Source organism: Centroberyx gerrardi, chromosome 14 (assembly GCF_048128805.1).
Source record: "Centroberyx gerrardi isolate f3 chromosome 14, fCenGer3.hap1.cur.20231027, whole genome shotgun sequence".
NCBI lineage: Eukaryota > Metazoa > Chordata > Actinopteri > Beryciformes > Berycidae > Centroberyx > Centroberyx gerrardi.
Window position 1 is genome coordinate 29388458 of NC_136010.1, and position 60948 is coordinate 29449405.

Sequence of the window (60948 nt, forward strand, 5' to 3'; positions counted from 1 at the left end):
TTAAATGAAACTGCAATTTAAAGCCATTCAGTGTGACACGCATGCATCAGACAGACTTCTAACTGCCTGTCTCTCCCTCTCTCTCCTTCTCAGAGCACTTAGAGACGGCTCTCTACAGGTTGGGAACGAGGCAGCAGTAACGGGGTCATCGCCTTTGGCAGCAACACAGCTGGACACAGACGGAGCGCTCTGGTTGGGTAGGTACCCGCGCATGTAAAGAAGAAAAAAAAAAAACTGTCATTCAGACTCGCAAATGTGTCTCGAAATGCCCCACGCATCAAGCCAGGGGAATACTTGTAATTCTGTAGTACTATTTCATCTTCGCCACTGGTAAGAAGGCTGCCAAAAGTGAGCAATGAACTCATTGGCATTGCAGAGGATAAGCGAAGTCCCCGGCAGGGAAAAAAAAGATTGCCGTTTGAGGGGGGAGGGAGAAAAAAAAAAAATGTCCAAGCCTATTCAGGTATTGAGTTGAGAAATGAAAGGCTATCTGACTAACTCGAAAGTTGTCTGCTCTCCGGAATTCAAAAACGACCAAAGTCGGAGCGCCTGTTATCTACCTCCAGTTCAATTTGGACTGAACTTCACTCGGAGAAATCGCTTTCAAAAGAACACACGTGGCGCGACTGGATTGAACTTTCTAAGGAAATAACATTGACAGGGGGAGGAGGAGGGGGGGGGTGAAATAAAATCAATCTTTGACTGTTCTTTAAAATGCACAGTAGGCGGCGAAGAGGCAGGTTTGAGAGGAGACAGCGGTCCGAGCGAGAGTTGCATACATGTGCACGCATGTACACACACACACACACACACACACAGGGAGGCAGCGCAGTGGAACAGGTGCTGATGAAGGCCCCCCTGAAGCAAAAATACATAATCCTCACACACACACACACACACAAGCCCTCCCATCAAGAGCCCTTCTCCCTTTTTTTAAACCCCCCCCCCCTTTTCTCCCGTTCATCATTAATTCATCTGTAACTCGCATGAAATTAGCCCCGTCGATACCCGGCGCGCAATCCGATTAAGGGGGGGGGGTGTAAGGAGCTCGACGCAGACGTGAACTCTCGGCCCGACGGATTAAGAAAAAAAGAGGGGAAAAAAGAGGAGAGAGTTGGAGAAACATGAAGCGAAGAAAGAAGAAAGGGGGGGGGGGGGGGGGAGAGCCTGACAGTGTAGATAACAGCAGGTAGAGAGAGAGGGAGGGTGAAAAGAGAGAGAGAGAGTAAAATATCAAAAAGCAAGGTCAACCCCTCTCCCGGCGGACGGTCTCGTGAAATTATGAATAAAGACGTTTCACACCGCGCCACTTATTGACTAAGGCACTAATGATTTCAATTGTGGCGCGTCGGCTCAAAAGCGCAGTTCAAATGTTGTTTTAATCTTTTAGTAGACGGCATCAGAAGGGAGAAAGGAGCCCACGTACCGGCCAGTTAGGTCGTCACGCCTCAAAGGAAAGGACATTATAAAGCTGAGACGGTAAAAAGGAAGGGGTCGTTTGATTTGAAATGGTGCAAAAAGACCAAAATATGAAAAGTTGGAGCAAAACTTTAGGCGAAAAGGGGCTGAAACATTTGCTTTGAAGTAATGATTTGGAAGTGATGCGTTTTACGTTTTACGGTTTGTTTGGAATCAACAGAAGAAGAAGAACTGGGTAGTTAGCATGAGCAGCGATAGCCACCATGACTGAACAGAACATCCAAGCCCCGCCCACACTGTTTGATTGACAGGATCATGAGGATGACCACTTTTTTTGCACTTTCTGATCATGATCATGATGATTTTTTGAATGACGCTCTGATACATGTCCTTGCTGTTGTTTGATATGAGTGTATGAGTGCTTATGTATCATTCTAAGCACTAACACCACCCCCCCCCCCCCCCTCAGGTGGCCTGGAGGAGCTGGCGGTGGCCCGTCGGTTGCCCAAGGCCTACAGCACGGGCTTCGTGGGCTGCATCAAGGACGTGGTGGTGGACGGCGTGGAGCTCCACCTGGTGGAGGACGCCTTAAACAGCCCCAAAATACTACACTGTCCCGCCGCCAAATAACCCGGCAGAGAGGAGAAAAAACACATCGAGAGAAACGACCCCATCTCCACCCCCCCCTCCTCCCGTCCCATTCCATCCCATCACATCCACTCCCTCCATAGCGCCCATGTCTCCTGCTGTAATTATTTTCTATTTTTGTATACTTTTCATCGCTTTTTATATCGGAAAAAAGAAAAATGAATATGTGGTTTTAATTTTTTTTTATTTTTCGTTTGTTTGTTTTGCCTTTTTTTTTTTTTTTTGGGTTTTTCAAAGATCCGCACCTCCGTTCACAGTGAAAAAGCAGGCGTCTCTGCGAACGAGAGACGTTTTATTCTTCGCCGACACGAGAGGAAAAAAAAAGAACGAACCTGCTCCTCCTCTTCCTCGCTCATTACTTGAACACTGGTGGACCTCGGTGATGATCTCCGGTTACTGCCTCGTCTTGGTGCCATATCTATTCACATCCCCCCCACCCCCACCCCCCGCCCCCGAGCATGGCCTATATACATCCATATGTATCCATCCAGACGTATACATTCCCCCCTTTGAGAGCCGGACGCAGTGTACTCTGCAGGCCGCTGCATGCGGTACATTCGATACCGCAGCCGAAACTCTGCATTCAGCCTCAGTAAAGCCCCCGCTGTATTTTTCCTAATGGGACTTTTCAGATATCAGTCAAGCTGCTACGATGAGAAAGTACACTTTCGAAAAAAAACCACTCGATCAACCCCCCCATCCTCCCATCTCACAGCGCAAAAAAAAACAAAAAAACTCAATCTGAATCCTATCAGAGCCTTTAGTTTTGAAATATGCCTCACTAACACTGCAAGACGAAAGAGAGAGAGCGCTGCGTCTCCACAATGACTCGCATTATCATTAGTCATCAATCAAGAAATTCATCACAGACATGAATAAATGTAATAAATATAGAGTATATAAATAATACCTGAGACTGTGAATATGTAAGATGGGTTCTCTTGGGAGAATTTGTGCTTCTCAAGTATTGTGCGTTCTGTTTTTACAATCAGCAGATGAACTTATGATGACCACTATAAATGCATGCACTTCTGCAGTGTTGGTTTGATTCTGTTGTTTTCTTCTTTTATTTTTGTTTTAATAAATACAGTTTTGTTCACGTTTTGTTCCAAAAAAAACTCAGTGGACATGCTTTGCATAGAAAAAAAGGTTCTGTTTTTGTTTTGTTTTTCACATGTGATTTCAGAAACTACAGAGTTAGGAGAAATATTTGTCTTTGTTTTTTTGTTTTTTTTCCCTGTTATCTTTTTTGGAGTTTTTTTTTTCTTTGGGAGCAGTTAGTCTTGCTGGACCTTATTGAACGGTGCATTAAGGGGGAAGAGTTGTTACCACAGCCAACCTTAAGGAGGTGCTAAAAGCAAAGGCTGAAGACGAGGAGAGGCAGAAAGGAGTGCTACAGCTCTTCGGGACGTCCTGCTCAACCAACAGTCAGTCAACAACAACAACAACAACAATCTCCGAGCTTCAAAAACTCTGTCCGAGACTTCATTCCTTTTTCCTGTTTGACCGAGGAGCGGGAGAGGCGACACCTTTTGCATTCCTGGAGAAATCTTTTCCCGGCTGTTGAGAGAGGGACAATGTTGATGTTGTTGTGACCTTTTGAAGCCATAACAGCCGCGAAATGGAAAAAAAAAAGAAAAAAAAAAAAAGGCGCATAATCCCACTTGCAAATTAACATAGTAATGCATGGGTTTGTATTATCGAGAATTCTGTAACATTCGATGAACTGATGCAACGCGGAGTTGAGTCTTTGCTGAACCTACAATAAGCTGCGACGACTGACTTTAAAAGACACTCTTGTTTTGATATGAGATACTTGGCAATATTCTAAGACTAAATCATGCCTGTTTGTGGTTGAGTATCTATGGTCTTGTATTAGTTTCTTTCTTTTTTTTATTTTCCCTCCTTAAAATCATCAAGTGACCGTTTTGTACAGCCCTGCGATTTTTAAGTGTAAATTTTAGCGATGTGTGACCTGTGGAGGTTTTATGTTTTTAGTAATATACACTGGAACCAAGTCTGTCTGTTCAGCCACACATGATGATATTGTCATGTCAACGGGGGGGGGAGGGGATTAGGGGAGAGCGGCCCTGACGGTGTGACTGTGTAGTGTGTGGTCGAGCTCTGAGTGTCCAAACCGGACCAGGAAAACCCTTTTCTGTTCACCGAGACTTCAAACTCCACTTCTCAGTCCGTTAGCCTTAGACCGGTCTTATTTTACCACGCCGCTCAATGAATTCGACCCATCCCAGCGCTTAAAGAAGGGGAGATTTCTGAACACTCGGATGGACACTTTGCAGACTAATCCCATGGACTCGAGAAGAGTAAAGACCATTGCAATCTGTGGTCGGGGTGGAAACTATGAGTTGCCTTAAAAACTGGTCACCTGGAACCCCCACGCAGGTGACAGAGACGTCCTCCATATAACTGTTTCCGTACTCTTACTTTAGCCAGTGTATTAGCCTCATCCCCCATAATGTAAATGAGTAATACATAATAATAATAATTATATTAGTAATAATGCTCATACACAAAAAATCCCAGGGGGCCCCCTCCAGGAAACGTCTCCTCTGGCTTTTTACAAAAAAAAAAAAAATCTTCTATTTACTGTTTTTTGGATCTATTTTCTGTTCCTTATTTATGTCTACATGTGGATTCCCCCCCCCCCCACCCCCCCCAACCATCCCCCCACCCCCCCGCCATGTCTGGCCTCTGTAAACTACTGTCTGACTGCGCGAACCTCCTGAAAGGGCAGTGCACCGAGTAAGAGTGGCATGACCTGACCATTACTAACTTTATGACCTTTGTCTTGTGTTCCTACCACCATGAAATAAAGTGTCAACCAAATGGACCCCACCCGTGTCCACCGTCTCCAGTTCATTCACATCCGTCTGGCTCATTAACCTGCACCAGCTCTTTCCGTTAATCTTCCGTTAATGGGATTACGATGATGCCGTCGTCACGTTTTCACATCTGATGTGGCGTGAAATCATCGGGGTTATTGATTACATCCCAGAAGTTAAAGGAGAAAACTACAGAATTAGCCTATCAGGGGTGGAATTAGTGATTTGGGGGCCCTGGGCAAAGGCAAGTAAGGGGCCCCCTGAATCCCAACCCTCCCCCTATATATTACCTTCAAGTTGGGGCTAAGAAAAGGATGCAAATGCAAGGGCACTTTTTAGTTGTTTTTCTGCCCCACTTGTGTAGATTTGCTTATTTTTTGTGTGTTACTTCTCTCTCAGCTACTGATGCAGTGGGAAAATTAGCTTAAAGTCTCGCACTAGAAGTGGAACAGCCCACTATAGCCTGAGTGAGAAGGGGGGGTGACCATGACTCAAGATTGAAATAATTTACTGTAACAAAACGAGGGGTGTTAATCAAGTACATTTCTTTTATAGTGATTCAAAATAAGATTTTATAAGAGAAAAGTTCTATTCTTGTCTTTTGTGGGGCCCTCTGGCTGCCGGGGCCCAAGGCAGTCTTTGCTTAATGGTAAGACCACCCCTGAGCCTCTAACCCTGAGACTACTCAATTTGTATCAGTGAACATTCACTACTGTCCCCTACATCCAGGAATAAGACATTTTATCCAGCCCCAAATGACGGCACACCGTTGCACAGCTCCATGGATAAAGGTATGAAAAGGCATAATGGAAGGAAATCTCGATGGGAAGAGGGTTTATTCTAGGGTTCTAGGTGTATTTCCAGATTCAGATCAGTAGCCTACAGTGTGGTGGGAAAGCTCAAGCCCCAGAACCTGAATGGATAGAACAGTCCTTCCACTGTTTGCTATGGTAATTTGGCTAGTACAGTATAAAATGGTGATTATGGAATTGTAAGGGTTAATAGTCTGGGCATTAAGGCCCAGACTATAATCAAAGACTGTACTTCTCTCTCTAGCTCTTGTAGTCCAGTGGTTCTCAACGTGGGGCTGGGAACCACCAGGGGTCCTTGAGGGGGTTCCAGGGGGTCCCCAGCAAATTGATGAATTGTTAAACTTGAGCGTTATTTCATTTAAGTTAACACACTTAGAGAATGTAGAAGAATGACTGTTTTGATCATAGTTTCACTGATATTTCTCTATCTACAATACAGAGTCATGGAATTCTGAACAAAATCATATCTAACAGTAAAAATATTCTCAGATTTGGGTCTGAGAAACAAAATCTCATCAAATGGGGGTCCGTGGCCCTAATGTGGACTACATTAAGGGTCCTTGATATGAAAAAGGTTGAGAATCACTGTTCTAGTCAACATTAGCATGTTAGCAATCCATGGCAGCGAGGAGACAGAGAAGCTCCTTTGGTTCTTGCTGTAAAACCACGAAGTCAGGTTCCCATTCATTGTCACTGCAGCTCCAGGTTGGTACTGTATATATACTGAAGAAATCACAGATTGAGACTTGGCTCTGTAGTCTCTACCTTTGGGAGATGTTCATGTTCACAAATTGACCCAACTGTCCACGAGGAGCACATGTGAAGTCTGGCACTGAGTGGTTTTCCATGTCGGTGCACCAACACGTACATCAATACCCGCCATTTGTGGCTACATTTCAGGCTGTAGTAATATTCACCTCTTATTCAAAATCGCCCACAGCTATCTCCGCTGCAAGACTGCTAATTGAAAGTCTGAAATTCAAGGAATTCCAAAACAGCCAGAAAAAAAATGCTTCAAAGCTTTATACATCATTCAGCACATCCCAGAACTGTAACAAGTCTCGTGCATTTTCATTAAGTCGGGGAGTTAATGACTTTAATTTATTCGTTGCTAATGACAGAGAAGGACACTGCGTCTTGTGTTGTGTTAATTAAAGCTCTATGAAATGATGCAGATGAAATAATCGCTTGGCCCAGCGAGGGATCCTATTGGGAAAATAGCGTTTTCAAGCTAATAAGTTTAAGTAGGCTGATTAAGGCTTTTTTGTAATGTTTTTTAGGAATTCAAATCAAAACAACACATCCAAATACAGGGCGAAAATAATGATCTACAGGCTCAGTGCTTGGGTAGTGAGTGACACCCAAGGGAGCGGGAGTGTTGAGATGGTTCGGGGTGAAACGCGACTCTTGATAGAACCAAAGAGACTGGAAAAGCTCATTTTCATTCACAGGTGTTCAGCAGCCGACGGGCTTTTTTTTTTGAGAGGCAGCAAAAGCAAGAGTCCTGAGCCATGCAGCCGGTGTTGTTAAGCCCATTTCAAGATGTGTTATGTTGTGTTTTTTTTACACACATCGGGGAATGCAGTTTTGCCCAAAGGTCAAAGTGGATTTATGAATTATGCAGCCGAGCAAGGACCTCTCTCTCCGGATGAAATGCCATCAGATCTTCCGACACAGCCTCCAAGACTCCAGGGTGCGCTTTTCCCTCACAATCTCCCCTAAACACCCCCCCCCCCCCCCCAAAAAAAAAATTAATAAAAATACTCCCCAACATACTCACACCTCACTGCATGTCAGATGAGGAGTTCCTTTCTCACGGCTTTTTTACGGGCCGAGTGGTAACAGAGGTTCTTTCTCTCTGCCCCGCAACAAGGCCCCAGCTGTCCGGCGGCATCACTCTCCATGTAAAAGTCCTCTTTGTTTCCCTTGCCAGATTTTTTCTTTTTTTTTTTTTTGATCTTCGGACAGGCGGGTTTTGCCGGTCTCGGGGTGAAAGGGGGTCAAAGGTTGGGGAGGACCAATCACCTCGGGGGGGTAGATCCTGGCTCCTGGTCCTTCTGGATTTATTCCCCCTCCCCCCCTCCTCCCCCAGGCTTGATTTTGTGTGGTCATAAATAGTTAATGTTGTAGTCCAGGCACCTCCCTACTACCACTACTAACTCCATTTGGGAATATAAGGCCATTAATCCTCTTATTAAAGCATAACTCCGGCCATTTTCAACCTGGAGCCTATTTTTTCCATCTTTCTCTATCATACCGATCGATTCTGACCCAAAATCTCATTAATTGCTTCACTATAGAGTACGGCTTGTTCGCCTGGGTGCTTGGCTCTCGATGGACACTCCAAAAATCAACCCCACTATAGTCAAGTGGCCATTGTTATGGGTACACAGGGTCGATGGTTGGGCCTCATTCACCAAGTAGCCTCCTACCATGTGCACACATGCATGTATTTTTGGCAGAAACACAGTTTTCCATCATCCCTGAAAACAACACAAGATACACAGACAGTAATTCCGGCCCTCCAATGAATGGCAATGGCCTTTTTCTGTTAGAGCCCTTCACCCTAGAAACCGTCTGCACACATTCCTCTGCCTCCACGGCCAAGTGCTGAATGCTCAGTGTACTCATTCCACTATTCTGCTATTCCTCATCCTCTTCATCAGCCACATACTGATATTGTCTTCCCTTTGTGCGGCGGAGTCCTTTTAACCGCTCATCAGCCCCGAGTAACAATGGCGACCGAAGGCCGTTGCTTTTGGCAGAGAAAGAACAGCATCTCCACTGACGGGAGAAATTCCACAGTCTATCAGCTCAGTGTTTGTCTGTGCGCCGCAGCGGCTCGGTAGGTCAAACAGTATCGGTGGAAAGCAAATCCATAGACGAGAAGCCCGTGGGCTCACAGACAATTGCATAAGCCCATCCATCCCCCAGTAGATTAACCTCCACTGATAACCACAGGCTGGTGACGTCAATGCTGCTCTGCCTCTCCCTCTCTCTCTCTCTCTCTCTCCCTCTCTCTCTCCCATAGTAGGCTATGTCCCATCATGACTCTATGATGTGGAGAGGCAGGCTTATATATAGATTTGCCTTTATCCCTCACAAGACAATACACAATGGCACGGCAAAACGCTGCACTAGTTCATTAATATTGCATCGCGGGGGAAAATAAAAGAGGCCGATAGACAGAATTGATTTGAAAGTGTGGAGCACAAGCCTTCATTTTCTGCACCTTTATGTGAGAAGGCTAGGGTTCAAACTATTTATGAAAATATAGGCAAATTAGGCATATGTGAAAATTATAAAAGTAGTTCTGTAAGTGGAATCCTTGAAGAAATTTATTTTACTATAATTTAATTCACTATAAAAATATATTGGACAATTGCCTTTTGGAGCAGTAGTGCAGAAAATATTGCTTTGTTCCCTTATATAACTTTGAATAGTTGCATTGTTGTATGTTGTTGGTCACACACACACACCTACACACACACACACACACCTACACACACACACACACACACACACACACACACACAACTAAGTGCTTAATTCTGTGCCTGTGTGCATATTGATAACCACACACACACACACACACAGCAGTCAGCCAGCACTGTTTAGAGTATTGCTTTTATAAATTGGCGGTAGGCCTAAGTCACCATTGTACTAAAAAGAAAGAACGCAAATGTTCTTTTATTTTTTAATCAATGGTATTTAATTAATAATTGAATGTTATTCTTCCGCCTTGCAGCTTGGGCAGAAGCTAAACAACGTGGTTGCTGAGCGACACATACGTAGCCGTAAGAGTGTTTTTCGGTTATCGCTTTAATATTTAAATAAACTGTTATGCGGTCACAGGTGTGCGTGTTCAGCCGCTTCGAACGCGACTCAGCCAATCAGAACTGGCGACCGGAACTATCTGTTTGATAAAGCATATTTTTGAGGGCCCTTGATATGAGAAGGCTACGGAGCCCCTGGTATAATGAATATCCCTATGGAAACGGGGAATACAGTTTAACATTGTTCACCAAGCTGCATCAAGCTAGATAGAGTTAGCCAGAACAAGGCCGGAAAATAAGAATTTCCTTCAAAATAAAAGCGTAAAATTGTCACTGAAACAAAAAAGAATTAGTATTGGGGTGTGTTATACAGCACAAAAAAATTATAATCAAGAATCAAAATACTCAGCAGAAATGTTAAATTGAATATGGAGTGAAACTATATCTGTAATGCTAAGATACCAATAAGATTATATCGTAACACGATTCATGGCATTTCCTGATGAAAGATTATAGAGGCGTAAATTTACGACTTGTCGTACTAATGTTACTTTAAAGATAATAAATAATAAATAAGTATCAGTGTGAACAGGACAACTTAGAATAATAAAAAATAATACCCAGTGGAATGAGTGAAACTATAGCCTAGCTGTAAAATATAGGCCTGATAAAAAAAATATATCACATGTGGTGCATGGCATTTCCTAATGAAATGGTTAAGTAAATTTAGGACAAAAAATATATATTTAATAGAAATTGGGACATTGTGGCAGCAAATATTAATAGAATGCAGCAAAGAAAAATAGAATATAAATAGGATAAATAGTAACGCTTGATGGCTGTAACACAACAAAGCCACCTGCTAGGGATTCCTCCTTATAGTCTAATATAATTTTGTTCACTTTGTATTACTGCAAATATTTGTGTTTTATTTTGAAAGCAACTACCGGAAACCGCGTGTTTTATTGCGTCCGGCTTGACCCGCTGGTTCAACAGAGCTCTCACTCTTCACAGCGACACGGCAGAGCTAGCAGGGGGGGAAGGTTTACCGTTTAATTGAACTTTCCCTGCTCGTTTGAGGAAACTTGACAGCTTTCAAAGACTGCTATGACATCTCGCAGGTAGGTCGGCCTTGCTTTTTAAACTCCCATTAATCACCCAGTAATATTTCAGCCTCTGTACCAGCGGGTCAGAGATATTGTGCAGGCTAGAATGTATTAAGGCTGCCAGCAAGCGCTCTGTGCTGCGACAGGGACTCCTAAACTTTTTCATATCAGCATACAGATACACGTTAGACCACAGACTCCCGCTATTTGAAACACAGTTTGTCTCGAGGAACCCCATTTGAAAAATGTATCGTTAGATATGACTTGACACGGAGTTATATAACTGACTATGCTTAAAGTATGGCGGTAACAACAGTGGGGGGACAGTGAAAGCTATGATAAAAAAAACAACAAAACTTAAATACGCTTAAATTGTGCTAGCTGCTACAGAGTGAAATAACAGTGGAATTCTCCATTTTGCTTCATATTCCTCCTCCATATTCCTTCACATTGCATGTCTTCCATTCATTTGCATTCTGTGCTCATATGCTGATGTGTGGTGTGATTTATTGCTGAGTTGCAAGTCAGCACTGGTCTATTTCATATGCACACAGCCTCCTACACTTCCTGGAGATTTCCACACATCAAACACGTTTTTTATCCTCAAGTCTATAGCCTCCTATACTCTGTACCTATGGACATTTGTCTCTTTCTGCCCCCACACTCTCTCTTTGTGTCTCTCTCTCTCTCTGTGCACAGTGCAGGAAATTGGCTTAAAGCTTCCTGTCAACCCGAGCCCTCACAAAAGAGTACTATTGTAATCCTGTAATACATTTTAGAACCATTCTATAGCGATATCCCAGAAAAACTAGTCCCCCCTTAAGTCCCTATAAGATTATTATAGGAATATCATTGTGATACCATAGAAGAAGTATGACGAGGTCCCAGTAAACTCACTGCTGAGTACCACAGACACACTATATTATCATAACAATAGAGAAGTATTACAGTGATACCAGAGGAGTTTTGAAAAAATACTGTAAAGTCAATAAGAACAGAATGAAGTACAATTTATATACTTAAAGTCCCTTTAGGAATATTACAGGGATTTTTGCATGTTTTCCTGCTTTACCCAGACTGCTTCGCTTTAGTGAGAAGTGTGTTAATCATAAATGTGCCGTCTATAACTTTTCCTATAACTGCATGCACGTCCATGTGGCCCATAAATGATTTGTAGACTTCCCTGAAACACTGACCAGGTTAAGCTGTTAGCAGTCCAGAGCTACAGGTGGTTGTACACCATCAACATTAATGGCTAGGCCCATCTAGTATTGATTTGAAATGGATTCTTAGTACATTATTGGTGCTTTTAATGCCAGGTTACATCCTCTATAGCCCAGTCTGGGTGTTTGCAAGCATGTGGTTGATAGTCCACTATTACCTGCTGTATATAGACCTTAAGCTTGATGTGTTTGATAGATGTCAGGAGAAATGGTTTGTTCATAAGATAAACTAGGTCCTAACCTAGATCCTAAAGATGGGGATACACCTCTCTGCCTTCTTAATGCTTGCCTCATAACTAAAAGTAGTCTGTTTTTAAATAATTGGTACAGATTTGTGTGCAAGGTGACCTCCCAAATGTTGACTCCAGCAGCAGGCCCGTCCCCAGGCTCAGAAACTGCCCTGTCGGCAAACCAAGAGTTTGTAGTTGATACAAGTAGCCTACCTCTATATGGGTGGAAAAGATAGGAGATGCAGCCTATCACATGGTGTCGGACAGGAGAATGTTGTGTCCTGTATGCTTTTTGCAGGTAAAGTGGCGTGCGGTGACGGTGGGTTAAAGGGCCGCTCCGCCGAGTTTAGCAATCCAATCCACTCTCACAGAACACAAAGGCATTTATTTCTCCTCCCACAGAACAAAGGCTGTTGAAATCCGGCCATGTTAGTTGGCAAAAATAGCAGTTTTTCACCGCTGAATCTGGCTGGATACGGCTTAGGCCCCGGTGCATCAAAGGGAGTTGGGAAACAATAAAGCACCAGGCTGAGATCAGAGATAGCGGAGAGAGAAGTCGTTTCATCGCTGCCGGTTTCCATCTTTTGTCGCCGGCTCAGACGTGTCAGACTGTTGCTCTGTGGCTCATGCTGTACTTCCTGAGCTGAAATACCGCAGGGGAGCAACACTTCCAACACAATAGGTGCCATCTTGGTCTGACAGACACATCTCCCACTGCTGATATAATCACTTAGAAGGGATTTTAACTTATGGTACTATAGGGGAATGTTAGAGTTTTCCACCTATTTTTCCATTATTGTCTTAACAGTGAAGATTGGTGACAGTGTAGTGAAAAAGGTACTTAAAGGTACTTAAATACGCTTAAATGTTTGTACTACTCATGCATTGTACTATCACAGTTAAAGTAGAAATATATTTAAACATTGTAATAAGTTCCATGTAATGCTAACGATGCAGAATTAGCTGAGTTACTGCTGCGTTATTATTTTGCCAGTTCATTTTGTATGGTGTTACAACTTTTCCACTATTGGAAACCACCTCTGGCCCCCTTTTGTTTATGGAACAGACCTCGTCTGTCACTGAAACTCATTTGACCAGCTGAGAACAGTGAGTCAGTTTTGCTCAATAAGCCGACAGGAAAACAACAGCCCATGTGGAGGAATAAGATAGCGCTGCCAAAATTTCCAGGAGTGCTTTGGACCAACTGTTAGTGTTTTTCCAGATACATGTTTTGCAATTTATTGATTTTTTTTATTCCGACAAGAACGACGGAGGCAAAGTAGAGCCTTAAGAAATGGATTAAAGGGGAGGGGAGGGGGGTGTGTGTGACCCCCATTTCCACTGGGGGTGTTTGTGATTTTAATCACCTCCAAACACAGTATCGCATTTTGTGAGCTTGGAATTATAAGGGTCTATGTGCTGTTTTTTAATCAAAATTGAGTTATCCACGTATTCATGATTCATGATGTTACTTTATGCGTGTGTGGTGTTATGTTTTAAAAAATGGGTGTTAAGGGAGGGTTAAATATATAAAAAAAAAAAAAAAAGATGGAAAGTACGTGCTCAATTTCTCAGAAAAGCACTCCACCCAGACAGATAGAAACCTTTCATTCCAAGCTAATGATTTCACTATTGTGTTTGACCTCCCACTGTCACACATTCTAAGCACGGCAGTTACCGGGTCTAGACCGTAGAAAACTGACTCGAATATTGAAGCACAAAGTCGCGGTCATTTGAATATGATTTAGGAAACAGTGCTATTGTCTCACTAGCTTTGACTGGTGAAATGAGTAAGCTGGAAGAAGCGGAACTAGGTGGCTGCCCACTGACTAATATTTACCATTCAACTTCTCTTTGGAGATATATGGATGCCGATGCACAATAGGAAATAAGACGCAGAAAGAGGTAGTTCACCTCAAATTATTCTGTTGCGTGATCTTTTTCTCTGGGCTGAGTGTGTCCCCACTTGTCTTTTTAAACCCAAATGTAAAAGGTCAGTGAGGTTTTCAAGTTAGTTTACTGATTTTCCACTGTGTTGTTCATTGACCAGCCCTGGAATATCTTTTCTCTTCTAAATTAATAAGTGGATAGTAGGCGCTAACTAACATCTATCAGTTCAAAGGTTGATATGGCTTAGGCATGAAACATGGGCTGCAGTCAGACTACTTCATGTTCTCCATCATTTTGCATCGTAAAATCAGGCAGGGAAAAACTCACTGAAACAGCACAATATTTTCTCTTTAATAATAAGATGAGTTATATTTTGCTTGGATCCTTAGGGACTGGACATAATGCATAATTGAACCACGTATTCTATACCGTGCTATACCCCATATACCCTAAAATCCATTTCATTGAAGGGACTTGTCTTGCTTGCAAAAAAAAACAACATAATTTTTTATTTAACATTGTTCAAAAGTTCCAAATATAATATAGGGAATGTTTGAGTGAAAAACATTTAACGTTTTATGTTAAACACATTTTTGCCAGCGTGGCATTTAAGAAAGGGATTGTTTCATTATTTGAATCTTATGCTTCCAGGTAAAGTCAGATAAAGTCAGATAAAAAACTCAAAATAAACTCAATTTTGAAATAACTTTTATAGAAAAACAAAATGTGCAATAGGTCAAAGTGGTGAATACTCTTTTGAGTAGATTGTTTAGTAATCTGTTGTTGCAGAATACACCAAAAAAAGCTAGACACATGGTTGTTTCTTCGACAAAACACAGTAGTTAGTTATTAACCATTAATGTCACAGGCATGAAGCCCGTTCTGCACTGTGCCGGCCAAGTTAAAGCCGTGTTTATTCCATGTAACTACAGAAGTCACCAAACTGTGGATCGCCTGTGCTAGAAGTTGCTCATGCATGTTAAAAGGATTGACAAACGACCCTGAAAGCTTTTGACCCGTGTGCCGTATCGGCACTAGCAATCTGGCAGATTAGTTAGCCAACCTCTTGGGACAGAATGGAACTACGAGTGTACGAAGTTACGTGAAAGTGTGCGGAGTTTGCCTCAACTAATTCTAATAAGCTGGCTGCCTGGCGCGACACAGAGATGTAAAGCATCCAGTGGTGGGTGTGTGTGGGCTTTGCACCTCATGTAAATACCCTGGATCATCAGCCGGGCTAAAAATACCCGCAACATTACCAAAATCCACACCCCGGGGCTTGTCTGCGACTGATATAGCCCTAGCAGGGGCTTTAATGCTGCGCTGTGGCTACTAAGTATATCACCTTTTTGTCAGCGGGCCTAGACGGCAGCGCTTTAAATAGCTGGGGCTGTATTGAACTTGAGACATTATGTAAGAGGATAGAGCGGCGGCTGGATGCACGCGGGGCCTCTGTTTCCCCTCCGCCCGCCCGAGGCCTAACCTGCAGCTCCCAGCTGCCTCTGTCTCTCCCGCAGTCTGTACTTTTTAGTTTTGTTCGATCCCTCCGTGTCTACGTCTCGTCAGATAAAACCAGGCTATTTGAAAGCTCCCTCTCTCTCTCTCTCTCTCTCTCTCTCTCTCTCTCTCTCTCTCTCTCTGTCTGTCTCTTTCTCTCTCTCTCTCTCTGTCTGTTTTGTCTCTCTCTCCCGCTCGCCGCCCCAGGCCAGATACAGGGAAGTGGGGCGCCTGGTGGTTGTCAAAGGGAATCCTATTCTTGGAAAGTCCTGAGTCACTCCTGCTCCTGCAGTCATGTTCTGCTGGTGGGAGAGGGGAGAGGGAGGGGAGGTGGGGGGTAGGGAGAGAATATGGATTTGCCTGTAGAGGAAGGGCATGCTGTTCATTTTTTTTTTTTCACTTTTAGGGAATTGAAGCACTTTGGGATACATTCTTCTCAAAATTGACTGAGACTACACTGACTTTATGGGAGTTTGGCCCACTGGTCACCTAATGCCTGATGAAAGGATTGGTACCAAAATCGTCTCTGTGTTTCGGTAGATAGCTCTATGCTAATGCTTTAGCATACACTATGTTAAGTAATGGCAGGCGACTAGCATAAGTATGAAGTATATATAAAGTATGAAGATAGACCTTTTAGTACTCCAAAGTTGGTATTCCTAACTTCTGAAAACAAAATCTCAGTCTTCATCATTAGTGAAGTCTGTTACAAATCAACAGTGCAAACCTTTAGCGGTCTGGCTAACTTCTCTCACTTCCTGTGTAAACAAAACAAGTTAGGCTCAACGTCTCGCAGGAAGAGAGATCTTCTGCCACTGACAGTGTGTTCTTTTTGTCAAATCCTTTTTCTATTTTACCAATCCCCCAAACAAGCCTGCCAGGTTTGAAAATTAACCAACCAACACCAAGTTCTCATATTCTCACTTTTAGGATAATGCGAGTTGCCTACAATTACTTAACATACTGTATGCAAAAGTGTTAGCATTGCGCACCGGACAGAGCTATCTACCAGAGACACAGAGATGATTTTGGTGCCAATCCTCTTGTCACATATTGGGTAAAGTGACGAGTGGGCCAAACTCTTCAAAAGTCACTAGTCCTTTAACTCAGAGAGTGTAAAAATCAGCACTATGCCAGTGTTTATATGTCTACACCCATCAGAGTTAATTTAACACTTTTCGATAGTTTTGCAGCCGCTGCAGAGCCATATCAGCTCTATGAGTGGACAAACAACTCTCCAGTCAACTCAAAATAATTGAAATAAAATCAACACTTAATTACACTGGAAATATTGCCGTCTATATTAGACTTTCCCAGATGATAATTGAACCCACGCCTACAGTACTTGTGTTGCATGCATCATATTTACTGTGGCTGTGAGGCAATTCCGTTCAATATGACGCTTGTCTAAACATTCGTACGCAAATGAGCAGTTCAACACTTTCCGTGTTACTGGTGCCCGTTTCCCCAATTCTGTTTCCACAAGCACTTCTTGGTGAGTGATGGCCAAGCGTGGACATAAAAGTTAATCATTAAGCGGAGCAACACACGCAGAAAGAGAAAGGGCAAACACATTTTGTCCTGGACTTGCACAACACAGACAGCTCGATCACATAATAATAGTTTCGCTGCAAATCTCATTGAGAGGCCTTGGAGCCAGGATTGCATAAGTGACATTTTGGGCAAAAAGGAGTTCTGTAATCACAAAAAGGTCTTGGTTTGATCTGTCTTGTGGGAAAAGGGCAGCGTTGGAATCATGACCAAAATTAAACTAGGCATCAAACAGAATATTTGGACTTTACTGAGGAAGTATTTTGCCCGTTAAAAACGATCAAAAAGTCACTCACTTCCCTCTAGCTGTCAATATGTTGTGTCTATGTAGCTGACGCAGACATGCATTGTGTCAATATGCATGAAAGGTCTGAGAGAGCTGATCCTGGCGCTCCAAAGTGAACCAGTTCAGAAACGGGGTCTTCGTGGTCGACTGAACACGGTCTGGAGAAAGGTTGACCACAAACCTTATGCATACCAGTCGGCATTGTGTGATATTAGTAAAGTGATTTTGATCTGACATCATTAAACTGCCCACAGCACGCTCATATTTACCAACCAGGCCGGTCTGTGATGCTTCATACCAAAGGAAACCAAAGAGACGAAAAAGAAAGTCCAGCTTTCTCTGGACGGAGCACTGCTGACTTCTGTTCTAGGAGACAGTTTGTCTTTCACTCTGAAGTTTCAATTCATCACTTCCTGTGGGGGGAGAAGATTTCCAACTGCGTACTCAACACCAGACTTTCATTTAGGTAAATAAGGTGTGATTTAGGCTGATGGGTAGGCCTGGGTATTGTTAGGATTTTACAGATTCCGGTGCCATTTTTGATTCTTATCAATCCGATTCTTAATCAACTCCCTTATCGATTCCTGCAGTATACATTTTAAGGGGTAAAAGACTACATGCAGCTTTTGTGTAGTTAACTTTGTTTTATTACTCAAGACCAACATTGCTGTGTAGAGTTACTTTTGTCTTTTCAAAATGGCTAAGGCACATTTGGCATAAGGCCTTATTTGAGAGAACAAAATACAAGAAGAAGTGAAAAAAAATGCAAGTAATTGGAGGTCAACATCACTGAACAAAAACAAAATATTTCCCAATGTATTTACCACTTTATTGGGTCGTTCAAACACGCTCTACCATTAGTTACAATATTTCCAACAGCACATGAAGGCAGCATCTGCTTCCTACTGTAGTGACAGCTGGTGCAGCGCAGAATAAGTGTGGCAAATCTAGGAGATAATGAGGGAAATATTGGACTTTTAGACCAACAGTTCAATCGTTTGGCTTCAGAACACTTGGATTATGCTGCACGAGCTGTTTGGAAGAATTCTATGGCCCTTTTTTTTTGGCATATTTGGAACTCCAAAGAAACAGTCTCCAGCAACTTCTGTTGTTTTGGAGAAGGCTGCCACAGAGCTGCGCTAGCCAACTCGACACTAGACTTGTGTTATATGGACTTACAAACTTCACCAGTGTTTTGACCCTGGTTTTGACTGACATGAGGGTGAGTATGGTACGTATGTGACACCCCCGGCGTCAAATTGTGTCATTGTCTGCGATTGACGGCACACCGAAAGGGTCAAGAAGGTTGTGGTGCAGCTACTGGAGACACATCCAGCTGTTCAACATTCTTAATAATTGATAAGAGGAATCGTTAGTGTGGTGTCTTATAAAAATCTGATGAATTAGGCAATTTGGAACTGGGACTAAATTGGAGTAGCCAGCCCAAACTGAAATCTGGCTCTCTTTCTCACGGACTCCAACATCCAGTTTGTCTTCACCACTGTAGTAGAAGGCAAAAGTTGTGAAAATTCAGCTTTTGTTGCTGTTTCTGCAGGCCCGGTAGAAGGCACTTGATGACAGCTTTGGCAGAGTTTACCATCGTCTCCATATTGAAAACACTGAACATTCGATTTGTCGTCTGCTGCCACAATGTGAATGCAGCATTAGAGTGGGGGGAAGGGCCCTCGGGGGCATTAAAGAAGCTGGCCTTGTGGTTTCATGTCTGGCCACAGCGCTGCAAGGTGACAAGACACCTTGTGGGGAAAGTCTTGTGGTTTCCTGGTTTGACCTGGTAGTTGTAGTTGTGGTAGTAGGACTGTGCACTGAGTATGGGTAGAGTACAAAAATAGCTTGAACTCTTTGATTTTTTTTGTGAGTGAATCTATAGGTGTGTAGTTACTATGGAAACACAAAGTAGCTTTAACAATAATATATAACCTTTATTTATAGAGCACTTATTAAATAGTGTTACAAAGTGCTTTACAAGGGAAATTCAAATGTGAGCAATGAGCAATAACACGATCAATAAAAAGAAGAAAAAAGAAGAAAATACAAAAGAGCAAATGAAAAGAATATTTAAAACAGGAATAGCTCAGACCACAGTTCAAGTAAAAGCAGGCCTAAAAAAAAAAAGTGCATCAAAGTGCAATCTAATTATACCTGCAAAAAGCTGCAAAAACCCAGGAGCTATGGTAAGGTCACGACGAGCGAGAACACGATAGGCGGCTGCTGCGGCGCTTTCTTGTCTTCTGCTATTATTTTCTACCTCATCGACAACTGGAAAAGCATTCAGCAAAGCACTCCCCTACCCCACCCCGCCCCTCCTCCGAGCAGCCACAAATAATGGCTTAATGGCACACTGCTGAATTGGCTGTATTGCAGTGGGGGGGGGGGGGGGGGGGGTTAGCTTTGGCGAGGGCTAACTATTATCCAGTGTAACTACCCCATGCATGATTAGGTGTAATCTCCAGGCACTGGCAACACAGCTGTTGCGCTTAGCCTGCCGACAAGACAGCGGGGACCTCGCCGCTCTCGGCGGACCTGGCACGTCGGCCCGAAAGAAAGCCCCCGCCAGCGTTAGGATCATAGAGCGGGGAAGGCCCGGGAACGCTGCCATCGGATGGCCACCGACCTCTTCTGAGGAAGAGGAGAGGAGAGGGTGGGCGCCCGTCCCGTTCGTCTGAGTGGGGGGAAAGGAGCGAGGTGGACGAGGAGGAGGGGGTTGGGGTTGGGGGCGGCGGGGGGGGGGGGGGGGGGGGGGTTGAGGGTTAGTGAGGCGGCTGATTGCACCGACGGGTGCTGGTATCAGGCCTGCTCACGCTCATCCAAATCCCAGATTAAGCTCGCTCGCTCTCCTTCCCCCACTCTCTCTCTCTCTCTCTCTCTCTCTCCATCTAACCCAGTAACACTTTTACAAGCACTCTCTCTACGTCCCTATATCTCCCTCCCTCCCTCCCTCCATCCTTCCTTGTGTGTCAGTGCCCAGTGCTGGATTACTAAGCTCTGAGGCTACTGAAGCAGGGGGCTGTGGCAGGCTTCGACCAGAATGGTGAGGTAGGGCAGAAACTATCCCACTCAGCCGATTTCCCGCTATCAAACTACCCCTGCACTTTTTCTTCTTTTGATATAATGTCTATAGTGCTTCATGAAACGCATAGCTGTAGTAGAATCCGGTGCTTATGGATAGCAGGTGAACTTGGGAGCGCATGTGGATATGTGCGTATGTGTGTCTGCATCTTTGTGTGTGTGTTGGTGTAAAGGTGGGTACTTGGGGATGTTTGGTTACAAGGTGGGACCAGGGTGTGAGTGGAGTCAGCATTACCCTCTAGTCGTTAAGAAGGCTGTAAGATGGTTCAGTTGTGTGTGTGTGTGTGTGTGTGTGTGTGTGTGTGTGTGTGTGTGTGTGTGTGAGTCCGATCCCGTCTCCATTGTTTGAAAATTTGACGTGAGCGACAGCAGCGCTGCGGTGCGGGATTGTATATGGATTAGTGACATAAGGCATTTTTTTTCCCCCTGCTGTTTTTTGTTTTTCCCTATGAAACTGTGTAAGATTAAAAACAATACCATGAGTAATCTGTCCACCAGCTGACACACAACACCAGTCAAAGGGTCTTTCGTGTTTAGGCCTAAATGTGATGGTCAGTTTCGCTTGCATTTTGCTGAAAGGGAGAGTCACAAATGGAACATAGTTTATTTTCACAGTTTAGACGGAAGACACCTGATTTACAAGAAAAAAGAAAAAAAAAAATTCTACATTGTAGACTATGCAAAATAATTCATCAGACTCTTCACGGACTGTAACTCCCACAGACCTGCTAACCATGCAGTAAAAATGATACAATAATTATTATAGATTTGGTGTTAGTGCTGTAGGTAAATATACATGTCACATTAACAGAGAGAAATGGATCTCTAGCAGCCAATGTTGCATGGAATGCGGTTGTAACTTTAATTCTCCTTGTTACTATCAAGGGACGAGGTGCTGCAAGGAGACATCAGTCTATCCTCCTAAGGATTAACTTTGGGTGTCGTGGATAATACACTCACCCGTCTCTCTCTTTGAAAAATTTCCTCTCTGTCTACAAGTGATCTGTCCCCACCCCCCACCCCCTTCGCCCCAATCTCCATGCCAGACTTCCAGACTTTTTTTTTTTTCCCCTGATCCAATCCACCCCCCCTTCCCCCTTCCCCTTTACATGTATTTGTGACTAATCCCCTGGTGAATGCTGGTCGTAATCGGTTACAATTTGCCGTTTTGCAAAAGTTCCTCCCATAATCTGCTCCCTCGGGCCGTGGAATGAGAGAAAGCACTTGCGGATCGGTGTTTGCCCCCCCCCCCACACACACACACACACAACCGGGGCGGAGAAGGGGGTGAGGCGGGTGGGTTGCAATCTGGGCCAGATGTCTGGTCTGTCTGTCGCTCGCTGACCCGGGGCCTTCTGGGCCGGCTCTCGTTTTTCACCGGCCAACACTCCCCACACACACTAGGCCCGGACGGATATACAGTATCAGCCGTTATATCATGCTGATACTGGCCTTTTGTTAAATATTGGATATCGGCCAGTCATGTGCTTCACCTCCATGGATGGAGGTTCCTCAATATGGTCAATATATCGCTCTAACCTTAATTCTAATGTGGTGTTTTGATCAGATACGCATGAATATGTTTTTAGGATTACTTTGTTTATATCAGAGAAGTCATTCCAGTGTGGTGTGGGAGGATTTTACTCAACAGTCTGTAAAACCTGCAGTGAAACCTGCCTCACCCTGCCTGAAAGAGCTGCTAAACCTAAAAAAACTTAATCAGTATGACGTTCAATGGAGATTTTCAGTGTCCCATGATGGTCTAAATGCTGCCTCAGGGGTTTTTTCACCCTGACAAGAATGAAACTCGAGGGGGAAACAGCTACAATGCAAAAAATATCAAAAACCCATATTGTTCAAACCCTACCACACGCTACCATCACCTCATTCTCTCTGTCTCTATCTCTCCGTCTCTCGCTCCATCTGTCTCTTCTTCCCCTCCCGTCGCGCTTCCTCTCTTTGTCATAATCGAGTCCCGTCAGGCCGCTTTGTGAATGACAAGCTGTCAGTGTCACTCTGATTCATCATCATCATCACCGCCCGCGCGACGATGACAACTGCTGCTCCTCCGACAACGTAGCCTACATGTCTGACATTTATGTTTAGCTCTCTAAAAGCCATTTGTGGTATTTGCTATTCAACCTAGTCGTAGTACGGGTTACTGTGAGTTCATTTGATTGGAATTCCTCAGTTGTTCAGACAAATGGAATCCCCAAAAGATGACAATAAGAAATGTCAGACCTAGAAATCGCTGTTAGAAAGTAGTAATTAAAGTGCAAATGTAAATATTTTACCATCCATTTAGTTTTTAATACATTTACTTTTTCATATTTAAATATGAAAGTGTCGCATAGCGTGAGCTGGGATTCAAACCGTCGCAGCAGTATTCTCCACTCTGAAATGACACTGGATCTTCTGAGCTGACACGAGTCTTATTTTTATCTTGGTGTCATGGGTTTGTGTCAGACAGTGTACAAAAACAGAAACAGCTAAATCCCCCCCCCCCCCCCCCCCCCCCCGCTGTTAAATCTTTCAGATATTATCTTCTCTGCATGAGTTTGATAAAGGCGCTCTTGTTGTGCCGCTCGCTGCCTGCTCTCATCTGGGCTATATTGATCAATAATAAGCCTTTGTAATGTGTCGGTGGCGGCGGTGAAAGGCTACGGCTCGGGTTGGGGAAACGCACTCGCTCCGTGACTCATTCAGTCTATTTGTCAGTGTCAAAACAATCTGTTTTCCCCCTCTTCTTGAATCATTGACATTTACCAGCATTCCTCTTTTTATTTTTTTTTTAGCCAAAGTCGTAGGGCTGCAACTAATGATTATTTTAGTAATTGGCAACTGGTGACTATTTTTTCAATTAATTGATCAATCTGACAATTATTTGTTTGTCACGTCTTTGAGGAGCAAGTCAGGGGAGAAAGTCATCCATATACATCTTTGTTACTAGGAAGAAAGGAAGGAAAAATAGTAAAGCAATTCCATGCCTGCAAATGCTGTGGGCTCTTAGTGTACAGGTAGAGGTGAAAGAGCACGATTTTCTTTAATTCAATTATAAGATACTAAACTAAATGTTTTTGTGTGGCAGTGAGTGCTTTCAGTGATCATTATCCTCTAAGGTTATTTGCTAGAGGGAAAAAAAAAATCCACCCTAAAACACTTTTGATACTGTTAAAAACAGCTGTTGTACCTTGCATTTCTGGGCCCAATTTGTTGTTTGGATGTGTGTTTTTCTTATTCCAGTGGATAACTGGCCAAATGTAGACAACATGACATCACATCGAGACATTTCCAGTAGTTACAATGGAGCTTGGTAGCAGAAAATGTTTCAGCGATCTAAAACATCAATAGTAAATATCAGGTTTTGTCTCTCAGAATCAAAGAGCGAGGCTTCTTTCTTCTAGAGCCGGCATTTTGCACTAACATTCACTTTTTTACGACTGGAAAAACTGTCTCTCTTGCTCTTACAATGCTATCACTATCACTATTGCTCTCTCCACATACACATACAACTTCAGGTACTCTGAACTCAGGTTCTCGGGTTGTCAAAAGGCATTCTGGGAAATGTAGGAAATCGCCAGCTGAAGCAGCGGTAGACGAGGCAGGTTGAGGGAAAGTGGGTAGACAACTGGCTTTGCCTGCTGCATGCCAGCCGTGAGTAGATGTTTTGGCTGAAGTGCCACCTAAAATGTAAATTGCTTCATCGCCTCCATCTGTGACCTGTTAAAGCAATTCCAATTTCAGCTGCAGCCATTCTCTTCTGCAAAGCATGTTTTGGATCCTGTGACCCTGACCCATTACACACAGCGTTTAGAGTAATTTGCGCTGCTTTTTTCCTGCGTCGCTACTGACAAACACAACACTTACTGTACATGTCTGCAGTTCCATGTCAATTTTGCCAAGCCCTCCCGCCTCGACGCATAAACAGGGCCCAGGGCGGCTAATGGTGCGTTGGATTAGCCAGGGAGGCCACACAGTAGTTAGGGAGGTTTAACCCAATGATCCCTGCTTAAATATGAGCTCTAATTCCACACAGCTGACAGACAGACATTCACTGTGACATTACTGCGTTACACACTCCCCGCTTCTTCCACACCGGTGCAGTTTATTCGCCATTAAACGCTATTAAAATATATTACTTTTTTTTTTTCAATGCTACAGCCTCATGCCCGATGAAGGCAGCCTTTGTGGGAATTTCACAAGATCTATATGGATGTTTGACAGCTCAATGAGCCACCGTTTGTCCTTCTGTTTGGTTTATGGCTTGTTACTGTTAGTGGATGATCAATATGGTGTGGTTTGGATAAATGTCAGTGTCAAACACTTGCCAGTTAATGGGTCAACACCTGACTGAGAAGTGGATAGGATAAATATTTGCCTGCACAGTGTTGTGCAACAGAGGAAGCAACAAGTCATTATTAGCCGTGGGTTTGAAGTACTGTAAACCTTAGTTTCCTTCCCTTGCAAAATGCAAGACAAACAGTTTGTATTTGTTCACTGTTGATACTGCAGGATACAAATCCGTGGTGCTTTTTTACTTTGATGGAAAAGTAGTGCACTAATAGAAGCTCACTACAAAAATCAAGATTACAGATCATATTATAGCTGTAAACAATGCAGTCACAAATACAGGAGACCGTGCAATTCTTTTAAGAATAAGAGCACTGATAGTAGTTTATGCACGTGAACCCTAATCTCCTGGCATAAAATGTGCTTTTAATAGTAGAACCACCACAGTTTTAACCTGTCATCTCAACTGCGGTATAACAAGGTCATTTGCAAAGTATCACAAGATCATTTACAAGCCATTAAAGCAATTTACATACTATCAACAGTTCACTGTTCTAAAGGGAGGTTTTCTAAGGGCTGCTATATCTGATCAAATGTTTTAATATGAAAAACTAGCATTTAAAAAAACCCCAAAACAAACATTTAACTTATCTTTAACTAGCAAAACCAGCAAAAAAAAAAGTTTTTCATGTTTTTGTCTTCTAGGTAAATGCAATATGACTGATAGTCTGTTGTGATTGTTAACACCTTTGACCAAAATCAATGCAGTAAAACGTGGGGTGTGAAACTGACAAAATCATCCATGTGTCCCCAGTAGATCATTGATTCCAGTGATCCATGCTAACAGTTAGGCTATGTGGAGTGATAGTAGGTTGCATGCTAACACATTAGCATACACTATGTTGAGTGATAGGAGGCTTCATGCTAACACTTTAGCGCACACTATGTTGAGTGATAGGAGGCTTCATGCTAACACTTTAGCGCACACTATGTTGAGTGATAGGAGGCTTCATGCTAACACTTTAGCGCACACTATGTTGAGTGATAGGAGGCTTCATGCTAACACTTTAGCGCACACTATGTTGAGTGATAGGAGGCTTCATGCTAACACTTTAGCACACACTATGTTGAGTGATAGGAGGCTTCATGCTAACACTTTAGCACACACTATGTTGAGTGATGGTAGGCATCACTCAATCTCATCTCTCTATCTCAAAAGAGAGCTAATGCTAAAAGGTATTTTTAAACCATGCTCGGCTATGCCTGGCAGTTTTATGTAGGAGAATGGTGACATTTACATTAAATATAATTTAAACAATGTACTGTTTTGAACTAGGGACCACTGTCTAGGAGTGCGACTTGTTTTTTTTTCCACAGGAAGTGAAGGTGGTGGGTGATGAGAGACGGTGTAGCCTACAGATAAAAATCACTCTCACTTGAAATAGTTTCAAAAATAAACCGTAGTTACATCAGCTGTATTGACTTGATGCTATTTATGAATCTACATGACATATAACAAAAGCCACTAACAGCTTTTTTATTACCAAAATGTCAGTCTTTTTACTTTGGATTATGGCATAGGCTACTATCACTCATGTACTCCTGTATGCTGAAGTGTTATCTACCGGGAACACATACAGTATATTGTCATCACTTGTTGACCAACATGCAATCTCCCAAAAACTTGATGTATTCCTTTAAGGCAACTATTTCAGAAATTTTCCTCTCACGTAACGTCTTTCTTTTGCCCCCTCGTTCCCGTGGCTGCTTAGGTGGTTCCACCCCAACATCACCGGCATCGAGGCAGAGCAGCTCCTGTTGACCCGGGGCGTCCACGGCAGTTTCCTGGCCCGGCCCAGCAAGAGCAACCCGGGGGATTTCACCCTCTCCGTCAGGTAGGTCTCTCCATTTCCTCTCCCTGTTGTTTTTGCCATTCGCCGTCGGTGTGACATTTACATTTTAGACATTTAGCTACCACTCTTATCCAGTGATTTACAACGAGTGCAAGATTATAATGAGCTTCATTTCCTAGATCACCGAAAATTAAAAGCAATCAAAAGTCAGGAGTGCAAAGGTCACAGCCTTGGTGCCCTTACAATGTTTCTGTGAGCATAGAATGACCAAGTGACGTTTCACCTGCGGGTGAAGGGACGGCATTTACACGGAGTAGGAGTTCTGACACGCATGTTCAATGTGGGAGTTTCTAGGAATGTGTTGGAGAACAGATTGAGAACGGGCCGTTTGGTAACATTCCCAAATGAATTTGCCCACATCAATCTTGGTTTTGACTGCTAATGGGTTTTTAAAGCCCATAGCAACACTAATAATTTTGGATTGAAACTGAAAATTAATTTGGGAATGATATATTGAGGTAAATATTCTTCAGTGTTCCCAGGGGACACTAAAACACTCCAGTGAAAAAATGGGATGATGAAGAAGAATAATATAATAAAACAATCATGTCTACCTGAGTGGAATCAAAATGTCTCCTTAGAATCAATTAAGGTCTTCCTATAGACAACCAGTGTAGTATTGATCAATATCAATCCATATATTGGCAAACCGATATACATATATATTGGTCTAACCCTATAGCAGACTAACCCTTTGAGGAAACCGTGAACTTGTTTGGCAGGCACATCTGGTGCGTGGTCTCTTGTGGGCTGGTGATTTTGCGGAAAAGAAATGTGATATTTCTGGTAAATACGACTCAGCGCTACATCCTGTGGTGATTGCAGAGAGAGGGAGAGGGAGAGGCAAACTGAGATAGAGAAAGAGAGACAGTTTCAGAGTGGCTCTTCCTTGGCAACGGAAGCTTTTAAGAGGCTCATCAGTCGGCCAAGCGCCTGGAAAAGAGCCCAAACGCATTTGTTATCCCGCCACTCTTTGGCTGTAGTTGGCATGGCCACATGGGCAGGGAGAGGCTGTGTGTGTGTGTGTGTGTGTGTGTGTGTGTGTGTGTGTGTGTGTGTGTGTGTGTGAGAGAGAGAGAGAGAGTGAAAGAGAGACAGAGACAGAGAGGAAAGGGAAACAGGGTAGTTAGTCAGCCAGTAGCTTTTAAATAATGTTAAGACTGGGGGACACATGTTAAGGCTTTGACCTTTGCTGCCTGTGGTGTGCGTGTGTGTGTACTGTGTGTGTGTGTGTGTGTGTGTGTGTGTGTGTGTGTGTGTGTGTGTGTGTGTGTGTGTGGTGCATGTCAGGTAGCAGAGTGTCATAAATCAGACACACCACAGGAGGCTTGGTGGGGTAAGGTTTAGCCACAGTCTGTGGTCTTGACAGACTTAAACACACACACCACACACACACACGTAAACACACACACACACACACACACATTGAGGTCAATTGACCAGCATGCAGAGCCTCGCCACCTGCTAGAGAAGATGGGTAACTTTGAACCAGGAGGAAGGAGGAGGGGAGTTCATAGTAACTTGGCTGTCAGATCTTTTTCACCACTGGCTAGTGATTTGTGCCGGTTGGACTGGGCAAAAATTGGTCTAGAAAATGAAGGCGAATTATGTGATTGCAGCTTCAATAATACATTATGCCAACAGGTGGCTTTTTGACCATCGGCCAGTGATTTGTACTGGATGTACTGTGCAAAAGAAAGTATGAGGGAGTTTTAAAAAATGCTGCTGCTCTTGGAGAAAAATCTGCAAAGCTTTAAAGAAAAATGAGTTTTCACCTTGCTAGTAGGGATGGGACAATATATCGAAATTCAATATATCGCAATGCAAAAATGTGACAATACGTATTGTGGGGCAGAAAAATGAATCACGATATTAGCTCCATTTTATTCTGCTGTAGTAATCACAAATGAGACGCTTGCCCATCACAAAGATCTCCATCCAAATTATATTATCTGCACTTTGTAATGCCATTTTTAAATTGTTGTTTACATTCTAGCAAGCCAATGCCATCGCTAAAAAGATTTGTGTCTCAGAAATAAACAGAATTCTGCACAGTCACAGAAGTAAGACACCATCAAAAATTGACTTGTGACTTTAATATTAATAACCAACACATTACATCTGCAGTAGGCTTCATCGGTGCAAAAGTAAGTCTGGAAAAGTCTAGCAAGTGTAAAAACAATGTAGAGGAAGATTACATTATCTATGGAAGATAATGACTTCAATGCTATTATATCTACGCAAGCTATCTGAGCTGATAGAGTGTGTGTTTCACGCTCATAGTGGGTTCTTTCACCCAACGTTCTCTCACTCGCTGTCTTCACACACACACACGCACACACACACACACACACACACACACACAGTATGCCTTATCAGAGCAGAGGAGAGGGTAATTAGCCAGTCATTTGCCAGGTTTCTTCTTACCGAGGCCATTATGAGTGGGACAGTCAGTCTCGCTGTTCAGACTGTAATGGACGCTGAGGGACTCTGTTGTCTCTCTCTCTTTCTGTCTTATCTTCTTCTCCCTGCCTTTCCTCCTCCTCTTATCTCCCCCCCCTCGCCCCCCCCCACCTCCCTCCTTTCCCGGTCCGGGGAGGTGAACAGAAGAAGAGGGAGGAGTCGGGACGGAGCCGCCGCTCAAAAAAAAAAAAAAAAGTGTCTGAAGGCTAAACTCCTGAGACGATAATGAGAGCTTTTTGAGGGTTTCGAGAACGTAATCATTTCTGAGTTTTGAGAAAAAGTTTGAAGTCGGGGAAAGTTTGGCCATAATTTACAACCAAGTCCAATTCCGTAAGGAGAAGAGTCCGGTCAAGTTTCTCTGATCATTTTTCATGCTCTTTTATACTCCGAAGACCCCGAGGAGGAATTTTTTAAGGGGAATCTAAAGAGAGAATTTTGCAGAGATTATTACCATGGAGAGCAGATGGATTTTTTCCCCCCCCTAGCCTCTGTATTATGTAATGCTAGCCCGGGTTCACTTAGATACGTTTCCACTGCGGCCGGGGCTATTTATAGGTTTCCACAATTGATTAAGATGCATAAGGGGAATTGACATGGAGGTCAAATGTTGATCAGCCTCATTTTTGATAAGTGGACCGGATAAGGCGAAAGGGATTTCTCAGCGGTGTTTATAAGAGTGAAAAACATTGCTAGAATGAGCTTCAGGGAAAAGCAAGGAAGAATAAATTAGACTTTCTGCCAAGGAACAAAACATGCCAGACTTTGAGTTTTGCACATGCATATTTATATACCTTGTGTGCATTTTTAAGCACTATAATTCCCAGTTCCCCTCATTTCTGCACTTCCATCTTATCAGTGTATTGATTAGTTGTTGTGGCCTTACTCTTTCAAGTACTGTAGTTGCTAAAACTCACTATTTTTGCAGGATTCAGCGCTCTGGCTGTGATTGCTGAATGGTAGTTTCACCTGGTCAAGTTGAATGTAAGAATTGCAATCTTTAAACACATAATTCTGCACTTCAGATCTGATCGATCTGCTGCTGTGGCTGTTGAGCTGCAGCAGGAAACCGAGTGAGGAGGCGTTGTGAAGGACTTCATGACGTTATTATGTGTGTGTGTGTGTGCGCTTCTGCTCAGCTGGTTCTGCCAAGCCGCACCGGATTACGGCAAAATCGATGATGAACTTGTCTTGCTCCCGAGATGAAATTAAAGGAATAATACATCAGGCAGGCCGTCCTCGAGTCAGAAGGGCTCAGGCTCCATGCAGTAACACAGCTCTGTGTCGTCCATCTCATCTGTTTCTCCAGTAAAGCAGGATACTGGCATACCATTAAACCTACAGCATTCAATGTATTCTTAACAAGAAAGGGTTCTATTTAGTACATGTATCATAACAGAACCCTTTTTGGCGCTGTAAAGATCTCTTTTAGAAAGGTTGTCTGATGGTCAAATTGTTCTACATAGACCCTTTATGGTGCTTTCAAGAATTAATTAAATGTCCCATACCAATAGTATCAAAGGAACTTTTTAAAAACCTCACTAGTCTCTTTATTCTGATTGACCTTTTTTCATTTTTCATTATAGATCTATATAGAACCACTACCCTAAGCTAGCTAGAAGGTAGGTTGCTTTACACTCATAGTTATTTGTGGTGAGTAAATTTTAATGAGTGATGATTCACATAGGATTTCCTCACATCATGTAAGTGAATTGCAGTAGTTTGACAGTATAAAGTCACATGTACTGTATGTTCTGACAGATGAAATACATCAGATCACCTCACACCGGTTCCTGAGCGAATGAACAGCAGAACAGCACAAAAAACTAAACAGTAGCCAGAAGCTTCCACATTGACAACGAATGCAGTGAAATATCACATTGTCTTAATTTCAGCAACAATTTGCAGATGTATCATGCCTCCAAACCAAATCGTTAATTCTGTAAATGAAGTCAGAATCAGTAGTTGTCAGTACTGACTAAATATTAATTTTAAGTGCATTACATTGCAGTATGATAGAGAATCAAGTTTTACAAGCTATCAAAAGTTTTTTCTAATTGTGGTTTTGATACTCATGAAAAAGTAGGAAATAGACATGGAAAAAGAGTGCATAATTAGGCACTGCAAGCTGATTGGTTCCTGATTTATACCTCAGCAACACTGTTGGGATCCTGTCAAGACATTTTTTCTCCGTTGCTGTATGTTAGGAACTGATATTAGTCTGTCTGACCTCTGCATCTGTAAAACAGGACCAGACCAGCTTCATAATATTCTTCCTGCAAGGAAAACTGCTATGTTGCAGTAAATCCATAAACGTTATCAATGTCTGAGAGAGGGAGAGTGGGGGAAGTGATTGAAAATCTAATTGGGTGCGTTTGGCTCATTCCGGAGAGTTAATGGTGTTAAACTCGGAGAGGAGAAAAGGGGCCTCGGCCTGAGAGTCGGGGAGGGGCCTATAGCAGGGCCACAGCCCGGTGGCACCCTGCCAACCGCCACTAATAGAGCCATAAGGCAATTACCAGGAAACACTGGGAGAGAGGTTAACGGCGGGAGAGGGAGATAGGGGAGAGATGGATGGACGGCCGGACAGACAAATGCAAGGAAGAAGGGAGAGTTCAGATTTATGCTGAGTGGGAGGATGGGTAGAAAGTCAGAAAAAAATGGGGATGGGAATTTCATGAGGACGGCAAGAAAAGTGATGGAGGGAAATGGGATTCGTGCCACTTGATATGACCATTAGCTGATAATCAGTTTGCAGAGAGAGAGGGAGCATATTGTACTATCAGCCAGCAGATCAGATACTACTGCCTGCCTGAGTGAGCGCCATGTGATCTCTGACAGTGTGTGGTTGTAGTCGCGCTAAATATGTTTTGCTGAAGAAACATGTCAGACGATTTCACAGGCGATGGAAAATGGAAAAAAACCTAAGTAAATCTCGCAGCTCGACTTGTTTCCAGGCAGATAACATCTTATAGTGTGGAAGGCTACACGTGTGTGTGTGTGTGTGTGTGTGTGTGTGTGTGTGTGTGTGTGTGTGTTCACGTTTGTGCGTACCTATTCAAACCACCCAGAGGACTTTGAATATGCAAAAGTGATAGCAAATGTTTTCTGGCTTATCTCTCTCGCAGCGCCGCAGCCGCACACATTTCCATCCCACTGTTCTGCAAACGTGATAAAACCCTTCCTCCAAATACACTAAATGCGAGATCAAAAGAGTATTAAAAAGACGAGCATCCCGGGCGAGGGGATTGTCTTTCTCTTGTTTTTAGGCGGCAAACACGCAGCGTGTGCTAAAATGGATGAGCAGTCGTTACATCACGGAGGCATTGTAGCTTTTCTTCTTGCATTTTGTTTCCTTCCTGTAATACCTTGTGGCTTTTTTTTTTATCATACCAATGCTGGCATAATCACAAAAGGTCAAAGCCGTTTTATTTTGCTTCAGTATGTTTGTGTTTACAAGGCAGTTCATACTCCAGTGTTGCCAGAAGAGTCATTTTATGTTTTCTAGAAACAAGTGTCAGTATCTTGAAACCAGTCAGAATAAACCGGATTGTTAAATTAATCTGCATTGGATTTCATTTGTAATTTATTTTAAGAAAAATAGTGTTTGAGGACTCAATATGAGATTAAATGACTTGCCAAGCTGGACATTTGCATGCAGTGTGTGCACTTGTGTGTGGGCGCCAACGTGTATTAAAGTGTGTATGGGCGCGCTCTCCTGTGTGTGTGAGCATGTATGAGCTTACGTGTGGGTGTTTTTGTGTGTGCGTTTGTCTGTGTGTGTGTGTGTGTGTGTGTGTGTTTTCAGCACCGCTATTCCTGCAGACCCGCAAGCGAACAACAGAAAAATAAGTGCTCACTCTCAGTCTGCCTCTGTTTAAATGCAGGATCAATGATAGACTGACTGACTGGCTGAATGAGTAGTTTTTTTGTGTACTTGTACTTTTTGGACTTGGTCATTTTACTTCTATTTAAGTACATTTTTGCTGCAATATTGCTTAGCTGCATTTTAAATCACATCCATTGCAGAGTGCACATTTTGTTTCTCTCCATCAGCAATGCAAATTGACAGTCAGTCAGCCGAGAAGAGAAGAGTCATGTGGCTTTACTTTTGCTTGTGCACTTTATTTTGTCATTTGTCATTTTTCCAATTAAAAGAATCTAGTTTGAACTCAGTCCTCTATTGCATGGATAAAAATCACATCTAACAACATTCTCTTTTCTAAAAGTAACTCAGTAACTTTTACTCTGAGTAGGCTACATTTTAAACAAGTTACTTGTTACTTTTGCTCAAGTAGATTTTCACACCAGTACTTTTACTTCTACTTGAATATAGTAAAACATCAGCAAAGTAACATTACATCTACTGGAGCAGAATGCTTTAAAGCAGTCTTTCCACCCCTGCTGAATTCACTCCGTGTGCTTTTCCCCCGCTCAGGAGGAACGATGAGGTGACCCACATTAAGATCCAGAACTCGGGCGACTACTATGACCTGTACGGAGGCGAGAAGTTCGCCACGCTGGCCGAGCTGGTGCAGTATTACACCGAGCAACACGACATGCTGCGTGAGAGGAACGGCCATGTCATCGAGCTCAAGTACCCGCTCAACTGCAAGGACCCCACCTCCGAGAGGTGCAGACGCACGGCGACGTCCCACACGTGCACTCAAACACATCTGCACACATCTGCACACAGGTTCAGATGCACTATGGAGAGGGATACATGCAGATATACAAAAATATATATGAACACTACGATTAGACTGACATGTTGCACTTCGTCCACCTCTGATATGATAGAGCTTTCTCCCTGACCACAGCTAGTGAATATATATTTACTGTTATTATCTTTATTTGTATGCAGTTTTGGGCCTGGCAGTTTGTAAAAGCTCCAATGAAACCTGCCTCACTCACAAACCTAAGAACTTAATTAGTGTGGCTTTCAATGGAGAGTTTTAGTGTCCCATGATGGTCTAAATGTTGTTTCAGAGGCATTTTCCACCCTGAAAAAAAATAAAATTCTGGGCAAAACATAGAATCTTTGTAATTTTTTTGATTTTTTTGAGGGCATGAAAATGATCAAATTTAATAATATTGAATATCGGCACCAAAAAAAGCAATCGGTTATTGACAGCTTCACTCCAAACATATTGGTATTAGCATCAGCCTCCAGCAACCAATATTGGTCGAACCCTAGAACACACATCTAAAGCTGCACATGTACTTGCTTACATGCACACACTGCCACACATGCAACCTCACCCCCCGCCCCTCGCCCCCCAAACACACACACAAACGTACACACACAGTCATGTTTATACATACATAGGGCCGATGCATACTCCTGTACCCACGCACGCCCACACATTCAAGTCAAACACACTTCGTAGCTGCATGCATACGTAAACAGTGGCATACTCCCAAATGCATCTTCAAACAAACTTGGTGGGTGGTGCTGCTCCTTTTGTTTATGCACACCAATTAGCTCTGCACTAACATCCTTCCAGACAGTATACACAGGTCGGACATAGCCATACACGCCGTCCTACACCTACACACCTGCTCAAACAAGCGAGAATGGAGCTGCTGGCGTATGATGCCAAGAATGCACGCGCGTACACACACACACACACACACACACACACACACACACACACACACACACACACACACACACACACACACACAAACAGGGATGCATTGGAAGGCACTCATTAAAACACCCACAGGCCCATGCTGCTTTCATCCTTTGTTAAAAATCGTCACGTTTCAACTGCATCTGTGTGTGGTAGCATCTCATGCTGAGCCGGTTGTGTATCTCTTTCTCTCTCTTTCTCTCTCTCTTTCTCTCTCTCTCTGCACATCTGCACATTTGCGACTCGAATACCTCAGTTCCTATTTAGGTCCAAGAACAACTTGTGATCTATGGTTTTGGTGTATGTGGTTTTTCCATGTAACATAGGTGTCTTGTCAGAGCCTCCTACACACGTTTGCTCACCACACACAGGAAAAAACACACAGACGTGTAGGTTTTTCATTTTAACAGCATCAGCCGCCGAGTGAGGCTGCAGCAACTTGATCAACACGCTTCTTGCTGAGTGGGAGTCTAAGCCTATGTTGTATGTATATATATATATATATATATATACGTATATGTATACACACATTACACTTAAAGCTACGATATGCAACAGTGTATTTTTAGTCCCGCCCTCCTCCCACTCAGTTGGTCAAGTTCACTCCCCAACATTTGTCACTGGTCTTGATGAGCTGTCTTGAAACATCATCTAGCCTGAGGCTGAGTGAGCCGGCATCCAGGCGTTTAAGAGGCAGAACAGCCAATCTGAAATAAAAACCACAATGTTAATGTTCACCAGGTTTCTGAATCCTGTCTGCTGCATGTTTAGCTTCGCTGTTCTTTCTTTTCTGCCTGCTTTCCTCCATTGTTGTTGTTGCTGTGACTAACCTGACCTGCGTCTCACCTTGATAGCCACAACCAGCTCACTGCTAGCCATATGACCCATTTATTGTTATTTTAATGTGAAAAAAGTTGCATATTGCAGCTTTAAATACTGCTTGAATGAAAGAAATACTAAGCAATGACATGGTAACATAATAGTAATTACTAGGTAATATCAAGCATTATATAGTGACTACTAAGTAATATCTAGTAATATCTTAGTACTTACTTAGTACTTAAATATTACTTAATATTACTAAAAAATATTTTCGTAATTACTAAGCAGTGTCCAAGTGACTAGCAGTTAATAAGCAAATTACAAACTACTGTTGATAACTAACATATTAACCAAGAGATTTCTTGTATTTTGAATTTCTACTGTGATAACTACTAATGCCACAGACAAAAGTTCCAACTATGAGATGCCTCCAGGTCCATAACATTTCACATCAGGTGTAAGAGGACTTTGTTTTGAAATGTAAGGGAAGTGTTTTTAGCCCTTAACATCTATTGATATGAATTCACTGATTTTCATTTTCACTTTTTGAAGGAATTGCCACTAATCGTATATCGTCGTCCTCCAAATTATTTGGTCTAGGACTACATGTTCAGTAATTCAAGTTTTCAGCTTTTCAGTGAACATTGTTTTTGCCTTCTCACTCCAGGTGGTACCATGGGCATCTTTCCGGGCGCGACGCAGAGAAAATGCTCACGGACAAGGGCAAGGCCGGCAGCTTCCTGGTCCGGGAGAGCCAGAGTAAACCGGGCGACTTCGTCCTCTCGGTCCTCACCAATGAAGAAAAACACGAGAACCTGGACCGCAAGACCAAGGTCACCCACGTCATGATCCACTACCAGGTGAGGTCAGACTCTGGTCAGGCCACTCGAAATGTACACAAACCTATATCGATAAGTCCTTTAGTAATTCAAGCAAGGCCAGTTAATAGAGCCCAGACCCATCGAGTTCAACCCTGCCTCAGGATAGGTGCTGTGATAAAACCCATACAGAGTTTACCATATCTGTTTTTTAAGTGATTCCTGATCCATTTGTTGTAGTTTTGGAACTCCACAGGTTTTGTAATGGAGCTACCAAACAGATTATCTATAGCTGTAACTGTAGTTTAGCCAAAAGACACGGCTGACTGTGTTTGTCTCCAGCAGGATGGCAAGTACGACGTGGGCGGTGGCGAGAGGTTCGACACGCTGGCCGACCTGGTGGACCACTACAAGAAGAACCCCATGGTGGAGAAGAGCGGCATCGTAGTGCACCTCAAACAGGTTCGGAAGAGATTTTAATCCTGTTTCCAGCCATTTAATCCAAACCCCATGAAAATGTTATTGGTGTACCACTGCTCTGCGAATTTTGAATGTTTTTCTCCTCCTCTGTCCCTTCTTGACAATGGCAGCCCTTCAATGCTACGAGGATTAACGCGGCCAACATTGAGAACCGGGTACGAGAGCTCAACAAAGTAGCAGACAACTCTGAGAAGCCCAAGCAAGGATTCTGGGAAGAGTTTGAGGTAAGTTGCTTCAAAACTGTCAGGACAAGTTTGATTTACTTGTTGGTAAATTTATGTTTTAAGATTTAAGAAGGTCATGTTAGAATTCCAGTCATTTTAAAGGCGCTGTTCAATAATTTCACTGAATAAGGCTTCAGTTAAGAGCTAGATAACTTCTAAAAATAATACAGAATATATGTGGGGAAATGTATTCATATAATTCTGTACTATTTTGAGTGTCCGCCTCCCTGGATTCACAAATTTTGGTCATCGGAAAGTTTCTGGGGAGTTTCGAATTCTAAATTAGATGGCGTTACATTATTTCCTTTGCCCAAATAACAGAGTATACTGTATGTTTCATAAAAGAGAAGATTTCTCTTGTCTGATCTCCACATTAATGTTATGTAAAATCGATGACTCGTAGGCATATTTTTCCCTTCATAACTTTATTTATCTAGGATGGTAGTCTATTTCATCTTGTAATAGGCTAGGTTTGTTTTTGTGTTGTTTTGAGCCTACCAAGGGAAATTCAACATATTCATATTTAATGCTACTGGGACTTTTGATAAATGATGTAGACCTAAGCTGATCTATTGGTCTGCTTGGCTTGACAGGGTTTGACATTTCAACCACTTCCATTATGTTAATGTAGAGAATTAGGCTATGGCCTAATAACAGCTTGATGTCAATGAAACATTGCGACATCATCATTTCATGCAGACAGCCAAATAGTCTACATTGAGATTAATAATTTTTATTTAGTTATTTCTACCAGATTACATAGTCAGTGATCATGTTCTGGTTACCCTACTATCATTTTTGGGATGGTAATAATTTGTTGAAATGAGTTTCTTGGACATGAATAGACATAGGCTATTTAACCCAGTGTAGAGTTTGACCTAGGATCAATATAATATACATAAAATATAGTCTTTTATCTTGTCTTATAGATTAGCAGGCTACAGCATGTGGGTCATTTGGAAATTAATTCCACCAAGATTCTAATTAGCCTATCATGAATCAAACAAATTGGGTTCTTATCCACGGCAGGCAGCTCATTTCAGATTAGAGTTATTAAACATTAAAGAAGTAGAGATGGATGCTGCGTTCGCTTGACATGCGCCACCTCTCAAGAGCAGATCTCTGAATAAAGAATGTCTTGGGACATGGCTGTATTTTAGGGGAACCCCCCCACGCCTCGGGAGCGGTTAATACCAAAGCTAAGTCTCCGGTCTGAATACTGACGCATGCAGTTTCGGTATTAAACCCTCGCTGCGTGGACGCGGCTCATCTCCTAAATCCTAAAAGACCGAATTCAATGTTAAACCTCCAGAGACAGTTGGGTCAGTGTTTTCCCTGTCATTGAATAGTCAGAGGGTCACACAGGCACACTGAGCCTCCACCCCGCCTAAGAGAAGTTCATTAGCATTGATTTAAACAGAGCGTTTTAGTGACACGCGGTTCAAATGCTGTTTCGGAGGCTTTTTCAGCAGTATTGGTTTCAGTGGAGTTTTTGTGACACATGACTCCTAATGCAGTTTCGGAGGCTTTTCCACCCGGCCGAGAAAAACACTCTGGGTGACACATTGGTGGATTGTTACAAAGGAAAGGTGGAAAATATTGACTAAACTGAGAAGTGCCATGTAGTTTGCATAAGAGCCCTAAAGGTAGCTTATGTGTACACATGCTCCACGGTGACCCCTAATGTAGATGAGGCTCATTACATTCCACATACACACAGCATTAATCTGGATCCAATTAGAGCTGACAGTTATGATCTGAACAGAGTTATGGCTGGTTCCAGTCAGTTACCTCAGTGATTTGTCAGATCAACAGCGGCATTATAGTGGCTATTGCTTTGTTTGATAGTGTTTTTCTTCTTTTTTTTCTCATTTTGCTCCTTCTTCTTCTCTTCCTCCATCAGGTTCTCCAGCAGCAGGAGTGCAAACTGCTGTATCCCAGGAAAGAGGGCCAGCGGCCGGAGAACAAGAGCAAAAACAGATACAAGAATATCCTCCCCTGTGAGTCATGCAGCAACCTGCCGCTTCCTGTCTCTCCAGCTTCCTGTGGAAAGAATGACACAAATAGAGTAACGGAGCGCGCAGAGGCCGCAGCACAGCAGTTAGATGTTGCTCCGATAGCTCACCTCCAATCAGAAAATGACAAAATTGTGGTCTCTCATCACATTGTAGACATTTTGTTGTGCATATATGACAATTTGACTGTGTGTGTTTTCAGTTGACACCACTCGTGTTGAAATCAGGGAAGCAGATCCAGACGTTCCTGGCTCTGACTACATTAACGCCAACTACATCAGAGTGAGTTCTGCCCAACGTTAAACATGGCCACTAGTCAACAACACATTATAGAACAATTGACTTAATAGACAACATTCAGCAAATGCTTATAGTTGTTGGATTAAACTTTCATTTTAATGTAGAAGCCCCATGTGAAGGTTTTTTTGGGATACCTGAAACTCATCAGTCAATATTTCAAAAACACAGATGATTCATCCTTAAAAACGTTGCTGTTATGTAAGAAAAGGTCTTAAGATGGCTCATATCTTTATAGTAAACCATAATTGTGCTTCACCTTCAAGCCCGCTATAATTTTATAAGAGTAGGTGTCTTTTTGGGGGAGGCATACATTTACACCCAGGCATGAAACCACTCATATTTCCTTTATCTTTGTCTAATTCTAACCTCAGGTAGTCCAGTGTTACTTTGTCCCAATATAGAAGTAAGCCAGATAATGAAACTATGGCCTCAACGTCAATCAAGTTCAATGCATTGTCCTCTGTGCTCTGCAGAGTATGCACGAAGAGGGGCGCCACGTGGACGAGGGCAAAGTGTTCATCGCCACCCAGGGGTGCCTACAGAATACTGTCAATGACTTCTGGAAGATGGTGTATCAGGAGAATACGCACGTCATCGTCATGACCACCAAGGAGGTGGAGCGAGGACGGGTGAGCTGTTGACATATAGATATAAATATAAATATCTAGGGCCCTGGCACTCTTTCTCTCTACCGTCTCAGGAATACACTCCTTTGCACCCCTTACTATTGGTTGCTTGTAATGATGGAGATCTAGGAATTGAAGCGTATTCCACTGTTGGACTCATTGTAAGAGAGCATGAGCTAAATGCCCAAAATGTAGAATGTAAAATATCCACTACACTAGTCAAGTCAAACAAATTTAACACTAAAAAGTTAACAGAGTGCTTTACCAAACGACAAAAATACGATGACTCTACAGTATGAAACCAGAGCTTGTGTGTGTGTTTAGCCTCAGAGCTACAGGAGGATGCATGGTTAACCAGTGAGAGCACATACAGTATCATGAACAACAGCATTAGGGAAGGACTGATGTATCAGTTTACCAATACATTAGGACAATATTGGCCTTCTATTAAAATCGGATATCGGCCTGTCAGTGTTGTCCACCTCCATTATGGATGTTTCCCCCAGTCTCAGTCTGTAAAACCTGCAAAGGAACCTGCCTCAGCCTGCCTTAAAGGAGCTGCTAACCCACATAAAACAATTTCATCAGTGTGGGTTTCAGTGGAGAGTTTTAGTGTCCCATGATGGTCTAAATGCTGTTTCAGAGGCTTTTATGCTCTGACAAGAATGTAATTATGGGGGAAACACTGAATCTGTGTCATTTTTTGGCATGAAAATAGTCAAATTTCAAAAACCGACATCGCTCTAACACTAAACAGCATGTCAACCATTTTGTTCCTGACTTTTACACCACATAACCAGCATTTTAGGATGCGAGTATGCTTGATGGCATTAGCTGATTGTAAGAGCGAGGGGTGGACGCTCGTAGTAGGGATGACGGCGGGGGGTGGGGGGGCGGAGAGGGACGGCTGACAAGGATAGTATGACAGTTAAGCTGATTGGAAAGCTGCTTGAGATGAGCTGGTTCTTTAGATTGTCTAATACCCGCCGCCCTCCCTCCCTCCCCTCTCTCTCTCTTCTCTCTCTCTCTCTCTCTCTGCCTCCTGTCCTCCTCCTCCTCCGAATCAGAACAAGTGTGTCCGCTACTGGCCGGACCTCAACGCCACCAAGGAGTTTGGGAAGGTGCAGGTGAGGAACGTGGAGGAGCGGCCGGCGCAGGACTACATCCTGAGGGAGCTGGAGGTGACCCGTCTTGACCGGGTAGGGAAAGCCGTGTACTCAATCAGAGCTGACCTAGTGACCCGGGGGCAGATTATCCAACCCCCTCACACACACACACGTACACACACACAATCCTGGAGCATGTGGTTGTGCTTGTGGAAGGTGATTGCATGGATCTGAATGAAGGGAAGAAGAGTAGATATCAAAAGTCCACACACGCTTTCACATTTTCTTGCATTGAGGCCTGAAATGAATGGATGTAGTAACCAGCAAAGTCGAGGTAAAAACTGAAATGGAAAACTAGTTGGTTAGGAGTGTGCACACCCTTCAATTAATAAGCAGCTTTTGCTTTGATAACAGCAGTAAGTGTTTGCATTTCATTTCACGCCTTAAGGCAATAAAAACTAGAGAAGTTGAAGTCTGGTTCAAGCCTGACCCTTCACTGTTCTCTCCAAAGAGCGCCCCCAAGTGACGGCTCTGGCAAACACCCATCACCTTAACATTTGTGCTGAGGTGAATTAAACCCCAAAGAAACTTTGAAAAGAAGAAAATCACCCATGATACTTGTTTCCTCGCCTCACACAGAGTTAAGGTGACTGTCATTCTCTAGAAGTGACAGACCAAACGGGGCATGACTAGGCTTCTAACTGGGTTTCTGCACATTCGCATACAAAGTAAAGAGGGTGATGGATTTTCTTGAATGTAAGAGACTTTGACGAAAGCAGACAAATGGCTTTTAAAAGGCACTTTATCATTGAAACAAGAAAATGTCAGCTTAACATTTAGTTCTGTCCTAATCTCATACTTTTATGGACAAAAATGCACTGAATACAGATGAAAGGCAAAGTAAGATTTCTTATTTGCCGTCGAATATAAAGGAAGAACAAACTCGGCTACACTTGGATGGATGGATGTTCTAAAAAGTTGTTTTTATTGGTACATAAAAACCGACACATTGCGGCAGAAAGCCTTCATCAGGGTTACATGACAAAGAGACAATGGATGTTAAATACCTTTCCAAATGGTCACTTCAGTCAAAAAGGAATTAAGGTGATTCTGATTCTGTGTTTTCCCTCTAGAGGGAGCATGTGAGGTACATCTGGCACTACCAGTACCTGAGCTGGCCAGACCACGGCGTGCCCAACGAGCCCGGCGGCGTCCTCAGCTTCCTGGAGCAGGTCAACCGCACCCAGAGCGCCATTCCAGACACCGGACCCATCGTCGTCCACTGCAGGTACGACCAGGAGGGAAGGACGGGGTTTAACACCTGGGTAGACTAGAGGTGGGAGAAGCGGGCTTGTGATCTCTTGTAGAAGACTGTGGTTGCTCCAAGACTGAATATGTGGAAGTGTATGAATTTGATCCATCAGAGAAAATGAGAAGGTTAATAGCGCCACAATGTTATGGGGAATGTTATTTTTTTCTCCAGCAAAAGGCAAGGAGGCAAAATTTGAATAATCCAATCACAATCGTCAAGCCGCACACACATACACAGTCTTTTGTGTGCGTTAAGTGACCAGTGCCTTGTACATTCACATACACACTCACACACACACACGCACACACACAGTGAAAGACAGCTAGACATTACATATGTTTGCTTGTCCTGCTTTGAGTTTTATGAGTTTATTACTTTGAGTAATTTCTAAATAGAGCTCTGCTTTAGCCAATAAACTATGACTCCACGTGTTTTATTTACATTAGTCTGTATTAGTCAATTTAGTAAGTAAACTTTATTTCTATTTGAACAAAACAGGAGGGTTTAACAAAGGCTATTAATTTAAACATGAGGATTGTCACTACTTCAGCACAGTACTTCGACTTAACCCACTACAACTACTGTAAGAAAGGTATGCATTCACACTGATGGTATAGTTCTTCAGCAAATCATTCCCATCAGACTGACAGATGTTTAAATAGTAGTTTTATCATCAGGGGTTCACTGATACCACTTTTTCACTCCTTAAACGTATTCTGAGTATTACATTTTACATCTTGACTAAATAGCATAGCTTTTACTGAGGTTCCAACATTATTTCTAATCCTTTTATATGTGACTTGAGAAGAAATTCAAGTCACTTTGCAGCAAAGGGTTGGAATTCTCCAACACCTATGAATTCTTAAAAGCTTTGTATCGGTCCAGTATTTGATACCTGTATCCGTTTCAGTGTATCCCTTTATTACTGTTGGCAAGTGAAAACCTTGTAACTCATAACTTTGTGTTCTTGGAGATTCTCATGTTTTAGCTTCAACTGAAGGATTACAAAACCCATTGGATCAACGCAAAAATGCTAAAAAAAACAAAAACAAGGCTGTTTCTCTGTTTTTGGAGCCACAAGGTTTTCACCTGACATGCAGGCCTCACTTCTTTAAGTGCACTAACTATTAGGGCTGCCCCCGACCAAAGATTTTCCTAGTCGACTAGTAGTCGTTAGTTCAAGCCATTAGTCGACTAGTCGTTGCACGTTTATGATATTAATTTAATTATTTACATTTTATTTATTTTTTTTAAACACACCCAAGTCGCGGCTTCTATCGGTCAGAAACACCGGTGAAATACACTGTGGTTCACCCAAAAAAAACACACAATAGGCGTAGGCTATCAGTCACTTGCTTTGAGCCCCGCTGCTGCACAGAGCTTTTATTTAGCGTTTATTCAAAGTTTATAAATATTGAACGTGTCGCGTGTCCAAATTGCACCAAATCCGACACTGCACGTCCTTGGGTCCCCAGCAATACACCCGCCAAGTGCAACCCTGGTCTAATAACTTTTTAACGACAAGGCGCAGCTCCCGAATGGAGTTTGAGGGGTTTTTTTTTTTTGGGGGGGGGGGGGTGTTTCCCTGCGACTAACTGACCAATGAAAACTTGGTCGACTAAGACTCTTCTCATCGACTAACGTTTGGTCGACTATTAGGGGGCAGCCCTACTAACTATATATATATAGTTTGACTTTTCACTGTTTCGTCCCTACAGTGCAGGCATCGGGAGGACAGGCACCATTATCGTCATCGACATCCTCATTGACATCATTAACCGCCAAGGTAGGAGACTAGGAGACTTTATTTACATTAGAATGTTGCAGATTTGAAATCATTGTACTGTGGCTGTGCTAAAGAAGTTCTGCCCTTTGACCCCGTGTGTGTGTGTGTGTGTGTGTGTGTGTGTGTGTGTGTGTGTGTGTGTGTGTGTGTGTGTGTGTGTGTGTGTGTGTGTCTCCCAGGATTAGATTGCGACATCGACATCCCTAAGACCATCCAGAGGGTACGGCAGCAGCGGTCGGGCATGGTGCAGACAGAGGCGCAGTATAAGTTCATCTACATGGCTGTCCAGCAGTACATAGACACAGCGCAGAAGAGACTGGAGGAGGAGCAGGTACACTCACAGCGATACAGACTTTTCGGACAACCTGTAGTACAGACTGTGTGTCTTTATCGGCCTCAAAGCATTTATGTGAGGCTTTAGTTTATTTTAACTCCCAGTCTTAGACATAGCGCTATTGGTCTGAGCTTTACAGAAGGGCTTGCCCTCTAAACTGAATATCTTGTGGTCACTTTGCAGAGGAATAAGACCAAAGAGAGGGAGTACTCCAATATCAAATATCCCCCGATGACCAACTCAAGGTCCAAACCCAACATGGCATCCTCGCGCTCCTCTTCTGTGTAAGTAACACACACTCTGGACAGTATTTCAAACCATATTGTAAAATTTTATTATGTTATTCAGTGAATGACAGTTTCTTTCTCTGTGTGTTGGCGCAGGATGACAAACGACGATTCGTCCAGTGTGTACGAGAACATAAACATTAAAAGCCCGACGCCGTCTTTTAGCAGTAACACCAGGAGGTAAAGTCGTCACTGTGGACCTCTGCATCTCTCTGTCTGCCTCTCTGTGAGTCCCGCAGTCTCTTTATATCACAAAGCTCGCTTCTCCCAGTTGAGAATTCATTCAGTCACTTTCATATAATAAAAATGTCCCTCTTGTGATTTGGCATTTTTCTGGTGCAGGCGTGAGCAAATCTTTTAGAGCATCTAAAATGTACTCTTTGTTGGTGGCATAGAGCTATGAACCAGGCCATTCCATTTCATTCACTTTACACACACACAGTAAAAACCCTCTTCTTAGAAAAATCTGAACTCATTCTCAGCAGCCAAGTAGCAGTTTTGTCTGTTCCACTGACGCAAGACAGAAGTTTCAGTTTCTTCGAGCAAGTCAAATTAATTTTCCTGGTATATGAATAAGGGTAATTCTCACTTATTTTCAAGTTTCGAATTACAGGGGAGCCAGGAGCAGAAAGTTTAAATTTGAGAGGGTGGGCGTCGGCTCACCAAAAATTATAATCAAGCACAGTTCTCTTTCATGCTATGATTAATATTGCAGCGAGATAAGATCTAACTCCAAAGCGAACCCAGCGGCCCCATCTCTCTCCCTAGACAGTGAATGAGTCATGGTTTTGGTTTTGGGTCAGACGCGCAAGTCCGAGATGTGCGGTATTTTTTTAAATTAAAATGTGTTAGAGAAACCCATTTAATTTTGCATATTTTGTCATTTGGATTTGAGTTGTAATTAGTATCTAGATATTTTTGAAAGCAGTTTTCTCATTTCAAATTACAGTACTTTCTAGAATAGATCTAGAATAGATTCAGATTTTGTGCACTTGTGCGTCTCATGACCCGTCCTGATGGATGTGGAGGCACAGGCAGCCACAACCACTGTCAACCAGCCAGAATAAAAAACTGGACTTTTGTCATAACTTTCAAAGTAAAACCCCCTACTTCATTTTGAACCCAGAACAAGCTTATCAGAGTGGCACCTGACGGCCCAACATTTTAAAGAGCTTAGATGGCTCACTGTAGAGGATAGAGTGGCCATGTCGAAGTTGAGTCTGGTTCACAGGGTCATTTTTGACACTGCGTCCAATTATTTTAGAGGCTACTTCACACGAGTCAGTGACTCCCATAATTATAGGACCAGAGCCAGTGACACTGATGTGATAACCCATAGTTTTAGGACATTGATAGGAAAAAGCACTTTTGCTTACTCTGGAGCTGTTACTTGGAATGGTCTACCAGCGTCAATAAAAACCACAGAATCAAAACAACAGTTCAAATCGTCAGTAAAAAAATATTTTTTGGAAAAACTGGTGCGATAATCTGCATTTGTATACAGGTGTTTTTTTCTCTAATATATGTATTGTTATGTAATGTATGCATTGTTCTTAAGAGGACCACAGTGGAATGAAGTCGTTGACTTTACTGTGTTTTTATCCTCGATTGTTATTTAAATGTATGTGCTGGGCTTCATCTGGAGCAAAATGTGCATGTATTTATTTTAACTTTCAAATAAATCCAATCCAACCTTCAAATAGCAGGTACCTCTCATTTTGACTGGGCCTTTCAGTTTGGATTTTCTTGGTCAGAACTTTTTTTATTTTGGATGTCTTATTTTTTAGAACTGTCATTTTGGTTGGTATGGCTAGATGTCATTTTTTGGGTTGGAACCTTTTTAGATGTAATTTTGGTTGGAGGTCATTTTTCTTTTTTTGTTGGGAGTTTTTTTGTTATTCTGCATGTCATTGTGGTTCGTGTGGCTGGAAGTCATTTTTTGTTTTTATTTTAGATATATTTGAAACCTGAAGTATGAGATAGTACAGGTTGTCATTTTGGTGGGTACTTGTTTTGTTTTTAAGTACTCATCTTTTTTTTTCTCCTTACTTCACTTGATGCAGGATCTCTGGTGGGATTTCATCCCAGGCCACCAGAAGGCCACATGTGGCCTTCTGAGCCACAAAGTTTACGCTTTCCAAGGCAAAATTGCCCAACATTGGGTATTTTTCTAGCTATCTCTGGCTGGCCTGAGGCAGCTCACCCTGCAAAATGGCACTGTTCAAAAAGCCTCATGAAACTTACCCGTTTACCCGCCTATGAGGTGAAAAACTCAAAAAAGAAAAATATTACTGCAAGTAGTATATCAAGTTCTGTCTTGAAATCTGTTTTGAAAAACAGGAGTGTCCAGGGTGGCATGTTTAGCCACCCAGGAACCTGGAGACAAGAGCAGAGTCTCATAACAGGAACAGTTCATGTTTACAATATAGCTATAGCAAATGAATGGCTTAAAATTCAGCTGACTCAGCTGAAAAATCATTCCCACAAGTAAACAATTAATTAATTAGCTAGAGGTAGTCAACTTTGGCAATGATAATCACTAGTATTGGTCACCTGTATTGGTTCATTCCTCATTGATAGGTGACAGTTAACCTAAGGTAGTTGGAGCCCATACATTACATTGACTCATCAGTTATGAATTGCTTCAGTATTTACTAAGAGGAAGTCATTATAGTAGTGTTTGGAATGTAAATGGAAATCGTACATTACCAAATTTCCCAGATAAAATGCTGTTTTGGTAGTCAAAGAAAATGTAAAAAATGTCGAAAATATGCCAGAATTTATATTTTCTGCCTTGTTTTTTTTGTTTTCAACCTTAAAATAATTAAAACGCGCATATGCACGCACCCCTGTGTGCTCTCTATCTCTCAGTACAGAAAACCTGGCAGGTGTAACACTAGCTGAGTATATGATGCGTAAACACTGCTTTTTGCTTGATATTACGAATGACTTTGGATCCATGAGTGCGTGATTAAAAGTGACGGCTGGTAATTAACTCCAATTGTCTGCCTGTCTGTTTGTGTTTGCTTCAGTTTCAGTGCTGCCTCGTCAGCGGCTGAAGATCCGTAGGGGCAGGCGGGGTGCTGTGGTGCTCTGACCGCGCGCCTCAAAACGGTGGACCTTGCCTGGGGTGAAGGTGGCAGCGCTGACCCCTCTCCTGCTGCTGTCCCGCTGGATCTCTCTGTCCAGAGCCCAACCTCACCCCGCGTGGAGAGAAGGGTTGTACAGTGCATAGCTCTTGTTCAGGGGCCCTTGTCATCCCCTGTCTCTCCACACACACACACACATACACACACATACACACACACATCCTCTGCGCTCCAATTTCCAAAGCCTCTCCCTCTCTTAACCAATGAAAGTGCCTTGTCAAAGGATGTGTCTGTAACCTAGCCGCCCCATCCCGCTGTTACAGCTCTTCAACCCTCGTCGCGCTCTCCATCATACACTCGTCTTCTTTCCATAGCCCAGAAGGCTGAGTCGACACGAGAAACAAACAGTTTATCCTTGGCGTGACAGATGTTAACAGTGGAGTCCGCCTCGCCCTGAACAGAGCGGAGCCGCGCGGGACCCGACGAGGTCGAAGCTAAGCCGTTTCTCCGGTCATTGCCAGAAATCACTCTACTTGCTATCTCTCTTCCTCTTGTCTTCGCAGGCTGTCATCTGAACTTGAACCAAAGACGTTTTTCTTTTTTTGCTATGTTCTATCTCTCCAGCTGTGGTGATTATTAATGCGGCCACTGAGTGATGGCGAAGGCCGTTATGTAACCCGCTACGGTACGCTGTGGCACTGAGAGGACAAGCAAAGACCTCGCTTGTTCTTGTCAAGATTTAGTCATTTCGGGGCATAAAAGTGGACTGTTTTCTTTGAAGATGTGTCCGATTTTGAAGATTTTAAGAAATGTTTGTCGGCTGTCCCACTTTCGTCTCCTGTGCCGATGCAAATGCAGATCAGCTTTTCTGTTCTACTTTGAATGACACAAGCTTAGCTAGAGTTTTTAGCAAAGAGTAACACATTCGGAGGCCATTTTTGCTTATTTCTTGTGGTTAATGGGACATACAAGTCGGCCCTGTCTGTCAGCTGGTCCCACTTTCAGTGCAAACTCATCCCTGAAAATGGCCTATTTCTTTATTTTTAATGTCTGTCCTTTTAATCAATTTCTGTTCTTTGGTTCTTGGTGTTCTTTTGTTGGTAGTGTGACGGTGTAACATAGGATGTTCTTGAGTTTTCTTTTTTTTATATTTATAAAGGAGAGGTATTGCCCCTGGTTGAAGGAATATTTATGTTTAAAAGCACAATTGACTTACCAGCATCCCCAGCACTAATGACTATTTTCAGTCAGATAAAAATAGTAGCTTGAGGTCAACATTTGATAGCAAATGGGTGCAGAGGATTCCTGAACGGGCCGTGCGGTCATTGGCTGACCCCCTCCGCTCGGCGCTGTTTGACCGGCTGTCCTCATTAATCGGCGGGTCTGACAGGGGGACGAGGGGGCGGGACGCTTGTTGTACGGCGGCGGCCAAGCCCAGTGCGGCAACCAGCGCCGGGGCCAGATGGCCATCTGCCTGAGATTAAAGAATAGATTTGTCTCCAAAAAGTAATTTACAAGATGGCCGTAATCCAGGCTTGATGATAGCGGGTGAGTAAGATGACGTCAGCGGCGATGTGATAAGGAAGGCGGCGGGGCTGCAAAGCAACGAGCCTTCTGCGGTATCTGACAGACAGATTGCTAGCTAGTCTTAGCATCCAGGATCAGTGGAAAGACTACCAAAATATCACGCTCAAATAGAGGCGCTGTTGCTTTGGTGACATTTTGAGTGGAAGTAACATTACAAGCGTACAAAAGTGCTTCCGAAAATGAAAAAGCAGTTTGTTTAAAATGTACTTGGAGTAATGATCTTTCCCATGTAATGGAAAGAGGATGCAAGAGTTTGAAGTAGGTTCTTTAATTAAAGTAAAGTATGAATCAACAACAATTTAAAGACATGTGACTAGTAGTTTCTGTGCAGACCATTCCTCTTTTCTTCACCAACATACTCAAATAGATTTCAGAACGGTAGATCTAACCAGGCCGAGGCCATGGGTTTGGATCTGATGACTTTTCCTTACCTTGTTTCTTTCACTCATCACTCATAATTGGGCCAGGTTCTGATGCAAAGCTTATTACTTATTGAGATTGAAAATGTAGCGAAATGTAATACTCAAAAGTGTTGTAGGAGAGGATGGGCTTTCTCCTCCAAAGGTTAAGGAGGAGTGCGTAGTCCTTTTCAGGAGGAGGCCTTGGAGAACTCCATTGCTCGTCATCGTCTCATCCCAAATGTCAAGATCTGATTTCAGCTGTTGCGGCTGCCATCAGAGAGCACTTCTCAGACAGCTTAGTATGAATTGTTAGTTGATATTTGTATAAAAGCTCTATTTTATGACATTGATACCCTGTGTCACTGAAGGCCTTTGTTAGAAATACCTTGTGTTGATTCAATTTGAAGATGTTTTGTAAAAGGATCCCACTGTCTTCCCTCGACCCCCCCCCCCCCCCCCCCCCCCCCCCCATCCGAAAACTGACCCCCTGTCCTGTTCGACGAGTGAGACACGACTTTTGTGGTTTCGTTTCTGTATTTCTGAATTGCGTTGCGCTGTAGATGGTGATTTTGATTTTTATTGTATTTCACTTTGCCTCTGTGGGTCAAAAAAAAATTATGATATGGTGAAACATCAATACTTGAAAGTCTGTTTGAAACTGCTGAAGCATTGGCCTCAGGCTGTCCGGATGTCCATTGGCTATGGAAGTATTTTGGTAGTGCACTAGAAATTTGCCATCAGTTTTTTTCTTTTCATTTTGCTGAGATGTTTCAAACTGTACATTTGTAATTGTTTTATCCATCCATGCATTTTGTATTGTGTCAGAAATTATTATTGTCATTTTTGTTATTATTATTTCTGGTGTTATTACACCATTGATAACTAAATTCAGGATCTAAGTTAAACCAGTGAACATGGAGGTATACAGTAATAATATCACGTATTTTTCTCTCTGCTTGTCCTCTTCAATTTACTTGAATATGATGTTGATATCTTTTTATTTGTATTCCTTGTTCCTCTGTTGGTTTGCGATACGCCTGATTTTGAGTAGTGGTGTACTGATTGCTCCCATGTCCAATGGAGACTGTTCCCCTCTCTTCTTCTTGCACTGGCTCTGCCCAAAACGCCTTGTTCTGTCTAGGCTACAACTGCTGATGCAATGACTGCCAGGAATGGCGTCAAAATGGTTTAATATCAAATAGTTTAATAAAAATCTATGAATGAACTATATACAATGACATATGAACTGTGCTTGTTTTGTGGCTGTGAATAACAGATGTGACTTTTCCATTCCCTGGATTATTTTCCCTTACGGTGCGTTTCCTATAGTAGAGAGCAGTGTGTTATGTAGCTGTGTTTGTGTTGGACCCCATTCTGGCTCCCCTTCATGTTCATATCCACTCCAGGTTGTTTCTTGAAGTGATTCATTGAATGAATTGCATCATGAAAGATGCAATCATGGCGGAGAATTTTGCTCAATGAATACCGGTTTAAGCATCTAAATAATGAAAAGGATAGCAGGAAACGCATTCAAAATAAAACCACTTTACCAATAATGACAGACCATTTCATGTTAGAAATATTTGAAGTGGCCCTTTGAATTGGTCTTTCACTGACTTGCGAGAAGGGGAAATACGGCAGAGGAAAAACAACAAGAACTAGAAGGGCACTCGGAGAGCGCAGACCTCCGCCAAGGTTCGTGCTATTATTGCTTGTTCGTGAGTCGGATCCGGATCCGCTCCAAAATTTAATGGGTTCTTCCTTGGCCCATGCTACACCCTTCCACGAAGTTTCATGAAAATCGGGCCAGTAGTTTTTCTGTAATCCTGCTAACAGACAAACAAACAGACAAACAAACAAACGGCACCGAAAACATAACCTCCTTGGCGGAGGTAATTATGAGTTTAAATCACTGCGTTAGTTATTTTTGAACATTTTGATACATGAACCGCTTCCCGAAACTGTTGCATAAAAGTTCTTGGCATTCAGTGACATGGAGCTCTTCTTGGGTTTCCCAACACACCCATGAGGAAATGGTGTGTTTACTCTGCTTTATTGGACAGTAGTGGAGAGGAGGGATGACATGATAATAGCCCAACACCTTCATAATAAGCTTCACCTCAACATAAAATGCCCTTAAGCAAAACCATATTAACTAGAAACTATTATTCTACTATTTTACATTCCATATTTATTGTTAATGTATTTTGATTTCTTCCTTTTTTATCTTTTATTTATCTAGGGAAGGCTTCCAGAGCACACTAAGCTTGTTTTGTATCTGTTATAGGTTAACCAGTTATTCATGTTCAAGGGCACGCGAATGATCAGGAAATTGCACTTTTATTATGGCTACACCCAAATGAATAGCGTAATCGAATGTGAGGTCATATAACGACCGTCTTATCGACCTCGTGTCACAATTTAGCTATGCGGAAAAAAAATCCCATGGCGAAACCTTTCCTTTATCTTCCACACCTTCTCCAGGAATAAACGCAAAGGCAGGCGACTTTCCCGTCAAGAAGGAGGAAGGCTCGGCTTTTACAGTCTTTGTGCAAATAGGCTCGTTAAAAGTTCACGATTCAGATGGACGCCTTGCAGGAAATGATGAACAGCGGTCAGTGAATGAATCAACTGTCTTTGTTGAGGAGAGCTGAGACTATGATGAACGAATGTTGTCCTCGACAGATGATCCCAGCTAATACCCCACTTCTTCTTTTTGTTTTTATTATTAATTCTGTAAACAAATACATATCAAAACACTCAAATCAAATGTACAATATATACACTTGTAATTTCCAGTTGGGACATATGGGTTAACATTGATTTTCTTTTGCGACGGACCTTTTTTCAGTAATATAAACTGAAAATGACAGTACAATTGCGACTAAAGTGGTTGTTCTTTGTACAGCAGATATTTCCAAAGACTTGGCAAAGCAAAGTTTGACATTTTGTCTATAAACGTCAGCATGTGAGACTTTAGTATTTGGCTCGGAGACAATGACAGTGATGACTGTTTGTCGTCAATAAATGTCCTCAGATGGGACAGCATGTCTCAATCAAAACTGACTGTCTCACTGTCACGCCCTTCATGTTGTCGGTCAATGGCCTTACAGATCTGATACTATGACACGTGTCTGAATATTACAACATATTCCACCCACATATTTATATGTGGCACAAACTGTACAGTTCTACAATTTCAAACGACAGATGTTGATTAAAGTGCAAGAATTTGGCGTCTCTTAAATATGTTTTGTCACCCTGTGAACAGAATATGATGTGAAGGAAAAATCGACAGTTCGTGTGCAATTCCTCTCCTGCTTTTGTGTATGCTACACATAATCTTTGCAGGCCTGTATGAGCAGCTGGGGTGCTTTGTAATGAGCCGTCTGTTTCTGTCCATCGGAGTGAGAGTGTACATGCTCCTGTCCGTCTCCGAACTATTTGAGTCATTTCGCGGCTGTTGTACCTCTGAGGAGGAGTGAACGAGTGTCGGAGTTGAGATGGATGAATTGCAGCTTCATAGATAAACATAATGCTTTACAGCTGTGGTTCTGTTACTGGTGAGGCATAGATGGCAATTACGCACAGCAATTTCACAATGTCAAATATTACTAATGAATCATATACAGTGTTTTTGTACAGTTGCAGTGAAGTCCGGTGGCTGTGGAAGTTTAAAGTGGGGAATGGGCTGGCCGGGTGGATGGGGCGAAAGTGGTGCTGGTGCCTATGATGTTGCCCGGGTTGCGCGGCATACAGCGCATGTTGCCCGTGGTGACGATGCACTGCAGTGGCCACAGCACGATGACCACCAGCAGCGCCATGAGCACGATGAAGAGCATCAGCCTCTTCCAGTCCGTCAGCCGGTCGTACAGGCCCAAGGTCCGGGGCCTGGTCTGGACCGGGGCCTCGCCCGGCTTGCTCGCCCCGATGTCGATGCAGATGCACAGGGCCGCGGGGCTCCCAGAGGCGCCTGGGCCCGCCTCGTGCCCGGGGCTTTTGTAGCACAGCTTCTCCCCCTCCAGCCACACGGGCTCCTCCTGCTGCTGGTGGCTGGGCAGCTTGCAGAGGACCTCGCGGCTGGTGGCCAGGGCCGGGGGACCTTCCTCAGGCAGAGTGGTGGGGTGGCGGCAGAAGGGGCAAGAGAGCCTGCCGCCGCCACCGTCGCTGTCGCCGTCCTGGTCGGCCACCGAGACAGCCATGAGGCGGGAGAGGCACTCCAGGCAGAAGGTGTGGGTGCACTCCAGCAGCTTGGGCGTCTTGAAGACATTGTCGTAGGTGTTGTAGCAGATGGAGCACTCCGGCTGGCTGCTGACCGACACTTTCTTTCCCAGCTCCACCGCCACCTCCCGGGGGGGAACCTGCATGTGCCACACCTGAGGAGTCTGTTCCATCTTCACAAAAAATATAAGCCGAGTCCCCGCTCCTTTGTCCCTCTGCCTTTGGACTCTCCCTCCTTTGCCTTTTCTTCCCCTTTCTCCTCGTCCCAGATTTGCGGATTATCTTAAAAGAGAATGAATGGAGATGGAGATTAGTTTTCATATTTCAGATGGTATCTGGCCGCTTGTCTCATGGAAACGGTGTAAACCAATCGCAAATGAATGCAAACCATTTTTTTTTTTTCAGTCATGCGCGACCATAATCCCAACAAGTTAACAGGATTTCCGTCCATCAGTTCACATTTCACGCAGCCCAGTTCACATTCCTGGCTCATTGTTGTATTGCTGAACTTTGCCCGCACTATTTTTACCGTCACACAGAGCACACATAATATTACAAAGTTAACAGGATTTCAGTCTGTCAATGAGTAATTCATTCAGGGGTGTATTTCAAAATGGGTCAAGCGAGCTGAGCGTCCAATGGTATCGCAGTCAAATTTCCTGGGGATTGAGCGAAGCAATAGCAACAACTACAATTGTGAGTACGAGTTGAATGACATGCTGTGACGAGAATGCAGACATGGACCCCCTGATATAAAAAAAAAAACATCTCAGGAGTCCAAATGACTACAACCACAATCTTCTAACTTTGGCCACCAAGCAGCTCCACTGGGCAAATTGGGGGTTAAGTACCTTGCGGAAGAGCACCTGGATGGTGGTTGTTGAAAGAGGGGGAGGGTGTTATCCATTTATTTTCCCCTCCCAAAGGTGATTCAGAGGGGATTGAAACTGCCAAACTTCCAGTCACCCTTTCCACCACTTCCTCTAAGTCTTAACATGGAAGATTGATGTCATACAATCATACACACCCCGTTGCAGGTGGAATGTCGGGGTAATTTATTAACCTTGAAAATTGATGTAAGTTCTCTGCTCTCCAGCAGCTCCCAGCTCTTCTTGATGTATGCACTTCCAAAAGAGGTGGGAGGGTATAGACGTATTCTACTAAAAAGCCCACTGTGCCTTGTGTGTTGTGTTCCACATTGTAAAACAGAAAAAAGCCTGCGTTGATTTATGGAGTGGAGAACTGAAGTTTTTTATACTTGCCTTGTTATTTATACAGTATATGGAAGGTGCGTACGCAGGTTTATTCAGTTGTACTCATTTTGATAAATCAGGTGGAAATGCAATATAAAAGCTGATCTTACTGTAAGATCATGCTGAAGATGAAATGCAACTACATTTTAATGAGGACTCGGGGCCCTGAGCCAGAAAAACAAGCCATAACCATTACCCTAACTCCACTGTAAATTATCAAAACCATAAACCTCTGCTGGAACAGGATATGAGCCCCTGTTGGTACAGTACGGACTGCAATGCCTGGTCCGAACAAGCAACGAAGCCCAGAGGCATCGTCCATTACGCTTCGTGGTCGTAACTGTTCGTTCCTCAGTGCTAATTGGATAAGTTGATTTTCCCAGTGAGCCCGGCGCTAATGAATGAGCCATTAGAAACCTGGACTGTGACGACAGCAGGCTTCTCTGGTCGCTCATGACCTGGACATTGAGTCAATCACAGTGCAAGCCTTGTGGTCCGCAAGATCCTTAGCTGGTTTTTGTCACCACCGACTATGATGACATGCAGTTTCTGAAGCCTCCATAGCGTCATACTACTTACTAAGCCTTTTGTTGCAGATAGCGCTGTTATCACCACAGTACGCAGGTTATAACTAGCATTCCTATTTGTCTTTGATACATATACAGCAAGTCCATAGATTTTGGACACTACAGTGCTGACAGGCTAGCATTCACATTGGCTGCACACAGTATACTCCAGATACTGCCTCAGATCCTAAGGTCTTATTCAAGATAGGCTGCTTATAATAACCTGCCCTCAAAAATCCCTGTATCAATGTACCTACCAAAAACACCATTTCTGTGTTTTCCCGCCAATGGTTTAGCTAGCAATGAGCTAGTTACATCTACAATGAAAGACATTAGTCCCACTGCCAACTTTTGGGGTTTTCTTGGCCCTTTTGACAAATAACTTACATTTTCTGCCACTATTAGCTATCCTAAAGAGACAGCGTGAGGAGATAGTTGCTAGGAGTGCCATCTTTATCTCTAGAAGCGTGATGCTAACAACAACTAGCTATGCAAAACTGATTTTGCTTTTGCTTTTGACTACGAAAACCAGCGGTGAACAGGATGTCATGTTAACATGCGTCAGTTTCCCCAAATAGTATCAGAATATCCCAAATACCTTATCCAGGTTACTGTAAATGGGATATGGTGTTTACATGCGCTAGCTCAAATGGAATACTTCAGCATCTTGAATATAGTTTCACATGTAAATGCAGGCAGCTCTTGCATGCCACCATGAACCCCAGCTGGTACAGTAAGTCCTTGGGCACTTCTTGCCTCCACCAGCTGTTGAAAGATTTCTGGTGCGTTGCGTGGCCCAATCTGGGACAGTAGTAGCAATAGACACAGGCCGCTTTGTTAAGGTTACTTTTCACAGACGTCAGTGAGGCTGCCCTTCAGACTGTGTGTTCTGACCACAAAGTCAGCCAGACGTCAACATGACAGCACTATAACTGTACATGAGCTAAGAAACTGGGTTTTGGGCCACTATTAGGAGTGTAGTGGAGGGCAAATCCACCTCAACTCAGTTGACGCACCTTTTCAGGCTGACATAAATCTATATGATGTAAATTCATAGTACAGTAAGTAGTATCAAACTAATGGAAGTTACATGAGGATAGGGCATTTTAAGGAAAAACAGTTGATTTTAATGGTTGTTCACCTTATGATGATCACCAACTGGAGAGTGTACCCTCCTCCTTTTTATTTACCACTATTGGCAACTACAACAGACATTAAGACTCACAACTGCTGGTGGATGGCAGTGTACAATAGGATGTTCATACTGTAGGCCATTACGATTTTTGACACAACTTTTTTCAGGACATCAGCAATATTATATGATAATTGCCAGACTGCTGGTGTTTAATTTGGGGGATTAAAGGTCTCTAATGTGAAGGCTATTGTGTGGGTGTGGGTGTGTGTATGAGGGATGGTCAGATCGCAGGTGTTCCCCTCTCTGTGCCCTCAGGGCCACTCCTGCCCCAGCACTCCCAGCTAGACAAAGTACCTGCTTGTTCTCTCTGTCATCGCTCCATCTACCCATGGCATTCCTGCACCGCCATCTCTCTCTCTCTCTCTCTCTCTCTCTCTCTCTCTCTCTCCCTCTGTCTCTCTCAATTCTATTCAAATACGCTTTATTAGCATGACAGGAGAGAAACCTACTGTATGTATAGTTTCGAATGAGATAGACATCACTAGGCATGATTTTTATGAAAATATACCTGTCTTATCAGTCTAAATCACATATTCCCATCCCCACTAATTGAGTCCTTGTAGATCCGCCCCATTTGACCAAATTAAATTTTGGTGTTGGGTATGGACATTGGCAGTAACTGGACACTCCATCCAGAGAAAGCTAGACTCATAAATGATAGCTGAACCTCTTCACCTCCATCCCTACCAGCCACTAAGCAGAAGACGTTTAAGTCAAACACGTGACTTCTGGGTAATGAAGTCCTTCAAACTTTCATGCAAAAATTCATGCAGTTGCCTCTCACCGCCACTTGGGGTCGCCATAATGCAAAGTTGCCTAGTGCAGCTTTAACAGATGACTTGTGACAATCCAGCAAAAATCAATAAATATCAGGAATAATACCAGCAATATTATAATAAAGGAGCATTCAATTCACTTCAATTCAATAGTGCTTTCCAATACAATGAAATGCTTTTGTTAAAATAATTTTTCGTAGACATGCTGCAGGAAAAGCAGGAAATGTTCTCTCTCTACTGTTATTGCCTTCCTTACCATTATCATTTGTTATTTATGTTTTGACTGTTGGCAGATTCAGTGCATAGTCAGGTAGCGATTAAATATTCATTCATAGCCATTCATTTCTCCCTACCTAAGGCCCAGATTGTATGCTAATCAATACTTTTTAGATCATTCCTGGGTCATAGAGATCAAGCTCAAGGTCCTGAAGTGGAGAAGCAGTTCTCCAAAGCCCCAGGCTGGGTTTCCTCCAGTATTCGCTCTAAGTAAATAGCAACCAACTGTGCACTGGACAACAATACAATCTTACATTGTCAAAAGTCAATGAGGTGAAAGTAGCAGTGGGGGTAGGAGGTGGTAGCCTTGGGGCGTACTGAGTTCCACTGCTAACCTCCACTTACTCCTGCAACAGTTTAACTGTCATTTTCAGCAAACACTGTGGGCGTTGAGGACTGTTGGAAAAACTGGACCTAGCAGGATTTTGATCAGGAATGTCAACTCACTAAACCCTTGGTTACGGCAAAGTCCCTGCCTCAAATAACTACATTTCAATAACTAACAACATATTATTTGATTAATTAGTAGACATAGATCACCAAACTATCAGCTTAGAGGGAATATTGTTCCTGAACATCAGAGGATGTTTCATGGTGTTCTCAGAAGACCTAAATAGCTTGTAATTTGGTGAGACATTCAGCTTCTGTCTCAGCGAAGGTTTTTCTGTTTTGAATCGACTGGCTTCATTTCACTCGCACAGTCTGAACAACTGAGTACATGCTCCAGTCCTATCTAAATGCCTGCCGGTCTTATTTGCAAATGCAAAGATGTGGCTTCCTACATCGTGCTCCAGCACTGCAAAAATATCCATGTTATCAACCCATTTCATCTGGTGTTGAGCCTTACAATAGGACTCTCCTTAGAATTAGTAAAAAACATCTGCTACTGGGGTGAGACCATTGCAAATCAACTTGTTTCACTAATTGTCATGACTCAAAACTGCCTTGTTTTCAGAAAAATAAGATATTAAGTCTGAATATGAGAGTTAATGTGGAGAGGATTAGGACCACATGTGAAAAATGTGAGTTCTGAGAATAAAGTCAGAATACTGAGTTTAAAGTCTGATTTTAAATTCTGACTTTATTCTCAGAATTCTGAGATTTATCTCAAAACTGGCCCTAATCCTTTTATCTATATTAATGACTTGTTTAGACAGACGTTTTTGTTATTGCAGTAAAGAGTTACTTTTCTGAGGCATAAACAGACCAGAATCTGGTAGCTCATCTAGTTTCACACCCTCTACTCCTGGAGGTGACGGCCCAATGCCAAATTCAAAGCCACACTTTCAACTGCCTATTTACACAACAAAAGATGCCTCCGAACACACACTAGCAGCACTTTAGCGCTCCTCAAAGCCAGATGCGAAAGACACAATGAAGCCTCAATCTCGTCCTAACCTCTTAGAAAAGTAGTGCTAGAACTGTCCGGAGTTGGAGAGAGGTCTAGTCAAATATTAACTCTTTGTTTACCCCAAAAACATAGCGGACGTCCCTTTATTTTCCTCTGTATAGTATATCATTCTGCTTCGGTAGATAGTTTGAACTTCTCCACTCCCGGCCTTCCCTATCTATATGACCCCCCCTCCCTCAACTCAGCACTATCAGTAGCACATGCTCTGTCCAACTGACCCATTTTTCCCTCACGAGACTTGATTTGTATATTATTCAATCCAGACACATTGTTTTTCATGGTAAATTGTCTTGGCCCTTTTTTGAAACTGAAAGCCTCCAGCCCCGTGGTTTCCATGTCAGGCTCAGCTGAGTGTATTTTGAGGTCACCGGTTGTATGTTTAGCTCAACTGTCGCACGTATTGCCGCCCTACCTGTTTCTGAAAAGTAAATGTAACTCGATCCCCCTGCCATTTGAGATGGGACACTGTACTGCAGACAGTTTAGCAGGTTCGCAAAAATGGACACAATGAGGAAAGCAAGGCATAATGCATCTATGACAGATATGGATAACCCAAAACCCCTTTCCACTGCAGTGTGTGCTGTTTTCACTGTTACATTCACAACTGCTGTGCAAACTGATTAAAGGTTAAGGAAATAAGGTGCGGTAAAGGAAATAGCTCCTATATTAAAGATGCGTCCAAAAGTTCTTGAGTTTGGCTTTGTTGAGGAGTATCTTGAGGAGTTCTTATTGTGCGCAAGTAAGTTAAAAACTGATAATTATGCTGTTAAAACACATTTTTGCAGTATTGTTTTTAAAGCTGCAGTGAAATTGAACCCTGTATAGAAATCAGATCACCTGTTCCTACTAAATGACCCGCATCACAACAACACTGCTATTAAACACATAAAGACACAAGACAAGAGCGAGAGCAAAGGTTCAGTTTACCTGTTAACTGATGAAGATGTCAGATGATCCTCTCCTTATCTCTCTCTGTCTGTGCGGCTGGGTTATCGCTGGCTCAGCTCACTCCCTTTTGTACTTTAAAATGCATTTTTTTTTTCAGGGTGGGAGTCAAAGCCAATTGACTTCTGAAATCCCACCGAGGAGTTGGAGGTGGTTTTTTAATTGCGCTGTTACCCTGGCTGAGATCCTTCTTGGTATGAGCCAGAATACTCAGCAGCAACAGGTGTGTGTGTGTGTGTGTGTGGGTGTGTGTGTGTACGAGCGGGTGTGGGTGTGTGCTCAGAGCCCGTGGAATAGCATGGAGCGTTGTTGTGTCAGTGTGTTAGCTCTTGGGTCTCCTCCTTTCCCCCGGTGTCTGTCGGTCAGTATCACCTGCCCCTGCTCTTGTCGACTCCTTTTTCAGCCACTCTATGCAAATGAAGCTGATAGGCCGGGGGGGGGGCAATACCTT

The 60948-nt window shown here is 43.0% G+C and overlaps 3 protein-coding genes across 6 annotated transcripts in view; 2 read left to right on the forward strand and 1 right to left on the reverse strand.

The window, feature by feature from the left end:
• Nucleotides 1–4923, forward strand: part of agrn (agrin) — a 247780-nt gene extending 242857 nt beyond the window's left edge. The window contains exons 35-36 of the mRNA XM_078288305.1: nucleotides 94–197; nucleotides 1889–4923. Coding sequence (XP_078144431.1) covers nucleotides 94–197; nucleotides 1889–2049 — 265 coding nt within the window. The 3' untranslated portion in view covers nucleotides 2050–4923. The remainder of the gene's footprint in view (nucleotides 1–93; nucleotides 198–1888) is intronic.
• Nucleotides 4924–10510: 5587 nt separating this feature from the next.
• Nucleotides 10511–47860, forward strand: ptpn11b (protein tyrosine phosphatase non-receptor type 11b). 4 transcript variants are annotated; one of them, XM_071917972.2, is made up of 16 exons: nucleotides 10511–10619; nucleotides 26431–26553; nucleotides 33470–33664; nucleotides 36157–36349; nucleotides 36650–36769; nucleotides 36898–37011; nucleotides 38915–39011; nucleotides 39229–39308; nucleotides 39800–39955; nucleotides 41020–41151; nucleotides 42192–42346; nucleotides 44089–44156; nucleotides 44336–44487; nucleotides 44674–44774; nucleotides 44874–45003; nucleotides 47810–47860. In XM_071917972.2, the coding sequence occupies exons 1-15, from the start codon at nucleotides 10606–10608 to the stop codon at nucleotides 44959–44961; spliced, it is 1788 nt and encodes a 595-aa protein (XP_071774073.1). In that variant the 5' UTR covers nucleotides 10511–10605; the 3' UTR covers nucleotides 44962–45003; nucleotides 47810–47860. The 4 variants fall into 4 exon arrangements, with proteins under 4 accessions (XP_071774073.1, XP_071774074.1, XP_071774070.1 ...); XM_071917973.2 differs by having other exon boundaries at nucleotides 36653–36769; XM_071917969.2 differs by having other exon boundaries at nucleotides 44874–44957; nucleotides 47810–47856.
• Nucleotides 47861–53528: 5668 nt separating this feature from the next.
• On the reverse strand, nucleotides 53529–60568 carry rnf223 (ring finger protein 223). The gene is made up of 2 exons (XM_071917965.1): nucleotides 60480–60568; nucleotides 53529–54357 (listed from the first exon to the last, which is right to left on the reverse strand). Exon 2 carries the CDS (start codon nucleotides 54246–54248, stop codon nucleotides 53529–53531), a length of 720 nt encoding a protein of 239 aa, XP_071774066.1. The 5' UTR covers nucleotides 54249–54357; nucleotides 60480–60568.
• Nucleotides 60569–60948: the final 380 nt, after the last annotated feature.

What these genes read in the sequence shown, in the direction of transcription:
- ptpn11b (XM_071917969.2), top strand. An exon ending in AAGGACCCCACCTCCGAGAG is followed by an intron (nt 33,665 to 36,156) that starts GTGCAGACGCAC and finishes TTCTCACTCCAG; the next exon opens with GTGGTACCATGGGCATCTTT. An exon ending in AGAGACTGGAGGAGGAGCAG is followed by an intron (nt 44,488 to 44,673) that starts GTACACTCACAG and finishes GTCACTTTGCAG; the next exon opens with AGGAATAAGACCAAAGAGAG.
- rnf223 (XM_071917965.1), bottom strand. Translation starts at nt 54,248, where the DNA reads ATGGAACAGACTCCTCAGGTGTGGCACATGCAGGTTCCCCCCCGGGAG.